Source organism: Diabrotica undecimpunctata, chromosome 9 (genome assembly GCF_040954645.1).
Source record: "Diabrotica undecimpunctata isolate CICGRU chromosome 9, icDiaUnde3, whole genome shotgun sequence".
Taxonomy (NCBI): Eukaryota; Metazoa; Arthropoda; class Insecta; order Coleoptera; family Chrysomelidae; genus Diabrotica; species Diabrotica undecimpunctata.
In genome coordinates this window covers 23,269,748-23,332,668 of record NC_092811.1, presented here as the reverse complement: position 1 = coordinate 23,332,668, position 62,921 = coordinate 23,269,748, and the positions used below count along the sequence as shown (strand labels likewise).

The 62,921-nt window shown below is 32.1% G+C and overlaps 3 protein-coding genes across 4 annotated transcripts; all 3 read right to left on the bottom strand.

Moving 5' to 3' along the window:
- Positions 1–2,760: 2,760 nt before the first annotated feature.
- Positions 2,761–14,398, bottom strand: LOC140451442 (perlucin-like). Its single transcript, XM_072545249.1, has 4 exons — positions 14,240–14,398; positions 10,197–10,282; positions 8,327–8,435; positions 2,761–3,030 (listed from the first exon to the last, which is right to left on the bottom strand). The coding sequence occupies exons 1-4, from the start codon at positions 14,316–14,318 to the stop codon at positions 2,792–2,794; spliced, it is 513 nt and encodes a 170-aa protein (XP_072401350.1). The 5' UTR covers positions 14,319–14,398; the 3' UTR covers positions 2,761–2,791.
- Positions 14,399–23,401: 9,003 nt separating this feature from the next.
- LOC140451435 (perlucin-like) lies at positions 23,402–31,524 on the bottom strand. 2 transcript variants are annotated; one of them, XM_072545232.1, is made up of 4 exons: positions 31,358–31,524; positions 28,417–28,502; positions 26,816–26,933; positions 23,402–23,694 (listed from the first exon to the last, which is right to left on the bottom strand). In XM_072545232.1, exons 1-4 carry the CDS (start codon positions 31,440–31,442, stop codon positions 23,447–23,449), a joined length of 537 nt encoding a protein of 178 aa, XP_072401333.1. In that variant the 5' UTR covers positions 31,443–31,524; the 3' UTR covers positions 23,402–23,446. The 2 variants fall into 2 exon arrangements, with proteins under 2 accessions (XP_072401333.1, XP_072401334.1); XM_072545233.1 differs by having other exon boundaries at positions 26,825–26,933; positions 31,358–31,505.
- Positions 31,525–31,877: 353 nt separating this feature from the next.
- On the bottom strand, positions 31,878–44,615 carry LOC140451434 (C-type lectin 37Da-like). Its single transcript, XM_072545231.1, has 4 exons — positions 44,486–44,615; positions 36,758–36,843; positions 35,259–35,367; positions 31,878–32,237 (listed from the first exon to the last, which is right to left on the bottom strand). Exons 1-4 carry the CDS (start codon positions 44,574–44,576, stop codon positions 31,933–31,935), a joined length of 591 nt encoding a protein of 196 aa, XP_072401332.1. The 5' UTR covers positions 44,577–44,615; the 3' UTR covers positions 31,878–31,932.
- Between the last annotated feature and the right edge of the window lie 18,306 nt (positions 44,616–62,921).

Below are 62,921 nucleotides of genomic sequence, written 5' to 3'. Positions count from 1 at the left end.
ATTTTTCTGTGAGCTTAGATTTTGTTGTTTCTTTTTTATGAAAAATGCTTTCAGAACAAGAATGTAAGGTGTCCATTTTTACTACAAAATATTAAGTAGTTTACGAGATGATGGAAAAAACAATTTTTATTTTGTAACTTTAAAGGGCTGTAACTTTTTTGTGTAGACTTTTCTACTAAGATAAGTTGGAATCAATCGATTTATTTTTAGCCCTGGAATGCGTCATTTAATTTATGATATACCTTTTTCAAACAGCCTGTATATAACGGATATCTGACCAACGGTGCTTTATGCTAGCGAGACCTGAATCTTAAGCAAAACCATAGAACTGAAGCTAGATAGATGGGAGCGAAAGATACTTAGAAAAATATATGGAGGTATAAGAGATGGGCATATCTGTAGAAGAAAAACAAATAATTAAATAATGCAAATATATGGACAATAAAAATTTTTTAACATTGCGAAAGTTCAAAGACCAAGATGGCTGGGACACGTAGCTATGATGCAGGAAGTCTCGAAATCATTAATAAATCCTAAAGCTGGCACAAAAAGGAAAAAAAGACAACCTAGCATAAGATAGAACCAAATAAAAGAAAATCATTGAAGCTTTGAGCTTCTAGGGCCTGTTTAAGCTGATGTATATGAATCGCCCTGTTATTTTTCATTCTGTTTTTTTTTATGTAGACCCATTACAGAATATGCAGTCTTTATCTTCAAATATGATGTCTTTTTTTTACTTAATCTACTACTTCTGAAAATTTGTAATTTTTAAAGTGTTGGGTCTGAGAAGTATTAAAATTTTTTAAACATGAAATAAATTTTTAATATTTATATTTAAATAGTGGTTGAATCATCCTGTAATACTGATGCCTTACTTTATCAAAATGTAACAAAAATTTGACAAGATCCGTCCGAACGGGAAGTTGATTGTTTTATTCGTTTCAACAATATTCTTATCTAATAATTAATTATCGGTAACTTATCAGTACTTGGGTTTTCACGAAGTTGATAATTAAATTAAAACACAAATATTGTATCTAAAACCTACCTCATATTTTTAGTTTTAATAGTTTTTCTTCTATGTTTAGTTTTTCTTTAGTTTCTTGTTTCTCATGTATTGAATTATGATTTTTATGATGTAGACTGTTAGCATATTGAATATGAATCTCACGAAGTTCGCCCGGTCAGTAAAAATAAAAGCCTCGTTTATAAATTTAGCTTCCACAAAAAACAAAAAAATGTGTAGACCAAACCTTTAAAATGCTCTCGTCCAATAAATTCTTGGTGAATCATAAGGTGGTACCTTTTTTACAAATTGTGACAAATCAAATCTAAAAATAAAAAGAAAGTACTTAAAAATCAATTAGTAACAAAACCACATCCACCTTCTTTAACTAACGAATTAAAATAATATTACAGTACTCTTGGTGAGATCATACTATTAGTACCGCCTTTATTATTTATATCCTTTATTACTACTAAGTTAGCAATCTACACACAACCAAACTTATATGGAATCACAATGCATTTCAAACTAATATTTATTTCTTTTGAAAAAAACTTGTGTTTGTTGCGAAGAATAAAAATTTTTATTGAAAATTAACAAACCGATAAAACAATCAGATACCACAGCTCGGTACGTTATAGATTATTTTTTTTAGTTGTACATTAAACGAAAATAAATACGTGTAGTAGAATAGGGAATGTCTTAGAACATAGCGGCAGTGGTAGGCGTAACACAGGGCGTTGTATCAAAAACTTCTGCTAAGTATTAGAAATTAGTAAGGCTCAAGAACAGACTAACCCAAAGTGGTCAAAAAGTAACAATGGCTCGTCACGATCGTTTCATTGGCCAATTAGCTAGAAGAGACCCAACAATTTTTCACCCACAGCTCCAAAGGCAACTTTTGGAAGCTACGGGTGTAAGTGTTACATTTAAAATGGTGAGAAAAGGACTACACAGCAGTAGACAGTTACGGGTTTCAAAGTTATCCAGACAGCTCAATTTTGATCGCTTAAATTGGTGTCTTTAACACCAAAGCTGGAACATTTAATTTTTTGGCAAAATGTCATATTTTGAGACGAAACCAGGATTTGTGTAAAATCAGATGATCCACGAAATCGTGTACTTAGAGAGCACAAAAGACAAGTAAAAACGGAAATTACAAGATCTGTTAACAGATATAAAGGAGGAAGTGTCATGGTCTGAGGAGGCATTATGATCAGTAAAAAAATCCTTCTTTAATTTTCATTCAAATAACTTTGACAGCTGGTAGGTATTTTATTTTGGTTCTAGGAATTGTAGTTAGTATATGGTGTATTCTATTGTACCTAGTTAGTATATGCAGGCGCATGATATTGCACCTAAAATACCTTTCGGATACATAAACTTGACTTTTTCCGTCTTGTAGCAGTGCAATAATTCAACCAACATCTACTGTACATAACACCATATCTTAATTATTTGCATAGTCGAAAGCTAAATTACTGTTTAATTAAATGTTTTCAACTTAGAAGATAATCAGCGACCACAGAAAACAACAAATGTTCGCAATAAATATTTAAATTGAGACGCAATATGAAACAGTGCATGAAACTTCCAATGAATTTTTATTTTCGAAAATTTATAAGGTGGCCACTTTTTTGCCGTTCAGTGTATATGTAGCAGCGAGAAATACGAAGGATAGGTAACTTTCTAATAGAAAAAAAATTCAATTATTGTAAAAAATAATTCTTTATATAGGTACACTAAAAGATAACTAATGTAAGACAATATGTATTCTACAGATTATCAAATTTTAGATTCACAAACAACGTGTAAGTCCTTATTTTGATTTTCGTCATTCCATAGGATACCATCGTGTGGATTATATCTAATTTCAAGACACTTTTCATTGTCCCTGGCATTGTCGGGCTGTTTTGGCATCCACTGGAAGTATTTTATTGGTAAACCTGTTCCCATCCATACCCATTTGTCATCAGCGAGAGTGGATCCTGATGACCAAAATCGATATTCATCATCGCCTCCAACTAGAATTAAAAAACGTGTGTAAGATTTTTGTTAAAAAATGTTGATATAGTTTAAACAAAATGTTGCGGATGTTTGAAGTAGTCTAGTTAACTATAAATAAAATTTACACTTTATTAAAATAACAAAATTGATTTTTACAGACTTTCAACAAGGTTTAATGCATTAAAAAGATCGAGTTTGTTTTTGTCTACAGCAAATAACAATGAACAGAATTGTCGGAAATATAAAATTACTAAAACATGAAATGAAAGATTTTGTAACAACTAAAGTCATAGATAAAGATAAACAATGTTACTAATTTTTTTGTAATCGTACTTTGGGGCTACTAAAAAATAGTAATTATATTAATTTTTTTTTAATTATCTTAGGCGAATGCCATACTCCTTTCCACCCGTGCCTACACAATTGTGTAGGCTATTTTTAACGTACCCTCGTATACGTACAGCGCAATTTTAAACGTTCCGAACGAGCGACGATAGTTGTGTAGGTATCACAGAACAACGTTGAATCATGTCTGGACCACGTGCTTTTGGGTTAGCGGGATATTAGTAGAGGTAATGAATTTTGACAAGAGCTATGAGTCATGCTGATGCAGTACACAAGTTTACTTGTTATTTACAAGGTCATAGCTCTTGTCAAAATCCATTACCTATACGAATTAGTTCTTCACGATGGAAGGCCGAAATTTTCGTTAAAAACGTAAGTATGTTTTTTATAGTAAAGAAGCTTGTTTCTTTTTAAACCAGTGTGTTACATTTAATATTAGTTTAACCAAATAATTGCAATTTTTTCTTGTTAAATTTTAACATAGTTTTTTTAGAAAATTAACTTTCTATTTCTACTTACACATTTGTGCAGGTTGGGACTAACTGTGTTTTTTTTTATTTTTTATTTTAGATTTCTTGGACAAGCAAAAAGATGTCGATGAACTTTTTAGGATGATGGATGAAGACTCAGAGGTAGAAGGTTTTAGCGACGATTTGGATACTGACCCTACATGGCAGAACTACAGGAACCTACTAGGATTCTGGCAGAGAGCGATGACGAGTCGGATAGTAGCTGCCAGGAAATTCAGCCACCAAACGAAAAGTTGGTAAGAAACGAACCTATTCTATATGAATTTGAAAATGAACCACAGCAAAATCATGAAAATAAAAAAAAAGAAGAACAAAAATGTTCTTGTTCAAAAGCCGTTCGTTTTACCAGTGTCGAGGATAAACCAAAGAAAGAAAATTTGTTTGCAAACCAACACGGAAATATTGAAACTCATCTAAAATATTTTTTAAGATATTTTCCAAACGACATTTTTGACCAAGCAGCCTTATATTCTAATACGTATTCATTGTCCAAAAAAAAAAGGGAAAGCATTAAATACGACAGCAGCTGAAATCAAAAAACTGTTCGGAGACCATTTGCTCTTTGGTTGTACTCGGTATCCTCGTTTATCCTGGTATTGGAAAGCTGGGTTAAAAATATCAAGTGTATCTGATGCTTTACCCAGGGATAGGGTTATGCAACTGACAACCTGTCTTCACTTTGTTGACACAAATTCTCTCCCGGAGAATTATCAAAATAACAGGCTATGGAAAGTGCAACCTGTCATAGATGCGGTACGAAATTCATGTCTTCAATTGACAACTACAGCATTGACAAACAGATCATTGCTCTTACTGGTCGGTGCTCTTTACGTCAATATGTAAAAGGCAAACCACGACCAGTAGGATTAAAAAATTTTGTACTGGCTTCATCAACAGGTGTGGTTTTCGATTTTGAGATATACCAAGGAAAACAAACTCCTCTTTCAAATGCGGAATATAGACTTGGACCTTCTGTAGTCTTGAGATTAACAACATCATTGTCAGAAGGATCGTTTTTGCACTTTGATAGATTTTTTACTACACCTCGCTTAATAAATAAGTTTTGTGAACTAAAAATATATGGAACTGGAACCGTAATGAACAATCGCATCAAAGTTAACTTTGTGCCAGATAATCTTCTTTAGAGAGATCAAAGTGAACAATTTTGCTGCAAAGAACAAAATATGGTGGCCGTTAAGTGAAGGGACACAAAGTCTGTAGTTTTATTGTCGAATGCAGCTGGAGTTGATTCTTAAAGTATAGTAAAAAGGTGGTGTAAAAATGAAAAAAAAAATGTAGAAGTAACATGTCTTGATATTATTAAATCTTACAATGAGAATATCGTAGATCAACAATCCATTTTTAGATATTGCGGTAGTAAATTCTTGGATGCAATATAGAGCTAACTGTCAAATGAATAATATTCCAAAACGTAAGGATCTCCTATCCTTTCGAACGGAACTTGCAGAAACATTACTGGCAACCCCTACGAAACGATATTTTACTAATAGTGATCAAGAAGAGGAAGAAAGAGAGCCTTCAACAAAAAAACCACAAAACTATAGGGCTGCAATGCCAGCTGAAGATAAAAGGTTGGATAGCTTTGAGCATTTTCCAACTGTAGATCAGCTAACTACAGCCATATTTTGCGGCAGAAGCACTTGCAAAAGTAGAACTCAAGTCAGGTGTTTAAAATGCAATGTTTATTTCTGTCTTGCAAAGGATCAAAATTGTTTTTTGTGTTTTTATACACGGTAGATTTTATATTTTGCATTACCTAAAATAAAACCTATCAAAAAATTGTGTGGGTACCTTTTTTTTAACACTGTGTACGTAGATTTTTTTAACTATTTTTTCTATTATAAGTAACCTCCAAGTATCATTTGCACTAAATTTTACCAAGTTCTAAAGAAAAACTTATGTTCAAATCTGAAAGGGATACAGCTAGTAACAATATGGTAATATTATCTAAACAACATAAGGAAGATTGTCTAGTATAATAAAAAACTATAATATAAATATTAAACTTTAAGGGCATCACAAATTTTAGCATTAAAAAATTGTTAACGATAAATCTTTGAAGTAAACTGGTACATTTTTTGTACCACTAAAAATTAGTCACATTTTGCACAACGGTTCATAAAACGTACCACCTAACAAAATAAATTTATCGTTTGGCACAGCGACAGCTAAAATGTACCACTATACTGAACAACTTAATAAATGAGATTAAAACGCATGCCAGAAATATTTCCCATAAATTTGTGTTTTAAGATATCAGTTGCAATTCTAACAACTTTGGAGTTTAAGGAAATTCTAGTAATCAAGATGATGATTCAAATGAAGACGAGACTTTTGAACCACCGAGTAATGAGTTTGTACTAAATAATGACGATGTGCCTAGTGAGAAAGATGTGTTGAGTGATGAGGATGTTCATTTCCCGACGAATTTTGCGAAAGTTCCTAATCAAAAAAGACAATTTCATGGTCTACACAGCATATTAAAAAAATACTACCAGTAAAAGATTTTACTGATGAACAAGGATTATGTCAGGAATTGTTTCAAAAAGAAGACATCTTGCTTACTCCTTACAGTTTTTTTAATCTGTTTATATAATATTTTAGATAAAATTACTTTTGAAACCACCTTGTATGCAAAACAGAAAATTCCAAAAAATCAAAATAAATATACTCTAATAGTATTTATTGGTCCAAATATGCTAATGGGTATAAAACCACTGCCAAGTTATAAAGATTATTGGAGTGTAAATAAAGATCTTTATGATGACTATATCAGTAAACTCAGGCCTGTAAATTGATTTGGATGGCTGCTAAGTCATATTCATCGAAATGACAACAACCTAATGACAAAAAAGGAGAGAATGAATATGATAAGCTGTATAAAGTCCAACCTTTCCTCAATGAAGTGAAAAGTAATTTTCAAAAATACTACAAAACAAAAGCTCATACAGCCATCGATAAGTTTATGATAAAGTTCAAAGGTAGAAGTCCAAAAAACCAATAAAAAGGGGCTGTAATATTTAAACACTCGCTGATAAAAATGGCTATCTATATAATTTATATATTTATATATAATATATATAAATATATATTTATATATATAATTTATACAGGCAAAACAGACAATGTACAACACTCTTTAGGCAAAAAAGTAGTTCTAAGGTTGACAGAGAACTTGAAGCAAAAAAAACATGTTTTATCCTTTAATAAGTTCTTTAATTCCTATGACTTACAAATAAAATTAGAATACCTCGGATTTTATTCATGTGGAGCAGTTATGTCAAACAGAAATAAGTTGCCAAAATTACGTGAAGATGAGCAATTAAAGTAGAGTAAATACGATTATCTTGCTAGAAGTGATGGAATAACTTTTATTAAATGGCAAGATAGGAGGTCTGTTCAAATTCTTTCTAATTTTAAAGAAGGCAAAAACATATATCGAAAATGTTTATTCCATGTCCTACGGCTTTGGTTGATTATAATCTTAACATGAATTTTGTAGACATGTAACCTGAAGAAGTAAGATTTACGTCTTCTGACCACCACCAGCCAATACGGTCAACAAGAAGAAGTGTGCCCGATGTAGTACTAAAGCACAGCAAATCCGTACTGAATGGATTTGTACCATTTGTAAGGTTCCTTTATGCATCAGCAAAACAAAAGATTGTTTAGAGCAATATCATAAAAAATTATAATTTTTTTACCTTAACACAAAAAATGTTCCTTATTTAAATTAAAACTTTATTTTGGGTGCAACTAGGGTTTAGAATATTAACAGACTTCTGTGCCTCAAAGAGATAAGGGAGGAATAAAACACAGACACTGGTTTTTCGTCTGAGGACCCATCAAGACAGTATTTATTAAGACAAACCAGACAAAGTTAGAGAGAGGAATACTAAAATTCAGTCAGCAAAGCGATACAGCAAGCCAAAAATAATCAAGCACCTGGACCAGATCAGATCCTTGATGAGCTACTTAAACTTTTGGACGAGGAAAACATTACCTTCTTTAACAAAATTTATAACGAAGGAATAACACTAGATAATTGGTTTTAGTCACTGGGTATAACATTACCAAAGAAAAGCAGGTCCACCAAATGCAGTGATTTTATACTAATCAGTCTGATAGGCCACACACCTAAGATAGATACTTTTACGAATTATACACAACCGAGTACTCCTTCTGTGCAAAAGTAAAATGGGTATTAATTATTAATATTTATTACTCTTAATGTATTGCCCTCTTTGTTTATTTTATAACCTGAATATTTTGTGCATTATTTGAAGAACAACGTGAAGTTACATAAAAACTTTAAAATAATGACAACGTGACACATTTTGCAAATACAAATTTAAAAAATGGTACACCTCAGAAACCATTGTGTTAGCTATGTTTTATATAAACCCACAATACTTACATAACAACTTCATCTTTTCAAAAAGAAAATCATTTTCTGCTTCGGTCTCAACGCTAACTAAGTCCATATTAAGTAGTTTACAGTGTTGCATAGCTTCAAACCAGGTTCCCTAAAACAAGAAAATTTGATTTTATTAAATTAGGAAATAAGTTTGTTTAAGGTACAAAAAATTATCCCGTTAGCGCCTACAGTCACCATATGGACTCATATGATGAATACCCCATCAGTGTTTTATAAGATTTCTTAAGTGAAGAACGTTAAAAAATCGAAGTATATTTACAGTACCTTTTTTTGGTAATACTAAGATCAAATCAATTTTACTTATTTTAAAAGATCTTAAAATAGAATGTAGTGTACATATTTTTGTATCAAGATTACAAGCGGCGGATTACATTCATGTAAATATTGCTGAACCCATATGGAACCACTAGGCGGTTATGAAGTCAAAACTTATATTTTTATAATTTTAGTCGACTGACCCTAAAGGAAGCTTTAGATTTGGTATATGTATATGGTATACAGATAAGTTGAATGTTCATCAACTCCATTCAGGGGTGGAAGTTGTATTTGCAGACTCTAAACGACTAGAAGATGCACAATCAGATCGAGCAGCAAGTTAGGATAACCATATGCAGATACGTTAAAACATCGTTCATAGAGCATTTTGTCTTACAAAGATGAAGAGAAAGAAAGAGAAGAAAAATATAGCATACGATGAATCAATTATACGCTACCTTCGGCTTTATGGGAACAATTTATCAGAAAAAAGCCTGTACGATTTGGCTATAAGGTGTAGTGTACAAAGTGGAAAAAACCTTAGATTTAATAAAGAATAATTAAAATATTTTGAAAAAACAACAATTCTTATGGTACAGATGATCGAAGAATTGAGTGACAAAGAATCTCTAAGATACAAGTTTTTCGTTGACAATTTATTCACCAGTTCAAACTTGTTAAGTACTCTCAAAGCTAATGAATACAAGGTTACGGGCACTATGAGGAATACAACTCCTAGAAATTGTCCATATGTTTCCAAAAAGACGATGGAAAAAAGAGCACGACGGGAATATTGTTTGACATTGAATAAGGAAACTGGTATTCAATACGTTCGTTGTGGGAACAAAAAATTGTAACAGTCGTAAGAACATATATTATTTAAGTATTCAGCTGGTAAAAATATAGAAAGATATTCTGCAAAAGATAGCAAGACTACACAAGTACCTAGGACCATATCTTCTTTCGCAGTATAATAAGAGCTTAGAAGAAACTAATCTCATGGACAGTAAGATATCTTGGTAGGAAATTAAGAGCAATATCTCTATAAACAAAAACATATGGGTAATTTGTTTCAGTTATCGAGTTGGCATATGTTCCAAAAAATGGTACTGGCCAATATTTCCGTAGGTACCTCATCGACGCAGCTCCCTAAAATGCTTGGACTTGGGAAAAATAAAACGTTGGGCGTTGTATTTTACGTTTTAAACTTTTTCATACAAATGAAACAAATTAATGAATTTTTTCCATATTTGATATTGCAAAACGCCTAGTGGTTTCATATGGGACCACCTTTTTTTCCAAAAAAGAAAGAATTTTATTTTATTTCGGCTTATATTTAAGAAAAATAAGTGTTTTTCACATAGTTTTAAATAAAATTATTGCATATAAAAAGAATGTTTTTTTCTCGGCGCTAATGGTTTAACAGAACTCGAATGATATCAGTTTTAGGCCTGATCTAACCAAATCGAAGTATGACCTTAACGCGAATGATACGCTTTGGGCAAATAAACTTATTTTAAACTTTAATTGTGGCTTATTTTTATTAAAATAGTAATAAAATAGAATATTAATATATGTTTTACAAATAACTTACTTTAAATGCAAATCCAATATAATATTGACTATTTTCAAATGTCTCTAATTTAACACTCAGAACTGGCTGCTGCACTGATTTAGTATCTAAAACAAACATAACAATGGATTTTATTACTAAGTAATTATAGGTGGAATATTCACAAGTCATAAGTCATAAAAAATACAAAAGGATCAATTTGCATAGGGTAATTTTAATTGCTGTCAGGGTGGGGGCAAAAACAATGAAACATACAAAGAATCATTAGGAAGATACGGTGATATATAAGAAATAACAACCGATAAAGAATGCTGCACTGCTGTATGAGGCCAAATAAAATAAATAAGATAATCACAAAGGCATTAAAAAAATACATAAGTAATTTCTTCGTCTTCTTCCTTAGCTTTTTCCTTTTTAGATGCCGCCTTTCTTCTCGTTGCCACTCATTTCTCTTCATCGAGTCTTCTTTACCTAAACCTTTCTATCTTAAGTCCTCCGCCACATAATCCTTTCATTTCGTTCTCTGTTTTTCTCTACCTCTTCTTCCATCAACTTCTAACAGCTCTATTCTTCGACCCACATAGTTTTGATCTCTACGTTTAACATGACCAAACCATTGCAGTCTTTGTTCCTAAATCTTAGTCACCCCAGTCCTGTCCATAATCAATTCGTTTCTGATCCTAAAACACATCTACCGTAATATTTTCATTTCAGCTACTTCATCTTCTTTTGCTGAATTTTCTTTACAGGCCAAACATAAGAAACTACGTAGAAGACAAGAAACTACAATGCAGAAAAAAAAACTAAACAAACAATAGAACATGAAAGTTTTGAAAAGGAGCTTGCAAAAGGGAACAATAGAAATTAACAATTTAAGAAACAGAGCGGAAAAAGAAACTATACACCGAGATCAAATAATAATAATAGTCAAAGATATATCTACATATAGCTATATAGATCAACACTGAAAGATAACAAAACTTTTACATAGTTGTTGTACACAAAATACCTTATACAAAAAAAAGACATTGAGAATCTACGTACTATTATACAATAATCTTTTATTAATAAAAGAAACAACACATATTAGAGAGATTATTTGAAGTTTAAATAAAATCAATTTTTTTTGTTAGATGCGTTTGGTTTTTTCCCTTTTTTTTTAAATAATAAGATAAATTGCTTATTTATTAAGTGAAAACGAAAAATTTTTAAATATTATACCAAAGTGTGCGATAAAGATTTGCATAAACATAGGCTATATTAAACTAACCTAAAATATGTATAAACAATAGAAGAGACATGGAAAAGTTTAAAATGAAAACAAAGAAAAGCGAATTATTGAAATGCCGTCAACTGTTAAGTAATTCTATAGTAGCATCGTTACAAGGGTAAGCCTGGAAGTCAAAGTCAATAAAGCTATATGTCTCGGAGTCGCATGCTGCTGCGGAATTAAAGAAGGCAGTCTAATAGCTGACTTACCAAGAAAACTGGTAAAAGTGAGCTGTCCACATGCCTGAAGAGAAAATTATTTTATCAATGTGTCTTTTAGTGTTGACATACGGAGCAGAAATACCTCCACTACCAAACTGAGAGTCACAGAGAAGAATGAAGCGATATAAAAAACGAAGAGATTATGAGAAGAACTAAGCTTACTGTTGTGATTGAAAGAATAGCCAGACCAAAAAGGGGATGGACAGGACACATAGCTACAATAACAGAAAGTGATGAACATAGAGGTTATTGCAATGGATACAAAGGTAAGAAAAGAGAAGAGTTGGTCGATCACCTACACAATAGGCTGACGATTTAATAAGACTTAAGATTTAAGAGCATAGCACCTACACTCTTCAAAATATATCTAAATGAGGCACTCTCAGTGTGGAGAAGAAAGTGCTGCAATATGGGCATCCCAATCGGAGATGATAGATTGTACACGATACACTTCGCTGACGACCAAGCCATTCTAGCTGAAGACGAGAGTGATGTAGGCTACATGCTTAGAAAACTGGAAGATGAGTATACCAAATGGGGCCTCACAATTAATATACAAAAAACTGAGTACTTAGTTGTAGGAGAAAAACCAGAAAGCCTACAAATCGAAATGGGAACTATAAAACCAACAGACAATTTCAAATACTTGGGAGTCCAAATAACATCAAAAGCAGGAAGTAGCGAAGAAATACACTCCAGGATTGGCCAAGCAAGATCAGCCACCAGACAGCTACACGGACTATTATGGAATAAAAAAATAACAAAAGAAAATAAAAGAAGAATCTATAAAACAATAATAGAAAGTATTGGGCTGTACGGCGCCGAACTCTGGGAAATAAACCAAAGAAACAAATCAAAAATTAAGACCATGGAAATGAACTACTGGAGACGATGTTGCCAGCTCACTAGACTTGATAGGGTGCGAAATGAAGATATTCGGAGAGAAATGGAAATCGATCTAGACATAATAGACACAATCGAAGCCAAAAGACTTAACTGGTATGGACACCTTCAGAGAATGCCTGAAAATAGATGGCGAAAAAAAATAAAAGAATGGACTCCGCCAACTAGAAGAAAACGAGGTAAACCAAGACGATCCTGGAGAGACGATGTCGACGATGTCGACGATGCAATGACCGCCAGAGATTTAACAACTGAAGATTGCTTCGACAGAAAACGCTGGAAATTAGGATGCGAGAAGGGCGCCAGCTGTAGAAGACTCGTCTCATATATATATATATATATATATATATATATATATATATATAGATTTAAGAAGAAATAAAAACTGGATGAGAGTGCAGTAAAATGGACGGAGTTGGAAACACGATGATGAGACCTATGTTCAGCTGTGGACTTTTAATGCTAGATGATGATGAGTAACCAACTATTTTTTCGGCGTATTGTAAAAATCTTTAATTGTAAAGATTATTACTACGCGCCTAAGAAATAATTGGTTACTACTAGTTTGGTTTTAGGCCCATAAAATATATAATTTCTTAAAATATTAACCATTCATCCAGTGCTTGAACAGTATTGAAAGAGTACCATTGATATGTACCTTACATTTTTAAAAATCATAAGCAGGCTTATGCTTTAATTATTCGCGTAGAATTGTAAATCGGATTGTTTGACATAGAAATACTTAAAATGCTTACGAATCTGTATAAATACCGCCTTGTACAACCAAAACTAAATAAGAAAATATTGTGTGCCAGACATAGCGGCTAAAGAAGCAAAAATTGTGATCAAAATAATAAAATTGTGTCCAAAAATACACGAACATAAAAAGAATACATTTGTTTGTCGTTTTAAAGCAGGAACAAAATCGAATAAGGTAAAATATTAATACAAATGATCTGAACTTTAAAATTGATAAATATTTTAATGATCTAGGAGCAACAGCTAAGCAGTAATAACAAAGTAAAATGAAACAAAGAGGGAAAGAAAATGGAAAACAGATCTGTTTACAACTTAACTGTAACGTTAACTGTTATGTTAAAAAATCTGTCATGAGATTCCAACATTAAAATTTTCGAGAACGTAATACGACTAGCAGTGTTTTAGGTAAATAAAACATGGACACTAACAAAAACAGAAATAAATAAATTACTGATAAGGAATCGCTTAATTGTTCAAGTGATAGATGGTCTTTGTTGAAATAGCAACACACACGACACATTAATGACTATATAATAGTGACACCCATCTTATAAGCAATGTGCTATAGGTAACACTAAATATGGCATAATATTGTAGAACGGCATAATGAAAGGTTGAAAGATATTATCAGAGAGAATCTGAAACAAATGGTGATGAGACAATGGGAAATAGTGTTACAAGAATGACAAGGATATTGCAATAATAAATGCGGTAAAGTCTGACGATTTTAACTTCACTAATAATAATGACTGTGATTTACTGAAAGTAAAGCAATTGCTAGAAAAAACAAGAAAATAAGAGAAAAAAGTCAATATTAGTAAGGGAACCAAATAATATTATTAGAGAATATAAAATATAATAAAATCACTACCTACTAATGTCGGCTTATTTATGTATAAAAGTTATATTACCTTTTAAACCTCGAAAAATTAGAGCATTACTTTTAAAAATTGTTAAGCAGATGCACAAAGCTACCAAAGAATTCTTCATTTTATTAACACAAGTAGTACTGTGATACAATATTACCTAAAAATTTCACGTTGTACGCCTTTTATATTTTTGGCAGTTTTCAAAAATGATAAAGTGGCGGTTAGATAGGAACCGTCTTTACGTAAATTATGTAATATGACGTTATCAAAAATAGAAAAATCGCCAAAAATCTCACATTAGCTTGTTTGTACGATCTTATCTTTTGGAAAGTGGCCAAATCAGTTTTAATACATATCAGTAAAGTGATAATTTTAAGCATTCTATTAAATAAAATGAAACAAATACGAATAGACATCAAGGAGAAACATATTCATGGATTTTTTTTGGCTTAGACTTACCGTCATACAGCCAGATACAAAAGGAATAACATAGTATACATCATTATAATTTACCTAAATGCCCTAATACAAAGTTAGAATAAATCGATAATAAGAGAACAGGGACACACTCTTCTCGCCTAGAGACCTATCAAGGCATTAATTTATATAAGACACAACACTATTTCACGGAGAGGAGGAATTTATACAAATGGTTTAAAAAAAAAGTTAATAAGAAAAACTAAACATTTTTAAGAGAATTATAATAATAATTTGCTGTTTAAAAAGTTAATTAAAGAGTTGTTTACATTTACAGAGCCAAGTAACAATCTTCTTCTTCTTCTTCCTTCTTGTAGGTAGGCTTTAAAGCCTGTTTTTTATTCAAAATTAGCCTCGTAAATTGTTTAAATTATCGCACCATCTTTTTCTTGGTCTGCCAATACTTCTTCGTTCATTTGGTGACTTATCTCCTGCTATTCGTACTCAATCCTCAGTCATTCTACTAATGTGTTCGTTCCACTCCTGTTTCCGTTTTGTCACCCATCCATTTATGTCTTCTATATTGCATGCTTTTCTTATGTTTTCGCTTCTCTAACTATCCAACCATGGGCCATGTGTTCCGTAATGATAAGTACAGTCTGCTACAGCTTATCGTGGAAGGCAATATTGAAGGTAGAAGAGGTTTGGACAGAAAGAAAAAATCCTGGCTAAGAAATTTGAGAGAATGGTTTCAAATACCAGAAGCTGCGAACATAATACATGCGGCACAAAACAGAGAAACCTATCGTTTGATGGTCGCCAACCTTCGGTAGAAGACGGCTCATAAAGAAACTATCCAACAGACTTTTTCCTGATATTCGTCGGAGTATTTTCATCTCTCTTATTTCTAGTAGTCGTCTCAGTTTAGATGTGTCAGGTCTTGCCTCCGCCGTGTATATTAATATAGGTCTAATTGCTGCTTTATAGATTCTTCTTTTTGTGACTTGTCTTAGGTGTTTGTTTTTCAAGATTATGTCATTAAGAGATCCCGCCACTTTACTTGCTTTTAAGCTTTGTTGTCATACTTCTTCTTCAACATATCCGTAACTAGTTATATCTATTCCCAGATATCTAAATCTTGCTTCCTGCTTTATTATTTTCCCATCAATTTCGATTTTACATCGTAGTGGGTGTTTAGATGTTGTCATACATTTGGTTTTTTCTGCTGATATTATTATATTGTATTTCTTGGCTGTTGTATTGAAGATTTGTGTTCAACTGTGGAGCTCGTCTTCTGTCTCGGTGATTAATGCGGCGTCGTCTGCATAAGATAATACTTGAATATCTTTGTTCCCCATTCTGTAACCAAGTCCTTTACGTACTGCTTGTAATATTTCGTCCATTATTATATTAAAGAGAAGTGGGCTTAACGAGTCACCCTGTTTGACTTTGCGTTGTACTGATATACACTGTGTTAGTTTTCCATTTATCTTTCCTGGTGATAAATCCTGGTACCCAAGTAATAATCAATATAGGATATTTCAAGGAGCTGCTATTTTACATTTTAATAAATCATCTATAATATTGTTCTGAAGCTATTTTCTTGTGGCATTTTAAATTAATTACTATTTAAATGGGAATAAGCCAAAATTAAAGGATAAAATACGTTTATTGACGTTTCAATTTCCACTTTGGAAATCGTTCTCAAAATACAAACATTAGTAATTTTAATTAAACGTATTTTAACCTTTAATTGTGGCTTATTCCCATTTAAATAGTAATTAAATTATCTATAAGTTTGAATGAGTAAACTGTATTTTTAGTACAACCAAAAAATATATGATCTAAATCACTTTATTCTCCACAATGCTTACATTTAGGGAGTCGGTAAACCAAATCAAAATGAACGTTATTCCCGCATAATAAAAGTGATAATGAGGTCTGAACACCACACTCAAAAAATTCTTCGTAACAAAAGTAAACTTTTCGAAAACACATTTTCTGAAACTTATTCTGTTATTATGCAGCAAATTCGTTTAAAGGAACTTCGTAATGAGCTTGAGACTAACTCGTAAAAATAATGGAGAAAATGAACTTACGATCAAATACGTGAATGGCTGTCCAAAGATAATAAAATTTGGTGCATAATTTTATTGCACCAAAATTTAAGGATTGGCTTCTTATGTATACGAATCTAAACTCTCTTATGTCCAAATTTAATGAACTTATAAATAGTGTTCAACTTTTAAAACCTCATATTGTTCTTCTAACAGACACGTGTCTTAATTTGTCTATTCCCGATACTATTGTAAACATTGATAAGTTTACTATATTTCGTGATGATAGAGGTACTCATCGAGGAAGAGATCTCAGTTAAACTAGCAATCTATTTTTCTTAATCACTTTGATCCATCGTCAATGTGGGACTCTTTTCTTCATACTTAGCATAATTTCTGATTATACAACCGAACGGCAGCTATCAAAAAATCAACTAAAACCTTGGATTAACCTCTCAGCTACCCATTTAATTCGTTATAAGCCAAAGATTTAACGAGCATATAAACTTACTTGATGATTTTCTCGCCCACCGTAATTTTTCTAACCGAGTCAAACAATCGTTGCTAAAGTTAAGAACAGAATTTAAAGAATCTGTCATTGCAAGTGGTAGAAGTAAAAAAGTTTATCGGTACATTCGCACATCTTTATCTTTTATTCCTCATACCATTACTTTAAAAATTGGCGGATCTTTATGTTCTTCGAATAACGAATCTTCGGAATGTTTCTTAATATTCTTCTCTCAGGTCTTTACAGATGGAAATAACGATACCATTCCTCAAAATAATGTGCCCACATTTGTCTAAAACTTTTGATAATATATCTTTCACACCGGATGCAATTAAACATAATTTATGGAAACTACGCAATAATTCATCACTCCTCAAACAATATGCAGAATATGTAGCCATCCCTATATCTCTCATAATGAATGCTTCTTTTAATCAAGGTTCTCTCTCCTTGTCCTGGAAATTGGGTTCGATTTTCTATATTCAAGAAATTAAAATAAACCTAATTGCAATAATTATCGTCCAATTAGCCTGGTTCCTATTGTCGCCAAGGTCATGAAATCGAATATTTCGGAAGCTATGTCTGAGTTTCTTCTTCAAGAAAATGTCATCCCTCACCAATGGCTTTGGCTTTATCAAAAGTCGTTTAACGATCACAAACTTACTTCATTGTGTAAATGATTGATCATTATCTTTAAACAATCGGCATCCTTTTGATGTAGTCTACTTAGACTTCTCCAAAGCTTTCGACCGTGTTCCAAAACGTCGATTGCTAGTTAAATTGGATCACTATGGTATCCGCGGAAAGTTAAACATTTGATTTTAAGATTTTCTATCCGACAGATACTTTATACTTTGGGGTTCGTGTTGGGAAAGACCATTCACTAGATAAGCCAGTCAAGAGTGAAGTTCCACAAGGATCAGTACTTGAACCGCTACTTTTTTGTATCTACATTAGTGACCATTGTATCCAGTAAGGTTTCCATTTACGCTGATGATACGAAATTTTATATGAATCCAACTACTAACCAACAGGTTCTTCAACACGATCTTGATGCAATATTCAAATGTTCCTCAGAATGGTTACCTCCGCTTCTCATTGAACAATGCTTTGTTTTACATATCGGCAAAAATAACCCACCCATCACTACCGTACTTTATTAATGGACATCCCTTAAATTCGGTAAATTCCCACAACGATCTCGAAATGATAACTAATAGTGACTGAAATCCATCTGATCACATACTCTCAGTGTGTAAACGTGCAAACCCGAAACTGTTTTTGATCCGTAAATGTTTAACACGTATATCTTTAAGCTCTGTTACTAAACTTTACTTAATATACGTTAGACATATTCTTGAGTTTTCCAGGCCAGTGTGAATCCAGATTTCAGTTGCGATAAAATAATACTTGAAAATATTCAGCGTAAAGCCACAAGACTGGAATACGGCCGTGTAAGACCTAACTATGAAGATAGACTATCCATGACTCATCTTACGACATACGAGCAGTGACGTCTTCGAGGTGACCTAATTATGTCCTTCCGTATTTTATAACATAATTTTGGGAACCTAAACACCATATTCACTTTAAATCAAGACGAAAGATTAAGATGCCATCGCTACAAATTAAAGACGGAAAAAACTACTGCAAGGTCCAGGGTGAACTTTTTGGCAAATAGAATATTTAATATCTTGAACAATTTGGATCAAGACGCCATATAGGCAAAAAGTGTTAACATCTTTAAAAATAAACTTGATAGCACTTTATTTTATTTATAGGATTTGTTATTTTAGGACCGCATTATTTATTTATTTGTTCACAATTTTTGTATGATATACTTAATTGTGACTTTAACTGGCATTAGTGTTATAAAGATATTTTTTTTGATTCTTGTGCATAATAGGAGCTCGCTCCTCTGCCCTCAGTTGATATATAATAATAATAGTTTATTATCATTCAAAACCTGTATTTTAAATAAGTGTTTTGGATAACATGCGTGCCCGCATCGTACTTTTATCAAGGAAATTTGGAAATATCTGGCTGAATTAACGAGTATGTATTTTAATTCACAAAAGAGTATTCCTTTCACTCTTAGCACCACTCCCAAAGCAATATTGACTTTCAAGAGATTACTATCAGAAAGCATTACTTTATATAGAATACCGGTATCGGTTAAAAATGCTTTCTTTGACTAATAAGTCGACATATTCATTATCTTCAAATCCTGCATGTGCTTTAATCCAGAGAAAATGTAATCGATCCATTTGGTTAAAAAATTTTTTTATATGTTAATTTCTATAAATGTATGGAAAGTTTTGTAAATTTGGGGGTCCATATTTACCAATAGAATTTAACACTAAGGAGTCAGACAAAATTATAATAAAAAAAAATTATAATATGGACGAAATAAATTTCAGCTACATATAATAAAGCTTCATTTATTTCCATAAATATATTTATACAGCAATACTCTGCTGTATAATTCGAAGTCTCTGGTTTCAGTTTAAATTTCTTTTCTATTATGTCCGGATGGTATAAAAAAACGCATCCGGTTCCATCTGAAGATTTAGACGCATCTGTGTATAGAGTATAGAGCTATTCACTCTTTGTAATTGATCGTTATAGATAGAACAATATTTAAATTTAAATATATGTTTTCACTATAATTTTATACAATAATATCTGTATGTGAAGTCAAAGAGAAGTACGTGTAGTTTTTGAATATGTAGTTCATTTTATCTATATTTTCAAAAAGTACTATATTTTGATTATACGTTTCGCAATGTAAGAGAGATTTTTTTGCCACTATTTATTGATTAGATCATGGCAATCAACTATCTTTTCGTATAGAGATGGATTCAGTAAGTTTACTTTTATTAAAAATTTTTTGGACAAACAATTTCGTCTTCGATTTCAAGGAGGTTCTAATGCTTTCAAATATAAAGCTTGTACTGGAGTGGATTCATTGTCGTAAGGCTAAGTTTTGTAAAACCTTGATTTTGTTTAGTAGTGCATTACTGGCTGATCCATACAAAACACTTCCGTAATCCAAAATAGATCGTATATAAGCTTTATAAAATAATAAACTTACTTCAATATCTGATCCCCACCAAGTTTTATTAATTATTTTAAGAAAGTTTAATCCATTATTGTAACTGTTCAACATTTCTGCAACTTTCTTGTAGAATTTTCTCGTTTCTATTTGTCCGTTATACTTTTCTAGTTCTTTCAGTTGGTTTTCTATATGCCCCTTCTTATTTTTTTTTCAGTATTTGTTATTCGTCTTTTCTCAGCTGCCTATATTCTTCCTCTAGTTGTCTTGTTTTTCGTCCTTGGATCCTTGTTTATGCTTGATTTTTTTCTTTGCGTGGCTTGTGCACATTTCTCATCGTACCAGTCCGACCTTGCTTTTTCACACTTTTGTGTTTCAATCACTTCAGTGGCTACCTTTTCCACTATTGTTATTAGTTTAACGACATTTCTGTCATAACTATTTGAAGCCACTTTAAATCCAGTGTGGTAGGAATTTTTGTAATAAAATAATCGTTAATAAATATTTCGTTTATTATAAATAATATTCTTTTTCTTCTTCTTTTACTATAGACATGACTGTCTGTTTTTCAATGTGCGTTCAGTAAGTTGTCGTTCCATCGTTTTCGTGGTCTTCCTACTGATCGTCTTCCTATTGGGGAACGGTCTCTTGTCGTATCATTCGGCTAACATGGTCGTTCCATTCGACTCTTCTATTTCCCAGTTCTTCACCTTGCATCTACGTCGTATATCTGTACATTTCTCAACATTATTTTTGTCCTCTCTATGTCAGGTCATGTTTCTGCCGTGTATGTCATTATTGGTCTGATGACTGTTTTGTAAATTCTGCCTTTCGTTTCTTTCCCGATAATTTTATTTCTCCATATTGTTTCAATATGATCTGAACTGTATGGATTAAAACTCAACGTTAAGAAAACTAAATATATGATAGTTAGCAAACAAAATTATATACAGGATGACGGTATAAAAGTCTGAAATGGCACACTGAACAGAGTAGAGAAACTCGTGTATCTCAGCAGTAATATCAATGAGAGCTGGGATCTAACCGCAGAAATTAAAAGCCGAATAGAACAAGCCCGAGCTGCCTTTGTAAAAATAAGAAACATACTTTGCAGTCACGACCTTAGCATTGACCTTAGAGTTCGAATGACATCTTACTACATCTTTCCTGTCCTGCTGTATGGAGTGGAAGCGTGAACTCTAACTGAGGCTATCCTTAAACGCTTGACAGCCTTTGAGATGTGAGTATACAGACAGAGGTGAGGTCGACAGAGTTAGAAATGAGAAGGACCTTAGACGGCTGAACCAAACAACACAACTGGTTAATATAATAAAGAAAGGCAAGCTGGAATACTTCGGTTACATTATGAGACACCCTGAAAAATATGATCTTTTACATCTGATCATTCAGGGAAAGATCCAAGGTAATCGTGGTCCTGGTAGAAGAAGAACATCATGGCTGAAAAATCTAAGGCAATGGTATGGAAAATCAACTACATCGTTATTTAGAGCTGCTGTCAATAAAGTCACGATAGCGAATGTGGTAGCCAACATGATTTTCAACGATCGATAACGATGATGGAACTAGAAGAAGAATATTATTTCATTCAGGCAGCCTGCGGCTCTGTTTGCTCTATTCAATTGATCTTTCACTTCAGTTTCGAACTTTTCGTAGGTTAGAAAGTTTCGTAAAGTTAGCAGTTTCGATGCTTAGATATTTAAACTCTATCACTTGTTTTATTATCTGACCTTCCAGTTTCAATTTACATCTTAGTAAATTTGCTGTTCTAACCATGCATTTTGTTTTTTTTTTTTGGGAAATTGTTAAATTTTCTGGCGGTTTTATTAAATTGGTGCAGCATACGTTGTAAATCAACTTCACTTTGAAAGAGTAGTATTGCGTCGTCTGCATAGCAGATTATTTTAAAGGTTAAAGTACGTTTATTGACGTTTATTTATTATAATAAAGATAATTTTAAGTTGTTTTTTTCGCATTTGTTATCATTTTTTAGTTCTTACTTTTTTTATTAATTCATCCATAATCAGGTTAAACAATAGAGAACTCAGGGAATCTCCCTGTCTTATCACATTGCCAGCTTCAATAGGGTCGGTTAGTTCTTCCTCTACTTTTACTTTTATTTTGTTGCTTTGGTAGATATTTTTGATCGGTTTGATTATTCCTAGAGGTATTTTTTTTGCGTACAGTAAGTGGATAACGTCTTTTAATTTGACACTGTCAAATGCATTCTTAAGGTCCACGAAACATAGATATGCCGGTTTGTTGTATTCTAATGATATAAATAATATTATTATATATATTTAGTTTTTTAAATATTTTTCACGTCCTTAGTTATTCATATTAAAATTATCAATCATTAATCATCAAAGTAGAAAAGCCAAGATTTCTATTGATGAAACCAAAATTTAGATTTTTGCTTTAATCTGTGCCTTCTATAAACTGCAAAGCAAAACAGACCATGCTAGAAGTTAGAAAATCGAAAAGTTGCATTTCACAACATATCTAAGCAAAAATCATCGGCGAATTGGTTTCTAGTACTTATAAAGAGTAAACCGAATAAAAGAAAAAGACAGTTAAGATGTGATTAAAGCATAGATTAAAGCAAAAATCTGAATTTTGGTTTCGTCAATAGAAATCTTTTCATTTATACTTTACGATTTATTATCAGATGTCGCTATAGCGTCCATATGGAAGCCATTTTATAGTTGCTACTTTTAAAGGAAAATATCTGATTTCACGTTTAGAGATTCTGTACCACTCACTCTTATGATTTCTGGTAGGACGAAAGACGTATTAGCGAATATACAGAGACTCTATACGTGAAATCAAATATTATCTGTCTTTTTCTTATCAATTATACTTTTTAGATATTCTTCTATTTCTCTGAATTGATTCGTCTCATGTTGACTTTGCATACGTCTCATTTTGTTTTGCGTTTATTTATATTTGTTTTCCCCATATTTCTATGTGTCTGTCACTAACTTTATGATTTCGGTAGTTACTTACTTCGATTTTGTTTCTAAACTTGTATTTGATATCTTTTTATCTTTATTTTGTATTTAATTTTTGGTTGTAAAGACTAAACCTATGTGCGACATGTGAGAAACAAGAAGAAAAGGAAAGGTGCAAAATTCAAATATTGTACAAGGTAATTATCTTAATTATTTATTCTAACTAATAATGGACAACATTTATTATACAGTTTTTGAAATATTAGATTCACAAATAACGTGTAAGTCCTTATTTTGATTTTCGTCATTCCATAGAAGACCATCGTGTTTGTGATACCTGATTTCAAGACATTTATCATTCTTGACATTGTCGGGCTGTTTTGGCATCCAATTGAAGTATTTTATTGGTTGACCTGTTCCCATCCATGCCCATTTGTCGTAAGAGAAGGTGGTTCCTGATGACCAAAATCGATATTCATCATCGCCTCCAACTAGAATTAAAAAATGTGCATAAGATTTTTGTAAAAAACTAATGATACATTTCAAACTAATATAGCAAATGTTGGAAAGAAGCAAATCATCACTAGTTATAACTCACATGCTTATAAATTAGGAACTAAATCGATTTTTACAGACTTTTAATATTCATTTGTTTCAGTATCAAATCGACATCGGTATTTCTATGCCAACTCAGAGAATATTTTAGGGCTAGCGAATTCCCCATAGCTGTTTAACATATCTGCATATATTGATCATGATATTATTGCTACTGACCGACTCAAGACTAGATATTTCATTATTTTGATGAGTGACCTTAATACTAAGGTAGAAAAATGCAAAAAAAGTCACTTCATTGGAGATTTTGGACTGTAGCCCAGTCTAGATAGGCAAAAATCATCGATTTCACTGCAAAATGTTTCGCAGATATCTGAAGCTTTTAAGAAATAGTTCAAGGTCACTAGATGACGAATAGATGAAAAAGTACTCGTATGTTTACCTTGCGTCTTCTCTTAAACAATAATTAATGTCACAATTTGATTTTTTGTCTCTAATTATAAATTTTATTAATTTTTTTTATTAACAAAATAAAATGTTATTAGTGTATTTGAACATCGAGGAATTACCGTCTTTTAAATTTTTATAAGTAAAACATTGTTTTTAAGTAAAAAACATACCCCTTTTTCAAATGTTTATTTTGTAAATAAATTCGATAAAAACGCAATATGCATTTAACTTCTGAGATAATTTAAGTTTTAAAGAATCGTATGAAATTTGATAAATGTGTCTAGCATCATTAATGGAGCAAGTCTCATAGTTTAAATATTTAGCCTCAGGGATAAATAAATTAAATAACTTTTAAACTATTTGATCGATCGGGGGGAAATTTCGCAAAAATTTAAAAGACTGTAATTCCTCGATGTTCAAATTTATTTTTGAACATTTAAATGTAACATTTTATTTTGTTAATAAAAAAATAATTAAAATTTATAAATTAGTGCTAAAAACTGCTTTTTTTGCAAATATCTCCGTAAATTATTTATCAATTTTAATTAAAAAAACGGGAAAATAAATATATTCTTGATATAAAAAAATGTTATAAATATTGTTTATGTAAAATATAAAGAAAAATATTTATAGACAAAAAATCAAATTGTGATGATAAATTATTGTTTAAAAAAAACCCAAGGTAAAAATACGAGTACTTTTTCATCTATTCGTCATCTAGTAACCCCCACTTATGTCTTAAAAGCCTCAGATATTTGCGAAAAATTTTTCGACCTTTTGTTTAACCAGACTGGACTACTGGGCAATAAAAATAGAAAAGGAAATTATTTCACAGATTTTTGCAAAAAATATAATCTATGTACACTGAATACCTTTTTCAAACTACCTAAACGGAAATTATATTATACTTATGTGACAATACGTAAAAAAGCATATTGGAAAAGATGTGCTGACCATCAGCTTGATAAGCCATTTTTTAAAATTATTTCTGCAAATTTTACACTAAAAGATGTATAAAAAAATAAAAAAGCCACTTAGCAAGACACAGTTTGGGTTCCGAAATAATTTTGAATCCAGAAACGCTCAATTTAGTATTTAGGTTATGCTAGAGAGATGCAGAGATTTCGACTATACAGTAAATATGTATTTTAATTTTGTGAAGGCAAAATGCTATTCTTTAGCAAGTCAATATTCGCGGAGACCCCACTAGACAATTTACATAACTTTATTTTACCGTACCACTTAAGGGTTCCACACAAGAATTTAAATAAAACAAAAGTGATGTCAAATTAAAATATCACAATAAACTTACATGGAAGTAAGACCGCAAATGCCGAAGAGTATTATATACCTAGGCCACACAATCAAACTAAACAAACAGAATCAAAGGGCAGTGATAACTAAAAGAATTCGATTGACTTGAGCAGCAGTGAGAAGACTCAGTCTTGTGTTGAAAAACAAAAAGATACGAATAAATTTAAAGAAAAGGGTATTCAACAGTTGTATTCTACCAGCTATAATCTATGGAATGGAGATCGTGACACTTACAGAGTTATCAGTCAATAGATTAATAATAAAGCAGAGAGCCATCGAAAGAGCTACGTAAGGAGTTTCTCTGAGAGAACATATACAAAATAAGTACGTGCGATTCAGGACAAAGGTAATAGATGTAATTTGAAGAATTACGCAAAGGAAATAGGGCTTGGTAGGATATCTGGCATGATACAACAACGAAATATGGACGAAAAACATTATAATATATTGAAGACCACGCGAGGACAGTCGTAGTAGAGGAAGACCACAAATAGAATGGTGAGACGGCATCAAAGCAAAAGTGGAAACAACTCATTTGAAGGCTTTTATTTAGGAGACAAATAGACTAAAGACGAAGAACAAGAAAGAAGAAAAATAAGCTTAAAAATTATACTTGTTGTACTGCAAAAAAAAACAAACAATAATTACTTTCCAATTTACGCCCCAACAAAAGCAACTGCACATAACATTCTCGAAAATTCTATAAATAAGATTAAAAAACACAGTTGATAGAGCAAGAAAAAATAGTGAGTATATGTTAATAAATGGGAGCTTCTAATGAACCAAAAGGCAAGAGTTCAAATAAGTGAATGGATCTTTATTAGAATCTGCGACAAAATCAAAATAACAGACAGGAACAAGGAATGTTTGAATTTTACCAGATGAATAAATTTTGTTGGGTAATAAGCGGAATAACAAAATTTTGATAATAAGAATAAGTAATAAGAATAACAAAATTTTGGACCAGAGAAAAGAAATGCAAAGAGAACATTAAACTTAACAAAAACCTAAAAAATAGATCAGATTTTTAAAGAGAAGAAAGAGATTAAATTTAATTTTTTAGTTTTTAGTTTAAACCAAGTTTATCTTGACGCTTTGATTTTAAGAAACGATCTCGAAGAACCTCGACCTTTTCACTATAGTGGACCTGAGTTTGTGCACACATCCTAACGTTTTATGCAATATTTGAAGAATATTGTGCCGTAAGATAAAAATTTTAGACACATTTTTCGAATACATTAAGATGGCACACCCTAGAAACCATTGTGGAAGTTATGTTTTATTTAAACTCACAATCCTTACATAACAACTTCATCTTCTCATAAAGAAAATCATTTTCTGCTTCAGTCTCGATACTAACTAAGTCCATATTGAGTAGTTTACAGTATTGCAAAGCTTGAAACCATGTTCCCTAAAAAAAGAAAATATTAGGTAATTAAATTAGGAAGTAAATTTTTTTAAGATACAAAAAATTAACTTACAGCGTATGATGTCCGTTTTAGACCTGATCTAATCAGATCAAGTGCTAATAAAATATGCAAGTATGACCATAAGGCCGATGACAGATGATAAGATGCCGTATAAAACCGTAGGCATCTTTTACTAAAGGTTGCGGATAGCCTGGTCATCTTAGCTCACGGGATATTAAACAGTATAGTCAAAGATATAATTTAACAGACGCTGAATGTAGTTACAAAACAGACTTTAAATGTAGGGCTTATGTAAGCTTCCAGAAGTTTCAAATCATCAAATTTATCAGAAGAAGAAAATTAAAATGATTAATTCATCTAAGTGATATTCTCAAACAAAACAAGTTCGAAAACTTGCTAACATCGAAATCACAGGCACTGTGACAAGTACACCATTGACAAATAAGGAGACTATGTTGGACCTTCCTGCTTTATTTATAAAAATAAGTGGAAAGGCGACAATGAAATACTATAGACTGCAAGAAAATCTGAGCAACTAACAGGTTAGATCAGGGCATAGTAACATCATATAAAATAAAATTAGGGATACCAAATAGATGATACTTTCTGACCGTATGGTATCCTAACAAAGGCCTAAAATACCTTTATAGGTGGACATCTGTTCACAAGAGAAATAGGACAGAGAAAACAATCGGTTCAGACTGGCTGGTTATATCTGATACAAGGACGGATCTAAAATTGCAGAAGGATCGGTTGAAGAAATATGCGGTAGTGGTAGAAATTTAAACTTTTTCAAATATCTTTTTATTTCGAGCAGAGATTCTGCAGTTTTCACTGTACAAGAGAAACTAGCATGAAGGCCTTCGAAATGAAATGAATCGATCTATGCACAGACAGCTAAGTAGTGACGAGATCATTTATAAGCTCTGAAGGTAGAATCTAGGCTAGAGGGAAATGCCAAGAGAAACTCGACAAGCTGGCAGAATATAACAGTGTTACACTGGTATGGGTTGCATAAAAAATCAAATGCAATTAAGAAGACAATTAGCTATTAAATATTGTAATCCATATCCTGCCGTTTAAGTACCAATCAGCATCGTCTCCGACAGAAAAATGCCTAGATACACAGAAAACATAACTGGAAACATATACACGACATGGCAAAATATATATTCTAGTCAACAGGACTTGCGGTAGTTAAATTCAAAGGGATTAAGTTGCAGATTCTGTAGTAGAGAACCTAAGACAATCATGCAAGGCTGCAAGGCATTATATCGCATAAGGGCAACACTTTTTGAAAACTACTGAATGACTACCCAAACTAATAGTACTCATCCACTAAACCAATACAAGCTAATACAAATCAAAGATATGCTAAAACACTACTGCTTACAGTACTACTATTTTACAACAAATGGCTTCCATGAAAGAGATATTAATATATGTTTTACGAAAATAACTTACTTCAAATGTAAATCCAATATAATATTGACTATTTTCAAAAGTCTCTAGTTTAAGACTGTGATCTGACTGTTCTGCTAAATTAGTATCTGAAACAAATAGTACATTTAATTATTTCTTAATTAAATAATGAAAACATTTTAAATTTTATAGAGCGTTGGTGAAATATTCGCATGCTTTTTACTTCCCTTGTAAAAGATATAAATAATAGCAAGAGAAGGACATATAAGGAACATAAAATCACCAGATACTATAAGTCTCAGATTATACACAAGCGAAATTAAGAACTTGTATTTATCTTACTTGTATGTAAGTAGTGTATTTATCCTAAACCGAATAATATAGGCTAGGTTTCTTTGGTATCAAAGACAAAGAACGTTGTAAGAGCAAAATTAAACCCATAATCATACTACCCCATTATCATGCTTAAAAAGCGGAGAGTACACAATAAAAGTAAAAGTAGAGTCCTCGAATATTCAACCTCATTATGGACGAAATAATAAAAAAGTAAGAACTAAAAAAGGATACCAAATGGTAGAAAAACAACTTAAAATTATTTGCCATGCAGACGACTACTCTCTTAAAGTGAAGATGATTTACAACATATGTTGCACCAATTTAATATAACCGCCAGAAAATTTAACATGTTAATTTCCGCAGAAAGGCAAAATGCATTGTTATAACAGCAAATTGACTAATATGTAAATTGGAGCTGAAACGTCAGATAATAGAACAAGTGATGGAGTTTAAATATCTGGGCATTACATTATAGCTCCGGAAGCTCGAAACTGAAGTGGAAAATCAAGTACAGAGAAGCAGGCTGCCTGAAAGAAACAATATGAAGAAATAAAAATATCGGGAAAAAAATGAAAGGCAGAAATTACAAAACAGTCATCAGACTAATAATAACATACGCGGCAAAAACAAGACCTGACACAGAGAGGACAAAAGGAATGTAAGAAACAGCTGAGATGAAAACACTTAAAAGAAACACCTAAAGATGGCAAGGGACGGTTCCTCAATAGGAAGACGATCAGTAGGAAGACCACGAAAATGATGGAACGTCTACATAAAAAGAAGAAGAAGAAGAAGCAAAAGAAGGAAGAGAAGAGCTAGCTAAGGATAAATCAAGAATTGAAAGAAATAAAAAACAAATTAACCCAGGTTGAAAACAAAGTAGAAAGAATTGAAAAACAGATGAAAAGAAATAACAATAATTACGGGTCTATCAATAAACGCAACAGATGAAACACTCTTAAAAAATAACGTAAAAGATTTTATACAAAAGCACCTAAAAGAGGATGTCGAAATAGAATCTGCAATGAAGCTAAAAAACAATATATGTCTGGTACAAATGAAGGATTATGGCGAAAAAATTAAGGTAATGAAAGAAAAAAGCAAACTTAGATTTCTTACTGGAGAAAAAATCTTCATCAACGATGACCTGACCGAAAAAGAAAGACACATGAGGTAGAAATCGTAAATCAAGGCAAGGAATTAAGAGCTGAAGGAAAAAATGTCATTTTTGCACAAGACAGGGAGGATATGGAATATATGATAAGGAAATTAAAGGAAGAATATGAACTTTGGAAACTCAAGATAAATATGTGCAAGACCGAATACTTATGTATTGGACCCGAGGTTGCAGATTTGAACTTAAGTTTAGAAGAAGAGACTATTAAGAGTTGTAAGGCTTTTAAGTATTTAGGAACAATGATTAGCCGAGATGGTACTTGTATGAAAGATATAGAAATGAAAATAGCACGGGGAAAACAAGTCACAAGAGCACTTCATGGAGTGATATGGAACAACACTCCAACCAAAGAAATCAAAAAGAGGATCTGTCAAAGCATAGTGATGAATATTACCCTATATGGAGCGGAAGTATGGCCAATGACAACAATACGAAACAAAATAAGAACAGTTGAAATGGACTCTATGAGAAGATGTCTACAAATCACAAGAGCGGATAGAATAAGAACGGAGGAAATATGGAACAAAATGGAAGTAAAATGCTTAATTACAAAAAAGTTGGAAAACAGAGCCCTGCAGTGGTACGGGCATGTACAAAGAATGCCAGAGCATAGGTGGCCGAAAAGAATATTAAATTGGGACCCGCCGGGAAGAAGACGGAGAGGAAGACCTGCTACAAGATGGAAAACATACGTCGGAAATGCTATGATAGATAGAGACCTCAGAGAAGGTGACTGGGAGAATAGAGTGCTGTGGACTACGAAAACGGCGAACTCATAATGGGAAAAGCCGAAGAAGAAGAAGAAGAATAAGAAGGAAAAAATGTGAAGATAGGGTACAAAAAACTAACTGTAAATGGCATAAAATAGGTATGGACCGGAAATGGTACTTTCAAACGAGAAAATTCTAGAAATATTGACCCAAAAAACGGCATATCGTAGTGGAAAAAGAAAAAGATGAGCCATTATACCAACGGACCCTAGCGATGAACAGGAAAATGAGTTGGAACATAAATAGCAAAATAACAAATAAGAATATGTACCTAAATATTGCGACATGGAATGTACGAGGAGTATACGAGGAGGGAGCATTAATTAACCTAATAGAAGAACTTAAAAAATATAAACTACACATCATAGCAATACAGAAAACATATTTAACTGGAAAAAACATCGAAAAGAGTAGCCCATTTTTATACAAGTGGAGGCGATAATAGGAATTTTGGAGTGGGTTTTCTGGAACATGAAGACGTGGAGCAGGTAAAACGATTCGTAGTAAAATCCAAAGAATGTGAGCAATTAGAATTAAAGGAAAAGAGAACATGATATCGCTGATAAATATACATGCCCCAACAGAAGAAAAAGAAGAAGAAGTAAAAGATGAATTTTATAAAAAATTAGAGTCATTGTCAAATTATGTTAAAGTAATTAGAGAAACTAAATATTTTATTAAAAATATAAATATATATTACCTTTTCCAGCATCACGAAGAATTAAAGAAGCTTTACTGTTAAAAATTGTTAAACAAATGCACAAAGCTACCAAAGTATTCTTCATTTTATTAACACAAGTAGTACTGTGATACAATATTACCTACAAATTTCACATTGTACGCCTTTTATATTTTTACAGTTTTCAAAATTGATAAATTGGTGGTTAGATAGGAACCGACTTTACGTAAATTATGTAATGTGACGTTATCAAAAACAAAAAATTCGACAAAAATCGCATATTTAAACCTTATAATATTATAGCAAAACGCTTTTATGGAAATTTTATGCAGTGTAAGTCGCTTAATTATAAAAGGTTTTACTTTATTCTTCAGGTTTTTGTTTATCAATTATTTTTTCAGAAGTATAAAAGTTAGCGAATGTTTGTATGTTTTTTAGTTTTTCTTTAATACTTCCCAATAATATATTTTTGTCTTTACCTCCATAAGGGAAGGATTAGGCTTAAAAACATATAAAATGAAAAGTGAGTAAAATAATAAGATAGTTGTGAGTTTCTACATTTAATACATTAAATATAATACACATTTGTTTCAAACTTAATCTAAGATGCTTATAAAGTCTTTAAAATTACACAAGTCAGGAATTATATCTACTAGAGATTTCGTAATTTTAGCTTCACAGATGGTATGCAGATTCGTATTTTGATTATTTTCGTTCCATTGAAGACCTTTATTGTAGTTGTATACAACCCCGAGACATGTGTCTTTTTTCACTGTACTGCTAGATTGATCTGCTAACCAGTTACTATACAAAATTGGACGGCCTGTCCCCATCCATACCCATTTGCTGTAAGGCAGTGTAGTTCCTGATGTCCAAAAAGAATATTCGTATCGCTCACCAACTGCAAATAAAAAAAACATATATTTATATAAAACACAAGTCCCATTTTAAACTGAAGTTAAATTAACGGATTTTATTGTAAAGCTATTTCTACGAATAATGCAAATCTGTAAAAAAAAATAGGAGATAATTTCATGGCGTCGTCGTTATATACGATTCATTCGTCGATACCGCCAAGAAGGCTACAATATCATCTATTTAGATGAGTGATGTGTAAATGTAGGCTAAAACGTATTAAAAAAATGGGTTAATATGTCCATTAAATCGCATAGAGCTGCATTTGTTCGTAGTCTGACTAAAGGCTTAGAAGCTACTGCAGTTTGTGTTCCTCGTTTTGTCCTCCTACATGCAAGATGTGAAAATAGCTTTGTTAATGAAACAGAACTGACTTTTTTGGCAAAGAAAAATTCCCAAGATTACCATGACAAAATGCATAGTCCACTATTTGAAAATTGGTTCAAACCGAATTCCTAATTTGCCAGAACAAACAGTTGTGGTGGTGGATCATAGCTAGAAATTGAAGAAAGCTCCTAATACTACTTCCAATAAAGAAGAAATAAAAACATAGCTTCCATCGAAAGATACATTTTTTGAAGAAAATTATTTAAAAACAACCGTTGAAAGTTGTCAAGAGTTATAGGGCAAATAACAATCGATATATAATTGAAGATATTGCACAATACAATTTGAAAATTCTTCGCCTTCCGCCCTATCACTGTGAGCTCAACCTCACAGAGTTGGTAAGGAGCGAAGTGAAACGATATATTGCCGCACACAACAAAACTTTTAAAGATGAAGAAGTTAGGAATTTAATTACGGAAGCGTACTCACACGTTACCCAAGAAAAATGGAGAAATTATATAAAACAGGTAATAGGAGAAGAAACGGACATGTGGAGACACGAAAACAAGATGGGTGATAATATTTAACCAAATATTATAAACATTGGTAGGGTGTACAGTTTTTATTTAGCGTATGGACTTTCACAGTACGATAAATATACAAATACAATAATATATACATATATATTAAATATATTATTTAAACACTAAAGATAGAATGAATGACACCAAATACTAAATATTAATGTCCAATTTACATAGCTATTCAATTGCTTCTGGGGAACATTCCGCAAAGTCCTGGAGGTTTCCACGGTAGGCACGATTCAAGCAGTCTGAAACATAATGGCTTATGGTGTGTCTAGATTGTCCGCAATCGCACTGTGGACTTTCTGCACGACCCCACCTGAACAGCGAATCAGCACATTTACCATATCCGGTACGTATACTTAGGCCTTGCCCAAGTGGACCGGGGCAGATTTGATCCGATGAAACCCTGAATTGGGATGGATATCTTAATATAGTCCGATTCTACTGTTGGCATCCATCTTGTTGTCCATTGCCTATGTATATCATAGGAATTACCAATTTTTCGGGCAGATCGTATTGGAGGATTTCTAGATCTCAGTCGCTGGTGCTCTTTTGAGATGTCTGGGATATCTTGATGTATTGGTAATTGTACGTTGGCTACAATTTTCTGGTACTCTCTCACTAATGCTGCTGTACGGCGTAGATCTGGTGGAGCAATATTGCTCAGAGTAGGAAGCCATCTCACTGGCGTTGGTTTTATTGTTCCAGTGATTATTCTCATGGTTTGGTTAAGTTGGACATCGATTTTGCTTGTATGTGCACTATTTAGCCATACTGGTGCACAATATTCTGCCAATGAAAAAACCAAAGCTAGAGCAGAGGTCCGAAGAGTATCTGCAGAAGCACCCCAAGTTGTTCCAGCAAGTTTTGATATTAAGTTATTTCTTGTTCTTGATTTACCGGCTGCGTTTGTAAGATGACTTTTGAAGGTGAGTGTTCTATCAAGTGTGACGCCTAGATATTTGGGGTTGTTGTTATGTTTGATAGCTGTATCATTTGGAGTTACATTGAGAGTATCGCCCGCAAGTTGATTCGACAGGTGAAAGAGACAGGTTTCAGTTTTGCTTGTGTTAGGACGTAAGCGCCAGTTCTTAAAATAGTTACTTAGTGTAGTTAAGTCCTCGTTTAGAGCTCGTTGTCCTGCTTCTTTACTATTATCTTGGAAGCCAATGGCCAGGTCAGCATAAGCAAATTTTCTCGATTTTGTTTCAGGTATATCTGCTGTATCAAGGTTAAATAATAAACGAGCTAGCACTGAGCCTTGAGGTAAGCCGTTGTTAAGTTTTCTAACGTTACTCTGTGCATTATTCATATATACCTGAAACAGTCTGTTAGTCAGTAGATTTGTTAGTCACCTTAGTCAGGGTGTACAGTGATAATGATTTTATATTTATATTTTGTAGTGACACGGACGAGCCTGATGAACAGTAACATTAGTTATTATGTTTAGTTTTTATTGAAAAATATCTTATTTACCCTTTTGCTTTTATTTATTAAAAATAGTTCCTATTATCCTATATTATATTATAACAAAATTATTACAAAAATATTATAGCTACGTATAAATAAAAACACTTATAGTGTTGAGGTTTTCTATTTTATTCTTAGCCAATTTTCAAAACAATAATTCAACCTCGCAAATGGTTTACGACTAGGAAAATCCCCTTCCCTTTAAATCCATGGAAATTTTAAACCAAAAAGGACAATTATTATTTATTCATTTCGCTTTTGCCTTTGTAAAAATGAAAGTTTTTTCTTAAGGCATGTTAACAAGTTTCGAATTGTTACGATTTGTCGTTGTATGTAAACAGATAATTATAGCGATTTGTTGGAAGTGCTTTTTTGTTTCTTGTATGTTTCTACTCAAATGATGAAATATCATGATGGCAGTTCAAAGTCCATAGGAAGTTCTTGAGTACATATATTAAACTATATCGAAGTTTTTTTCTATTTGTGGCTCATTACAAACAAAGAATAATTTGACATATATGAAAATGACCTTGTGTATACAACACTCATAGAAAAATACAGGGAGTTTGATACGTTAGCAAACAGAAACTTTTTATGAACAATAATATACCATTACGACTTACACAATTCCTTCATCTGATTATGAAGAAACTCGTTTTCTTGGTTCGTTTCTATACTAACTAAATCCATATTAAGCGCCTTACAATGCTCCAATGCTTGGATCCAACTACCCTAAAAAAATTGGGTTATTTAGTCTTACCTTATAAATAGGAAGTAAAATATATATAAATATAAATAAATAAAAATATACAAATAAATAATGAATAAAAATAAAACAGTTCTAAGAACTGTTATACTAAACTAGAAACAGTATAAAGAAAGAACTAAGGAAATTAAGGAAAGATCAACAGATGTAGGAACACGAGCAGGATATAAACAAGAAATAATGAAAAAAACAAGAGTTCACAATGAAGCGACTGTGATTCTTTTAAATATTTTAACCCAAAAAAAAGAAAAATAAGATGTTTATAATTTGCATTGAAAAACTAAATGGAGAGCTTGATATATATATAAAAAGAAACTAAAATACATACAGTATAGTAACAGATCTTAACAAAGCTATTAAAGGTGTAAAAAATACAAATAAAAAATGCGTTTACTATAGACCTATGTAACTACATTCCTTGTATGGGCATGTAAGTATAATTTATATATGTTTTCGAACATAATATTGGCATGCTTTATAGTATACTTGATAAAACCTTAATAGTTGCAGTTTTGAAGACTTGACGATGAACACCAAAGTTTATTAACATGTTCGACGCCATGGGGGTCACCAGTGACCACCAGCTCTGACGTCTCATTGCGCCGTGGGGGTCACCGGTGACCTCCGCAACATAGCATTATACAAAAGACAATTACTCCATATAGCAGAATATCGAGAATCCTTCGCAATGGTGCTCGTCAACGTCGGTTAATTGTGATATGGCATGTAAAAAAGAAGATGAAACAATGAACCTTGCAAAATTTGACAATAAATAACGGAAATTTTGAAATTGTAAAACTAAGATATCCATAGGGAAGTAAAATTCTAAATATATACAGCTATTATACGACCAAGAGCTTCATATGGCGCAGAAACATGGACTATGACAGAAAAACAATAAATGTTACTAGTACTTTTGAATAAAGGATAGTAAAAAAGGTATTGAGATCCATTTGCGACCATGGTATGTGGATAGTTCAATTACTAGTTATATTAATATTAAGAACCCTCGATAGCAAATGATGCAAAAATACTATAAGCATGGATAATAACGGAAGACCTTGTAGTACACTTAGTAGAACTATGGTGAGACGTCGGCCAGTAGGAAAACCAAGAAAGAAGAACGAAGGAAGATACGTGGAGGAGAGCAGCTAAAAAAAGAGTTGCATGGACGCGAATGCTGGGGGAGGCCAGGGCATGACTTGTATTGTAGAGCCATTAAGGAGAAAGATAATATGATGATATAACATATGTCATAATATCATAACAACAACACGACATTCATGATATTTTTAAACCCTAAATTAAATTATTTTCAATGATTATTATCAGCTAAAAGAACCATAAATTACTTACCATAAACGTATAGCCTAAGTAGTATAAAGTATTTCCGTCCTTCTCAAGTCTAATTGCTGGAACTATAGTTTGTGATATACCTGTATCTAAAACATAAAACAACGTTCCAATAAATAAGACATTTGACAAGAGTTTTAAAAAGTAATGATTGATGAAATTAATGAAAGAAATTTAATAAAGTTTTGAAGTTTAGGAGGTGATTTAAAACGAATGACAATGCATATGTTAAAATAATGGAAATTAAAAGGTGCGTATGAGCGTCTGTTTGTGTGTGTCTGTGAGAAAGATTAAGGAAACATTAAGGTCTCGACCAGGAATTAAAATTAATTAATAAATTAAATCTGCCATTTCTTGATTTTCGGATTAGTATATCAGTGGCATCATGTCCCGATTGTGCTCATACTTGGTTAGAAGTTCTTCATCCTTATTTCTCCTGTTCAAAATACGAGCCATCCTTCATTCAGCATACAGGAGACATTTGTTGCGATCGTTTCTTATTAATTTTACCCTCACTGATCAGTGTTTCTAAGCTTATACGTACTTTGTACATTTTTGTTGACCAGAAATATCATGTAACTGTGTTTCGCAGTATTGTATTCATACTTCAACAGTTCTGTTGGCATTTCTTTGTGTTTCTCCATCATTCATTAAAATTTATGTTTAGAGTGCCACCACCATGTATAAAAAAAAATCAGGCATCAGGGCCCACTTTTTTTTGGGTCTGTTGTTTTTTATAATGTCTATAAACACGCATAGGCAATCTTTGTTGAAAAAAATATGTCTCCTTGACAATATTAATTTTTTTTTGTTGGTGGATAACGGGTATCCACCATGGCCAAAACTGATAAATGTTTACTGTGGGGCCATGGTGAACAAGCGGTATCAACCACTGATTTCAGACTATTCGAGTGGGTGACAACACCGCAATCACGTACAGAAGAGCTGTTTGGTCTTGGGAATGCGTTCCATTAGTTTACAGTTAACTTTAAGTTGTGAAGTGTAAAATGGTTGATGATGTCTTATAAAAATGAACAAAAGCGCCTCCATGAAATATGGAATGAATTTTTTTCAGAAGAATCAGATTTTTCGGCGAGTTGTTTCGAGTATGAACCCAGTAGCGAACATAAATTATTCTTGGAAGATTCTAACGTTAAAATTAAAATAAATGAGGCTAGTAATAATACACCTTCTACTTCTAAAGTATCGACCTTTTTGCCTGTACCGTCAACTTCTCGTGCACGTAATACATTGAATGAAACTATTGAGTATGTAATTACGAAATATAAATCTGCATTTAATACTCTCGATAGCACTAGGCAAAGCACACTAAATTAAAACTAGAATTCATCAGTGGGTCGATAAAAACGTCGAAGAAATGGAAAAATTTATAGGAATCAATATGTGAATGGGTATTATGCATGTACCTGCGATTTTATTGTATTGGTCAAAAAATTTTCTTTATACAACTGTTTTATCTTCAGTTATGTCACCAAATCGGTTCCAAATACTATTGAAAATGTGGCATTTCCCAAATAATGATGCCGCGGACTAAAATGATAACCTCTTCAAAATCAGTGAGCCATTAAAAAAACCAGTCGTTTCAAGCTGAAATTGTCTCTGGAGAATTTATCTGCATTTCTGAAACTTTGGTACCACTTAAAGGGCGGTTGAAATTCAAACAATACATAAAAACAAGCGTCTCAAATTTGGCATAAAAATGTTCAAAGTATGTCTCGATGGTGGCTACCTATATAACACTAAAATATATTGTGGCAAAGAAGACGGAAGTCATGATCTTACAGTTCCTTCTCAAATAGTCCTGACACTACGTGCAGATATGCTGAATGCTGGACGAACAATTGGTATGGACAATTATTAGTACTCGAGAGTTGAGCTTGCTCATGCTCTTCTAGAAAAACAATCATTTTTCTTGGGTACATTACGCAAAAACAGAAAAAAAAATCCTGATATAGTAATAACAACCAAGTTACAGAAAAAAAAACTAATAATGCATGAAAGCAATACAGGAATATTTGTGGAGAAGTGGAAGGACAAGAGAGATGTCCTACTTATGAATAGGTACTAATTTTTCAGATCAAAAAAGTCGTACAATTCCTTTCCTTGAAAAAGTATAAAATGGTAAAAAAAGTTGGATGTGAAACTTATTGTTGATGCTGCTTTTGTTAATGCTTTCGTATTACAATAAAAAGTGACAAAAGACAAAATGACAATAACAAAATTCAGGGAAAATATCATAAAAGGTAAAAAGTCAGATTTCAATACCAATTATTACTATCTACATGTTATGACTTTTTAGCTTTGACAAAACAAGAAGGAACTGTCCCACAAGAAGTTTCAAATAAAAATCATTCTTTAAATAACATGGAAAAGGCAAAATTTTTGTGCTAATTGCTACAAAGAAAATGTTGCATTTATTTATAGGAAGTCGGCGAAGAATAAAACAAAAAAAAACCTAAATTTCGGTACCAGTCCTGTGAGGCATATTTTTGCTTTGACTGTTTTGTTTCTAAATATAGTTTTAGGCTATATATTTTACCCATTTGTGTTTCTGAAAAAAAGTTTGACCATTTGTAGGAACTTTACTACCTTTTTTTAGTATATGCTTTATAAACCTCTTCGTATGCATTAGTCAGTGGTTTGGTGCGTTTCCTTTATCCACCGTGGCTAAACATAAATTATAAGCTGTGCATAACACGCATGACAACTACGGCCAGTGGGGATATTTTTTTTCTTGAAAGTGGTTGGTACGTTATATCCACCATAGCACTCTATCTATCTTACTAATAAAACACTCGTATTCTAAGGTTATTCCGTATTTATACCTAAAATAGTTATCCTAAGTATAAGGTAAATATAATAATAAAATAATTTGTTACAAATAAACTCGGTATATGTTAATTATAAGTATTCCCTATGTATTGCGAAATAATAATTTGGCAATGCCTCAATCTTCTGCAAAAATACATAGAACAACGACATATTGAGTGAAATATCTCAATTTTGATTTTTCTTTGAAACTGACAATGACAACTGACACCAAATATATCTTTATTCGTTATCTTATATGTTGAGTTTGACTATTTTAAAATTGCAAAAAACCTTACACAATCTTTAGAAAACCGATATTTTATTCTAAAGTCTATTTTGAAAAGGGATTTATTCTTTCTTTAAATGTTTTCTTTTTGGTGTATTTTCCATCATGTTAATTAAATTATCAACTTCCTGGACAGCCGCAACCCCTTTTTAAACACATTTTTTTATTATATAGCTACTCACAAAACAATGCAAAAAAAAATACAAAAAATAATATATTCTTGTCACTGATGACTATGACATTCATAAAATAGGTTATACTAGACTTAAACAAGGGTGTGGGTCGGTATAATCCTGGAATAAATTTTTATATCAAGTATAACCTATATCTAAGTTATTCCATGTTTATTGGTAGTGATTTTGCCTATACCTGATTTATTCTGAGTATAAGTTTTATACTTGGTTTATTAGTTATGCTGTATGTGTCAAGGTTTTAATTCTCTGAAAAAATACTTAACTTCCTTATAATAGTTTTTTCAATTGCCATTTTAATTGATTCCATTGTCGGTTTTCGAGTTTCGAATGGCCTATTGTTCTTTTTCATATTTAGCGACGACATACACAACTGCTTTTGTTTATCTTTAAGTTCAGTTATATTGGGATTGTATATAGATCCTGTTGAAGAACCCACATTTGATTCCATTAAAATTGATGATGCAGCAGGACTATTACAACCTCTTAATGTTATATTATATTATATATTCCTTGTAATAAAGTTTGCGTGATTTATCGAGACTTGCATACTCCACAAATTCTTCTTTTATAGTACTCGCGTAATGTGCCTATTTTTCCTTTCTTACACGCCATTTGTGTGTACTTGTTTAGAGTTTTTTTTATTTTCTTAATTATTGTTTTTAAAACTATTGGATGTCCTCGAAAACATATTATTATAGGTCAATCGTTATTTTCGTTGCACTATTTTTTTTTGATTGAATATATTTTTATATTTATATAATTTGGCGTCTATAATCAAAATTATCCAGACACAGATACGAATTAAAACACTAAATATTTTTTTGTTTGTTTTGGTAATTAAATTGGAACTGAATAAAAATAAAAATTATATTTTCTAATATATTTCTTTTTCCAGGTACGTCCGTCAAGAGATATCATGCGTAAGTGTAAATTTTTAGTAAATTTTAAACCTATTAACATACAGATTCTTTGCGGCCAAAAAGCAATGGAATATGTGTCTTTAAGAGCAAGTTTAGAAAATTACTAAAAAGGCGAGGAGCTCCAAATGAGTTCGTATTTATAAAAGACCCATTAAAGGAGTAATCGGTAATATTTCAGTGTATATAAATCAAGCAATAAATATTATTGTTGATTTTGTGTCGCTATACTACGTTATAATTGTGAAAACCAATTACAGAGGTTTTTCTTAAAGCATATATTTAAAACATTTCAGTTTACCCGGCTACCCAAAATATATATTAAAAAACTTATTTATAACACTCACTTTTATAATAGAGCTTTAATAAATAAACCACAACCAGTTTCATACAAAAAATACCCCACATTCAAAATTTAACAGACCAAATTGTCCCACTTTTTAAAACATTTCCGAACATTAAATTAATCCAATCCACTTCTAAATTCAAGGTTATTCTCAAAAATAAAAGTTAAAACTCCAAATTCACTAATGAGCAACATATTTTACCGAAAATATTGTCAATGTCAAAGTTTTTATATTTATCAAAGTCCAAAGTGGCTTAAACAATCCCCCACTTGCTGACCATCGGCTTAGGGCGGACGAGTTGGTAGGTGGTAGGGCCCTCTGTTGTCCTGGGGCTGAGAAACCGGCCCCAAAGGCGGAAGAATAAGTGGTTTGATCAATGGCCCAAGAATATAGAAGGCAACGAGAAACCACTATATTAAAGATCCCTCGATAACCATCGTGGACAAAGAGAGTATTGATAATACCTGGAAAAATTACATACGAAAATTTATTTTTTTGATGAGAGGGAGAACCAGTTCCAATACCTACGGAAACAAGACTACCTTTACTAGTGGCAGAAATAAGGGCAGCCATAATATTACTAAAAGAAGGGAGAGCTCCTGGAACAGACGAAATACAGTCCAAATTTATTAAACTTCTTGATGCTGAATCTTTAAGAATACTAAGTAAAATCTTCAATAATAACTATGATAAAGGCAATATATCACAAGCTAGTTTCAGAATTTATTACGTTAACAAAGAAACAGGGAGCGAAAAAGTGCGCAGAATATAGGCTAATAAGTCTAATGGGCCATACACTAAAATTTGTCTTAAAATTATACATCGCAGAATATACAAGCTATGCAAAGAGAGCATACTAGACACACGGTTTGGATTCATGAAAGGCGTAGGTACGATAGATGCACTGTTTAGTCTACATGTATTATTCCAAAGATGCAGAAATATGACTTGCGATATCCAAACCTGCTTTGTGGACTAACAAAATGCATTTGACCCAGTTCAACATCGAAAAATGATGGATGTTCTAATAAAAGTTCAAATAGATGATAAAGACCGGCGTATATTACAAAATTTATACTGAAACCAATCAGCCACAATAAGAGCAAATCTTGGAGATAAATCGATGGAAGCGATCCAGATTCTGCGAGGCATTAGACAAGGATGTATGTTTCACCCATATTATTCAATCTATATTCAGAGAAAATATTAAGTGAAGCCTTGGAAAATTGCGAACATGAAATCCTTTTAAATGGAGAATGCAGATGACAAAGTTATTTTTGCAGACAGTTCAAACAGTTAGCAGCAACTAATAAACAAAGTAACTAAAGTAAGTGAAAGATTTGGACTACAAGTAAACGTATCAAAACCTAAATTTATGGTAATCAGCAAAAATAAAATTAGAGACGTCCAACTGCTTCAAGAATACACCAGTGGACCGAGTAAATTAGTTTCCTATCTTGGAACAACTGGACGAAAATACAAATCCCATCCCCATTAAGAGAAGAGTGAGACAATGAGACGTAATATCGCCAAAGCTTTTCAACCTAGCCCTAGAAGACGTCTTCAAAACTACAAATTGGTCAAGGAACTGCAAATTATGATGAGGGAACTAGCAGCCAGCTCCCAATACGTCGGCCTAAAAATGAATATAAAAAAAAATAAAAATTATGACAAACACAGATGACCCCAAACGTATAACTAACTATAAATGGTGCTGAGACAGAAACAAAGGAATATATCTACTTAGGCCAAATCCTGAGACTTGACAAAGAGAACCAAAGTGCGGAAATTACTAGAAGAGCAAGACTAGCGTGGGCAGGATTTGGAAATCTTAGTTGGATACTTAAGAACCGCGCAAAATAGCCCAATACTTGAGGAGCAAAGTGTTCAACCAATGCATCCTTCCTATCATGACATATGGATGTCAAACCTGGACCCTAACCAAGGCAAATATGAATAAACTAGCCTTAACAGTAAGAACAATGGAAACAGCAATGTTAGGTATACGACTGTCAGATAAAAAGAGGAACGACTGGGTAAGATCCAAAACAAAAGTCGAGGACATAGCAACAAAAATTGCCAAACTTAAATGGAGCTTCGCAGGCCACACTGCTAGACAAAAAGACCAACGTTTTAATACTACAATACAAACTTGGAGACCTTACGAAAGTAAACGACCAAGAAGGCTAAGAAGAAGAAGAAGATTTTGGAACAATACGAAAAAACGAACAATGGGATCACTCCCAAGAAAGAAAATGTAGAATAGAGAAAGCTAGGAGTACATTCAACAACACGGCCAAACTCTTAAAAAACCACAACCTTTTTCTGGAGATAAAAGTAAGGGTCCTACGATATTATATCTTCTCGATATTATACTATGGAGTTAAATCCTGGACACTTACTGAAACGATGGAGAAAAACATGAAGCCTTCGAGATGTGGCTATACAGAAGACTTCTATGGATATATGGACGGACAAGATAACCAACTAGACTGTATTACAAAAAATGGGGAAAAAAAGACAAGTGATGTATACGATTATAATTAGAAAGTTAGAATATCTCGGACACAAAATGGCACTAAATAAAGATTACTGAAAATAATTCTGTAAGGAAAACTATTTGAAAAGCGCGGAATTGGGAGAAGAAGAATGTCATTGTTAAAAAACCTGAGAAAATGGTTCTCCACAACAACTAATCGATTAAAAGCATCAGTTAATAAAATAATTATAGCCAGAATAATCGCCATTATTCAAAACTAATAGGCACCAAAAGAAGAAGAATTTGGCGTTGACACGTAAAGCGAATCGGAAAAAAACAGCTCCCAAAAAAGATATTGGAATGGATCCCGCCGGTAAAGAGAACATGAGGCGGACCACCTAACACATGGCTACATGGAATAACCAAATCAATGTCAGAAATAAATTTAATTGAAAATGGCTGGCAGGATAGACAGGCTTGAAGAACGCTATAAAAGGGATTTTATTTAGAAACAAACTATTTTATAAAAACTACAAACAAACAGGATAATACATAAAAAACAAAAATAATTATACATGGTTCTAATATGTCTACAAGTAAGTTAAAAATTGAATAATAATTAAAATGAATCAAAACCATTTAAAAATTTAATGGTCTTTACACTTTTTTTACATACCTTTCGTTACCGCATAATTGATAGTTCCCGCACTATTCACCTTAAGTTTGAATAAGAGCATAAGCAATATCATTATAATTTGTTTTTCCATTTTAATTGTTATTGTTCTTGTACTTAATTAACTACAAATTTTTTTAACATTCATTATCCGTATATTTATACTTCTGCTTAAAAAACGATAACGTTGCTTATATACAGGAAGATCCCATGTTTGTGAGTTTGTGTACTGAATTACTGCTCTTTCAGAGAAAATCTACAATACTATTTAATACTTCTACTACAAAAAAAAAACAAAATTTGTTTTCGTAAAATATGTGAATGGAAAAGTTTATATCCAAGAACGCCTAAGACTACTAAATGTTAGACTAAATTAACACGTTGCGTACGGCGTGAGACAAAATGTCGTTACTCCAGTATGCTTTTATTCGAGGATATTTGACTAATCCCATCCACATAATAATGCCAAAAAATGTTTCCATTTCAGAAGTATTTGTGGGAACCCACTTCTTTTTGTGTTTCCTCTTATTTGACGGTGTAGTATAATTTTGTAAAACCTGCTGTGCATATAAGTTGGTTTGTTCAACTATATAATTTATTATGTCGTCAATAAGGAAGATCTTGAAATAATCATATGGTTCTTGATCTATATAATTCTCGTAATACGAAGATTTTATTCCGTCGTTTTCTACACTGTAATCAAATGTTTTCAGAGATGTTCCATCAAATTCCCTCCACTGAAATTGTTCGCTATGACACACTTCTTCAGTAATTGTGGCCATATCAATTACTTCTTGTAGAGTTACATCAATAATATTTGTTTGTTGTTCAACAGTCCTTGTTCCTTGGATTGAAATAGTTTTATGTAAACCAGATTCCAAATCCATCTACAAAAAGTTAACCTGTTTATTGTTGACAAAATAACAATAAAGTTTAATAACTTACGGTTGCAGAAACCACATTAGAAGTACCTTCGCCAGATTTTTAATCATTTTTCTTGACACGCTTTTTGGGAAGTGGCTCCTCGCAATCATCAGAAGAATACTCATTGGAAGATTCAGGTTCATATTCTTCTGACAAATAAACATCGGCAAATTCGCTTTCATTGTCCTCATCAGACATAATCTCATCCCAAATGGCTTGCAGACGGCTCCGTTCTTTTTCATAATTTCCCATATTGCAATAAATGGCACGATAACAACACTCCGTCAGCAATAACTAATAACAACTAAGACTTCTTCTAACTACACACAGAATACAAACGATCTGCAAATTCAGTCACCCCACTACTGTTCCAAGAACCATGAATATGCATTTGGCGCGAAATATAGCGTGTGGTACGCGTAACAAACCACGCCGGCTGGAATAAACAAATTAATCCTTGGTCGGCGTGAGCCACGTTGTGCCACAAAGTATATTCTAAAAAAACTTATGATATATCGAAAATCAAAAAAGAAAAATTATTGTGGCATGTTAATTAGATAAAAATGAATCTAGATATATATAAAAAAAAACGCCGGCTGGTTCTATATTTTTTTTGTGTACAGTTGTACGCAACGTGTTAAGATGAATTATATCTCATTGATGTCTTGCATAATTTTGTATTATTGTTACATTGCATGTTTACAATCTACTCTATACACAGAGCAATAAGTAAATTAACGTGAGTTACGTACTGTCCAGTGACGGTTCTCTAAGTATTATTGCGGTAGGTCTTCTGGCCATACTCTCTTCAATCTTCTTTCGGCAAGTGGTTGGGTAAATAAGTTATTTATCAGTTCGATTTTTATATTTTATTTAGTGATTCTTTATTATGTCCTTAAGTAATGAATTACTTAAGGACTTACTTAACGGTTAGATGATGCTGGTAGGTGCTGCTGTATGGGATGGAGGCCTGGACCTTAAAGAAAGAGGTGAGCGATCGACTTGAAGTATTCGAGATGTGGACCTACCGAAAACTATTAAAAATAAGTTGGGTAGACCGAATAACAAATGTTGAGGTCCTCAGAAAGATGAAAAAGGAAATGGAAATCATGAATACGATTAAGATAAGAAAGTTACAGTATCTTGGCCACGTTATGAGAGGGTTCTCAGATTCTCTGTCGGAGTAAATGTTGTTAGAGCAAGAGATAGTTGACATGGAGTTTCGAGATATATTCTTATATCATCATCTTCATCGTTAGTAGTATCTGGTGCTGCAAATATGGTTGCAGGATACTCTGCGAATACTGTTGTTTTTTTCTGCGTGTTTGAGGGTCCAGGTCATATCTGTCTTTCTTAAAATTGAATTTGTTTTTGTCGATTGTTTAAATTTTTTTGTAGCTTTCCATATATAATGGTCTTTATGTGAGAGGTTCAAAACATAAAACTGGAAACAGCCGTTTTTTTCTTCATGTAATGCTCTATTTAGTCTATGACTTATCCTGTTAAGGTACGTTTTATTTATTGGATTTCTCGTTTGTTGCCATATGCGTCGAGCTCTTCTTTTTTCTGTTACAGATTCTCTTACACGGAGGAAGATATACTGTTGTTTGTAGAACTATTGTTAAATAGTCTGCTGTTTTCTCTATGCCTTGGTTTTCTTTTATCCTTATATCTAGTCTAGTCTTTGTATTAACAGAATTTTGGAAAATATCCCAGTTTGTTTCTTTTGTGAGTTTGGGTGGTGTGTTGTATATGGAATAATATTATGTGTGTGCTGTAAATTATTATTATTGTGCTGTGATCTAATGGTAAATCGAGTGTTAAAACCAAACATGATAATACTCACTGTGCTATCATATTTGGTTTTTATTTAAAGATTTGAACTAACTTTAGACGACAGAATTCATACAATAACGACAATGGAACTCGACTGATGAATTTTGTTCAAAATTTAGTTCAGATCTTTAAATAAATGATAATACAGTCAACAAAATTATTCATTTTTTTATTACTTCTTGTTATTCTTTATTTTTATTTAATTTGTTGGAATTAAGTTGTATTACAAATAATTTAATTATTTGTCGGTTGTCGGGATATAGCATTTTTGCGATTTATTGTGGCAGTTTTACCGGATTCAGGTCTCTCCAAAAAATCTCCTTGAAAGTTTTTAAAGAATAGGTACCAAGGAGCGTTGATGATTTTTTATGAAATTAAATTTTTAATAAAATATAATTAAAATTAAATAAAACATTTTTGATATTTTCGTTTAAATAGTTTGTGGTTGAATCTTCCTGTAATGCCGATGGTTTAATTTATCAAAATTATCAAAATCCGCCCTAACAGGAAGTTGATTTTTTATTTATTTTAGCGAATTCGTTTTATCTAGCGTAATAACCAAAAATTTTAATGATTAAAATGATACACATATATATTTTTAATACGTTAAAAGTCAACTTCATGTTAGTGTCACATCACTATTAACATAATATGTTTTGACGTTATTTGGATTTAAACATTAAAAAAATTTATACAGAAGTAAAACACTTTACATTTGTATGTAGGTATAAAACATTTAATTTAATTTTTTTTTTAAAACTGTCGTCAAAATTTACACAGGTACATAACGTGACGTTTTCGATTTCGTTCAGATCATCCTCATCCGCCTTCTTTTGTAATTGAAGTTACCACTAAAAAAGTAGCTGTGACATCAATATAAATGGTTTTACATGTTTTAAAATATAAATTCTAATGTGACCTTAAGTTGATGACATTGGATAAAGATTTAATACTTAAAGAGCAACATGTTTCTTTACTCGACTTGAACACGTGGTTCTTGTCAGTTAAAACGACACAGACCAACTGCTATTATTATTAAAATTGTTAACTATAAAAAATACTTTATAAAAGCAAAAAACGTATTTGACAATATAAGTATTTAAAAAAATTAAGAAACAAAGATTTAAGAATGTTGGTATTTGAGGTTTAGGCTTTTATCAATTCTATTTCATATTTTAACTATCTTCTTAGTTGTATTTAAAGTTAACCAAGTAGTACAAGTAACAAAGGCATCTCTCTCTCTCTCTCTCTCTCTCTTTCTTCCAATATTCCTAACAATTTTTTCCATTGGTCTCTATCTTCAACTGCTTTGGGAGCATCTCAGAATGAGTTTCCAGCTGAATTCTTAATTCGGTCGCACCATCTAGTTGATGATTGATTGATTGATGATTTCCAGAAACAATTAATCTCTCCAGAGGTAACTATCGCAGATGTAACTATCGTTACCTCTGCGAACCACGTGACCAAAAAATTACAGAATACATTGCAGACATACTGTGGACAGCCTTTTTTTTAATCTCGAGTTAGTTTAGAATGGAAACGTTTGTCCTATGAGCTGTCCATGGTATGCGCAGCATTCTTCTTCAGTACCACGTCTCAAAGGCATCATTTTTTGCGGCTCGCGTCCGCGAAGAGTCCAAGTCTTTGCTCCATATAGAAATATTGAGAATACAAGGGCATTCACTAATCTCATCTTGATATTTTGAGAGATAGATCTGTCTTTTCAAACTTTAGTTAGGCGACTCATCCCATTTTTTGTCATACCCATACGTCTCCGAGCTTCTGCTTCACAACAACAACAAATAAACAACAAAGGCATGTTCTTTACAAATTGATTTGTTGCAGATGATTGTCACGACTCGTTTATTTGCCTACTGCAACAAGCACACATTTTTCAGATTCTATCAGGAAACCGTTCAATATGCTCTTGTAGACTTTTTAGTTGTGAAAGGAAAAGATGTATATAAGATAGCAAATTTTTCACTTCAGCTCTTTCCTTAAGATCAGGTGTTATTAATGACAATGCTCCCGATTTGTTTATCTTTATTTCTTTATACAATTTGACTATTAATGGCGGTTATGTTGAGTAGCTGAATAACTATGTTTTGGTTCACCTAGATATAGAATACGTGCTACACATTTTATTAACTGTTTGTGTGTACTCCACTCTTGTTAGATTTATTAATAATTTCTGGTTTATTCATTTCGGGATCTATTGACGAATTATTATGCATTAAAAACAGTGATACTACAACTTGAGTCCCGGACAATTGTCCAAAAACAATTTCCCGAATGGACAATTCCCGAATGGACAATTGCCCGAATCGACAATTGGCAGAAAAACAATTGCCTGAAAAGAGAATTGACCGAAAAGTATATTTAAATAGTTATTGCTTTACATGTATTTCCTATATACTAATACAGTAACTTACGTGCTATTTAAATATTTATTACTGCTTGGACTGTGTAGGAGAGCCTTCTTAGCATCCTATATACTATTAAATTTAAAGTTCATGTATGCTCTGCTCCAGCTGAATGTCTTTAATAAATCTCCAAATGTTTGGATGATCTGCGAAAATCTATTGTTTAGACCCTCGATGCCATCCTTTTATGGAATTGTTTATTTTTGGTAAACTTTCTTGGGCCAATAAAGGCAAACGACGTCGTCTACTTCTTTGTGCATGCCTGATCTAGGTATCTTCAAAATAATCAATTACTGATTGGGCTTCTGCTGGCAACATATCTTGCTTCCAAATCATTTCAAATGCCTTCACTATGTCTGCAGTAGGAACGAATGCTAAGGCCGCCAGTAATCGGAGCTTTAAAGCAAAATCTGAATCAGTTTTATATCTTCTTTTTAAACCGTCTGACTGGATTCTTCTAAAGAGACATTGAGTGAAATGGAAAAGGCACCCACGATGTCTTGACGGACACCCACGAGATATTCTTGTCTCAACCCCTGCGCCAATCCCCACGCTAACCCCCACGCCAATCCCCACGCCAATCTCCACCCAAAACTACGTTTCCATCGACGGGATAAATGAACTGTTCCAAGTAGTAGTAATTCACTGGTTAGTGATCAGTGAAGTAGTGTGTGGGGACTCGGGAGACTGAGACCTCGGAAGCCCAGAAAAAGACATCACACATGATCTCAATAACTATACTGCTACTAAACACGGCATTAGAAAGACATTATAGATGAAAATAAACTAGGGCAGTACCAACAAGGCTTCAGAAAAAGAAAATGGACCATAGACATCATTCACCTACTAACACAACTGAGTGAAAACTGCTACGAACATGACATAAATGTATACCTACTAGTTATAGACTTCCAGTAGGCTTTTAAATCTGTAAATAGACACCAACTCTTACTCGAAATGCAAAAGATGAATATACCAGCAAAACTAATAAGATTAGAAGAAAAGACAATGACAAACTCTGAAACCTATAACAGACGAAGGAAATACAGAATTTATCAATATAAAAGTAGGAGTTTCACAAAGTTGCAGCCTATCTACTGCACTTTTAAACATAATACTAGATGGGCCCAACAAAAAACTGGAATCAGCAAGATCATACGCAGATGATTATCTCATATACGCAATCATAGGATACGCAGAGGATACGATATTACCAAATAAAGCTTAAAATGTGCACTGATGACTCTGAAAGCAAAAGCAACAATTAGAGGACTAAAAATGCATGAAGAAAACACAAAATATATGTTTATTTTAAAGAAAAACTGTAACGTGGATAAAATAAAGATTAAAAAATGTATATTCTAAAGAGGAGAGTATCTAGATGTAACAATAGACAGCTCAAACGATGAGAACATAGAACGTAGAGATAACTGAAAGAGAAAAACGGGCAATAAAGCACATTGAAAATACCAAAAACTACTAAAAGACAGACATACCTACTTAAATACCAAAAGGAACATATATATATGTATATGTATATATATATATATATATATATATATATATATATATATATATATATATATATATATATATATATAAGCGGGGATCCTACAGCTTCTGCCGCTTCCCGCATTTCGATCGCCATCTTTTTCTATCTCTCCAGGTGTCTTCATCAATGGCTCTGTCTTTCATGGTTTCCATAACACCTTGTATCCAAGACTTGGCTGGTCTTCCTCGTTTCCTTCTATTACTTGGATTGTATTCCATAGCCCTTTTTGGCCATCTGTTGTCGTCCATCCTCTGTACGTGTCCATACCATATTAACTGTCTGGTTTCTATTCTTTCAGAAGTTGTATGTACTCTATCTGTTTTTCTTCCAATTTCAGAATTAGGTATACGTTCTACTCTTGATATACGGCAAGCTCTTCTTAGGTAGTCCATTTCAACCGTGTCAACTTTTTTCTTTCCTTTTACTGTCATTTGCCAACATTCTGCTCCATATGTAAGAATGGGCTCTACAATTACTTTGTATATATATATATATATATATATATATATATATATATATATATATATATATATATATATATATATATATATATATATATATGTATATAATCGCAATCAGACCTGTCATAACCTACGCAGCACAGACAATATGCCTAATTAATAGAGATGAAGAGAAACTAAGAACATGTGAAAGAAAGATCCTTAGAGGAAATCTGGGAGAGAGAGAGAGAGAGTTTAGACGGTGATATAACAAGGAGCTAAATAAACAAATAAGGGGAGATGGTATAGTCAGACATATAAAAGCTGAAAGGTTGAGATGGCTTGGGAATGTACTAAGACGAAAAAGAGATAAATTATTACAGAAATACAAGACTAGAGGAAGACCAAATATGGGAAGATCAGGTCAGAGAATCAACAATAATATGAAGAACCGGAGAATGAAAATAGAAAATAGAAAAGAATGGATCTTAATTACCAATCAGGCTAAAGTACACAATCTATGAAGCCAGACGACACACAACAAGAAACCAGGAAAAAAGACCTGGTTTCCAGGGTGATACCCTACGAAAATGGATCAGAAGAGCTCATATTAATGGGCGGTTTATACTGCTGCCCAGTAGTAATAGCAGTTCTTTCCTTAATATGCTTCTTCTCTCAATCATGTTTCTAAAAATCTGTTTCTGGTTTAAAATAGATCAAATTTGAATTATACTTAGAAATCATTATGGCATCTTTGGTTTAGGTTATTATTTTTTTATCGCTCATAAATGTGATATCCATTTTCATTTCCGGGGAAACATACTTATAGCCTCTTATGCTTTATTTTGTGATTTTGTAAATAGTGAAGACTTAATTCAAAGCCTATTATAAGTTAGGTTGTATCACTTAATATGTATATCAATTAACTAAAATAAAAGGTTATCTGGTTTTATTGTGAATTCTATAAACGAAATTATTGTTTAACAAAGAAAAATAAGAGGGTCGAACTTAAAGTGATATAAACGTTTTTATGTATAAGATGACAGTGCAATCAAAGGAGGTGTTCTTCTGAGAAAATGTTATAAAATAGATATTAGTACTCCTACAGTCAACTAAGCTAAAACAGCTCATTTGTCTATATTGTTGAAAAGGGATTTCGAAAGAAATTTTGCTTAATGCCGGCGTCAGATATCGAATGATGTTTCACGAGAGGGATGAATATATATCACCGATACGGAACGGGATGTGGAATAAATGAAAATAATGAATGAAATTTTCGTTTCGAAGGGCGGAACTTCGTTGGGGATCTAGAAAAGGGAAGAAATGTATATTCTATTAGTGACGAAGCTTAAAGTCGGAATCCGATGCTTGATTTACTTTCGACCGTTCTCTTTAGGGTCGAAAATGGGCGTAAATTAGCTGATGTTGATTCTATACGCTTCCTTATTTTATTATAGATACTATGTTACATTTCTACTTAAGAAATATCGAAATATACGAACACTATTCTACAGTAACATTAAGCATCATAAAATAAATATATTGTTCTGAAGCTATTTTCTTGTGGCATTTTAAATTAATTACTATTTAACTGGGAATAAGCCACAATTAAAGGTTAAAATACGTTTATTGACGTTTCAATTTCCACTTCGGAAATCGTTCTCAAAATACAAACATTAGTAAATTAAACAAATTTTGTTTTTGTTACTTAGTGAAAAAATTCTTCTATTAATTTAATTTTATCTGACTCATCTATATTGACAATTCAGACATACCTTATACATTTTAAAGTAGACGACTTTAAAATGATATTGCCAATATTGTTGAGTTGCGTTCCTGGGACGACTTTACTTATAAGATAGTTCATTCGATTACATGAAATCAACTTTAACTTGAGAATATCCGTCAGAAAAGATCATAACATGTAATTCGTCTTTAAAAAGACAAATACATGCCATGATGACAGTAAAATTCTCCTGTTAGTGATTCCATAGTAAATTATGAGGGAAAAACCAGGAAAAAAACCTCATAATACTATCCCGACATGGTAAGTATTTGATCTTGCATTTATTTTACCTTCAATAAATACCAAATTCCGATTTTATATGTTTGTTATTTAAAAAATATAAATCATGTATTCTCTATATGTTACTGACTTACCAATACTGGTATTTTCTTTTTAATAACTTCCTCTTTCAATATGGGTAACCAGATCCTACTACATTCTGCCGAGGAATTCGCGACACAATTGGTCTCATTTAGCATAATTAGAGCCGCTTCTTTGATTTTTCTTTTTTTACCATCCGTTTCTTTTAGGACTATATTTGAATCATTCCATTGAACCCTATGTTCATTATCCCATGCATGTTTACATATTTGAGATCTATCAAATTCTCTATTTTTAATATAGGATTGATGTTCACTTATTCTTACATTTAATGGCCTTGATGTTTCACCTAAATAAAACTGATCGCATTCACAAGGTATTTTATAAATGCAATTCTTTGTCCTTTCTTGTTCATTGTTAGGTTTGGTTTTGGACAAAATAGATCTCAATGTGTTTGTTGTTTTGAATGTTGTTGAAATGTTGAATTTATTTCCTATCCTTTTAAGATTTTCCGATAATTCTTTTATATATGGTATTGTTATTTTCCTCGTATTATCCCTTGTATATGTTGTAGGATCTCGTTCTAAGTTGTTTTGTTCTATTCGATCTATTGTTGAAAATTCCTTATTTATAAACGATAAAGGATAATCCGTTTATTATTATTATTATTATTCTAATAATAAACGGACCTTACACAAAATTAACAAAGGATCCAACAAAACCTTTGGAAAACAAAATATATAGAACTTTATTCAAGTTTAAAGATTGTTTACCCAGTTATCAGAGAAGATTAATTACACCTCATTACAGTAAGACCCCTCATTTTTATGGAGTACCGAAAGTTCATAAAACGAATATACCACTTAGACCCATTTGTAGTACCATGAATTCTCCTTGTAGTGAACTATCAAAATTTTTATTAAATATTTTAAAACCAATTGCAAATAAAAATGACACATTTATAAAAAATACACAACATTTTTTAAATAAATTATCAAATATTGAATTTAATTCAAATAATACTTTAGTAAGTTTTGACATAAATAGTTTATTTACGAATGTGCCATTAGATAAGACTTTAAATATAGTCAAGACAAAATTAGAGAGTGATGATACATTGGCAACTAGAACAAGACTAAATATATCAGCTATAATGGAGTTAATAACAGTATGTACTGATAATACATATTTTCAACTAAATAATGAATTCTATAAACAAAGTTTTGGACTAGCAATGGGCTCTAGTTTATCTCCATTATTAGCCGATATATTTATGGAAGATTTTGAAACAAATATTATTTCTAAACAAAATTTAAAACCCTCAGTATGGTGGAGATATGTAGATGATGTATTCTCAATATGGCCTCATGGATCAGAGTTGTTGGACACATTCCTAAATGATATAAACGATAAAGAAGAGACAATAACATTTACCATGGAAAAGGAATATAATAACACATTACCTTTTCTGGATGTTTTAATCTCTAAGAACGATACTGGATACGAAACTCAGGTGTATAGAAAACCAACACACACCAACAGATATTTAAATTTCAAATCAAATCACAATATTAATATTAAAAAGGGAATCATTAAATCCTTATACGATAGAGCCAAAATTACTTGTTCTAACCAAAATTCGTTCTTGGAGGAGAAACATTTGTTAACATCTGTTTTATTAAAAAATGATTATCCTTTATCGTTTATAAATAAGGAATTTTCAACAATAGATCGAATAGAACAAAACAACTTAGAACGAGATCCTACAACATATACAAGGGATAATACGAGGAAAATAACAATACCATATATAAAAGGATTATCGGAAAAGCTTAAAAGGATAGGAAATAAATTCAACATTTCAACAACATTCAAAACAACAAACACATTGAGATCTATTTTGTCCAAAACCAAACCTAACAATGAACAAGAAAGGACAAAGAATTGCATTTATAAAATACCTTGTGAATGAGATCAGTTTTATTTAGGTAAAACATCAAGGCCATTAAATGTTAGAATAAGTGAACATCAATCCTATATTAAAAATAGAGAATTTGATAGATCTCAAATATGTAAACATGCATGGGATAATGAACATAGGGTTCAATGGAATGATTCAAATATAGTCCTAAAAGAAACGGATGGTAAAAAGAGAAAAATCACAGAAGCGGCTCTAATTATGCTAAATGAGACCAATTGTGTCGCGAATTCCTCGGCAGAATGTAGTAGGATCTGGTTACCCATATTGAAAGAGGAAGTTATTAAAAAGAAAATACCAGTATTGGTAAGTCAGTAACATATAGAGAATACATCATTTATATTTTTTAAATAACAAACATATAAAATCGGAATTTGGTATTTATTGAAGGTAAAATAAATGCAAGATCAAATACTTACCATGTCGGGATAGTATTATGAGGTTTTTTTCCTGGTTTTTCCCTTATAATTTACTATGGAATCACTAACAGGAGAATTTTTCTGTCATCATGGCATGTATTTGTCTTTTTAAAGACGAATTACATGTTATGATCTTTTCTGACGGATATTCTCAAGTTAAAGTTGATTTCATGTAATCGAATGAACTATCTTATAAGTAAAGTCGTCCCAGGAACGCAACTCAACAATATTGGCAATATCATTTTAAAGTCGTCTACTTTAAAATGTATAATGTATGTCTGAATTGTCAATATAGATGAGTCAGTTAAAATTAAATTAATAGAAGAATTTTTTCACTAAGTAACAAAAACAAAATTTGTTTAATTTACTAATGTTTGTATTTTGAGAACGATTTCCGAAGTGGAAATTGAAACGTCAATAAACGTATTTTAACCTTTAATTGTGGCTTATTCCCAGTTAAATAGTAATTAAAATAAATATAATTAGTTGCTTTAATATTCAAACCATATTAGTTTCAATGAATGATTCACAAGGCAACTGATTAAGATTATTAAAGCTGATCATTTTACTCAACATTTTAAGATGCTTGGATACCGTTTCATTGCCGCTGAAGATTATAATGATAAACATCATAAATGGATGTCACAAACGATTGCACGTCACGGAAAATACGTCCACGATGACGGCATATGGTGAAATTTGTAGCTAAAGCAGTGTAATTCATAAAAAAGTACTTGTGTAATCGGAAAAAAGCATGTTTTAGATTGTTTTTTTTTTTTCATCATCTAAAATCAAAACCGAAATTTCATGCCATAGGTTTTAAATACTGAGATTTAGCAATGAAAATTCTATAGTGACTGGTTAATGGAAAAGTGATACGTTCTAATAAATGATCTCATGAGAATCGTAAAAAATAGTAAAAAATGCGACAAAATTGCGACAAAATAAAAAAATTTGATAAGAAAGCTGCACTCTTCACCTTTAAAACGCTTTCCGATTTTTGTCGATAGGTCACCGTGATCACCAGATATCGAATTTTTACCGTCGAAATCATACAAACTTAATTTAAAATTGATCTCGCGCGCATAGCCGTGTCGCGCGATGTTTTTGAGAGAACGGTTTATTTTACACAAAATGTGCTACTGAACATTTTTATTTAAAAATATTCTAGCTACATTTTTTATTTTATTGGCAAATTGATTTTTCCCCTACAAGGGGAGGTAGATTTAGAAGAAAGCGGCAGGTAGAAATAAAAAAGTTTTTTGCATACTTGTTGGTGTCCCAAAATTTATATTCTCAGAAAAATTTAGCTTGTTCGTATGGTTTTTAGAGGTTCAGTGGCATTTTCGCAGATTTAAAAAAATGACGAAAATTGGTATATTGAAAGCCGAAAAAATACATTTTTTTCGTATACAGATTTTGATATTTGAAATTCAACTTTCTTCCAACTAATTTTGTTGGCAGATATTTTTACGAGCAATACCGATGTTTTTTATTATTATAATATACATTATAAATATCTTAAAGATATGAAAATTTTTATCGTGAAAGAGCTTCAAAATAAAAAGATAACGGTTTAAAGGTAATCATGTTATTGTTGATAACTTCGTCGCAAACGCCGGTCAACTTTGACCAGTTGTATCTCAGAAACCAGTGCTGGAAACACTTTCTTTCCTTTATAAGAAACGTCTTACCGAGTCTTTTTTATTGCCATTTCTTAAATTTAATTTAAGCTTATTTAACAAGAAAATTTTAGAACATTCCTGAGGTGGTCCAGATATTCCGATTGTAATTCAATAAAGTACGTGAGATAGATTAAGTGTGTTTTATAAGTAAAAAAAATTATTAATTGGATCCCATTGGAAGAAAATAAAACAAAAAATTAACGTTTTTGGTGGTAGGGAGTGGCGGTGGGAGTGGCGGATGACATTTTGCGTATATTAACGGGAAATAACCTTTGGTGAGCTGTTTTAATATGTTACAAAGATTTTCTAGACGAGTTATGACTAAATTATGTTTAATCTAAGTGATAAGAAAGCATTGATAAGAATATGCTATTTTTCCCTCTTCTTTGTTTTGTATTTATTGATATTTTGCAATATGGACATGTAAGAAGAACTAGCGACAGCAGATGGATAAAGAGAATAACCGAATGGAGCCCCATAGGAAGGAGGAAAAGAGGACGATCCCGAAAATCCTGGAGGAACGAAGTAGACGACGCCATGAGTAAGAGAGGACTAAACGATGGAGAATGGAACAACAGAGAGAGATGGAAACGGTTGAGCGAGGGAAGGCAGTGAATACTGTAGAATCCCTTAATATATATATATATATATATATATATATATATATATATATATATATATATATATATATATATGAACTTATCGTAAGGGAAAATAGAGGGTAGGAGAGGTCTCGGACGTAAAAAAATGTCATGGCTGCGCAATATTCGACAATGGACAGGAATCCACAGCTATGAAATGCTTCGCAATGCTGCTAAAAATAGAATTATTTAATCCTGACTATTTAACATCTCACCTGACAAGACGATGTACGGTGGACGCCTACGCAGAAATGCATGGCACCTTAAGAAGAAGAAGATCGTAAGTGATTTATTATTCGTTCTTTAAATAATAAAAATAGTACAGTTACAATTAAGAATCACAATTCAAAATTGTTAATATTAAACGTCATTGTGATTGAACGCAACTCGTTAGACACAACCTACAATACGTGTGGCCTAACTTTTACAACAATACGTTGACAAATTTCAATACAGACGAATACAGACTTCAGTCACCTACAAATATTTATCTCATGCCTTGATCTAAAATAATTGGGCCCTACAGGGAGTCAACAGTTTAGAATTTCCCATTGAGTTTTCTATGGCCTGGTTTGACAATTCATCACACGGTATAAGGGATTTAAATTAGGTTCTGGTTCGGTTTAATGTGTAAATATTATAATAAACTACTAAAACAATCTATTTTTATTCAACATCAATAAATGCTTATCTGTTTTAACTTTACACACTGTGTATAGGATACAAGATTACGTTTGAGTCGATCGAATGGCTTCACTACATCAGCAAATCGCAATACCCACGAGTCTTACTTAACAAATTTACCGACTGTCATCAAATTCTCTTGCGACTGATTAACTTTAATCAATGGGAATAATTCGTAGAGCAACTGAAGGAAATGATGTGATTACTTTTCTATTTCCATGTCAATAGAGAAAAATTAAAAGTCCCCTCATGTAGAGCACTCAAATTTAACGATACATTTTGAATATGAGCGTGATATTAGATTTTTATTATGAACAATATGAATATAATATAAGCAATAACTGACTTTATTATCCAATACAACTAAAAATGAGCAGTTACTGCTTCTTAAATAAGACTATTGAATTATAACAAAGAATGGTAAAATTACTTTTAAATGTTTGTCTGGATATCAGCAGATTGCATTGTACTGTTATTTGGAAATATGTTCATATTACAATAATTGACATTTATAAGAATTGTTATACCAGTGAAAGTTTAATTAAAAAAAAAAAACAAAAGTAAGGTTTAACCAAAGATTAATAGACATTAAGTATTATTAATAGATAAGGTTATTATAGTCCATACTTGTATTTTTTGGATGTTTCACATTTCTAGAACAAGTATATATTTATAATTAATTTTGTTGGCTAATATTTTGATAATGAAATGATCTGCTATGCTCTAGGTCAAGGTCAAACCAAATGTAATGTTCTGGATTCTTCTAAAATCACTATGTAAAGTCTGTTACAACTTTATCTATCTATATAAAATGCTATGATGACAAGTCACACCCTTTCTTCAGTGAACTAACGACGCCATCTAAGAAAAATTAATTTTAATAATATTTTTAAGGTAGAATTTAACACAAAATAATTTAAAGCTTTATGTTAGTTTAGATTTAAAATTCTAACCATCTGAACACAGAAATCTGATTAACTGACATTTCAACCTATGATTCAATTATAGTTTCTTTTTGAATCGATACGTTTACTTAATAATACAAAACATATTAATTATGTATTAATATAATTAACAAATAATATTATTATTATTTTTAAGGTACGCTTTAATACAAATAATTTAAAGCTTTATGTTAGTTTAGATTTAGAATTCTAGCGTCACCTAGGAAAGAAATCTGAACAGATAAACTGACAGATTTAAAAACTGACTCCATTTTTGTGTCCATTTATGGATTTGGTTAACTGGTATTTGGACCTTATTGCTCGCTTCTTCACTAGTCGTTCCTACTGCTTGGATAGCTTTATAATTAGTAAAGGTGGCAATTATGTTATCTTTCAGTACATGTATATCACACGTGTATAGTAGGTATAGGATCGGACCCAACACACTGCCTTGTGGAACAACTGCTCTAATTAATTTTAAGTCTGAAAAACATTCTTCTTGCTTAATTCTAAAATTTCGTTTGTTTATGTACGATTGTAAAAGTTTTGAGTACCGTTTAGCTAAAAAACATTTTAGTTTATGTCTTAAACCTTCATGCCAGACTTTATCAAAAGCCTGTGCAGCATCAAGGAAGACAGCTGAACATACTTTCTTTTCTTCTAAAGATTTTTCGATAATATTCGTGATTCTGTGTACATGGTCGATTGTTGAGTGCTTATTTCTAAATCCGAATTGATGTGTCGGAATTAAATTCTTTGCTCCAATAATTGGTTTTATACTCTTGAGGAACAGTTTCTCAAACAGCTTCGATATTACAGGGAGCAGAGATATCGGTCTGTATGACGAAACCTCATGTGATGGTTTTCCTGGTTTAGGAATCATAATGACTTCCGCCATCATTGGTACGTATTTTATTCTGAATGCAGCATTAATCAGGTAAGTTGATTTTACTATAGCTCTTCGGGAAATATTTTTCAACAGGTCACCCGTAATTAAGTCATAGCCCGGAGCTTTCTTCGGCTTAATATTTTCCCTTATTTCTTCCATCACTTCTTTTGGTGTAGTTAGCCGAATTTCTTCCTCTAATTAAACAGGTTCCTTTCATCTTTCTTCATCCTCTTGAGATTCATTTGATTTGAATGTATTTTAAAGATATGCAGCAAATAGCTCTGTTTTTTGTGCACTACTTCTGGCCCAATTTCCATATGGTAGTTTAATAGGCGGAGAGTGAATAATAGGTCTTTTCAGTCTTGAATAGTCTGTACTACCGTCATCTGTTAACTCCTGTAAGTAAGAATTAATTGAGTCATTCTTTACTTGTAAGATAGTTCTTTTGATTTGTTGACTTTTTAGTTTTAGCACGATTTAGTTTAGTCTTATCTTGTTTATTGCCAAATTCTTCTCAGCTTTCGTTTTTTAATTATCATGTTTCTTGCTTCCTTTGGATAATTGTTTCCTTTTAACCTAGGATTCTTTTCTCATGCCGCTTGCTGGATATTGTTCACCAACAATTCTGCTTCTTTATCTAATTACTCTGTGGTTTGTAGTGGTACACTTACATTTATTTTGTCTTCAAGGCTCACTTTAAAACTTGCCCTATCCGTCAATTTGTTTGTAAGTGTAGTGTTACTTTATTTTTTAATAATCTTGTGACTAATGGTTAGTAATAAGGGCGAATGATCAGAATTTAAGTCCCAACAATCGTCAATGTCAAGGAAATTAGCTGAAATATTCTTAATAATAAAGAAGTCTTGTTTCTATCTGTAGGCCAGTAGGTTGGTATACCAGTTGAAAGTACTTCACACTTATGTTCTTTGATAGCTAACAAAAGCTTCGTTCCCTTAGTGGTGGTTATTCCAGAGACCCAGAGTGTGTTCTTTCTATTAAAGTCACCTCCAATAATAAACTTCTCCTCTAAGCTTTTCAGGAATTCGGTTTACTGCTCTCTCTTTTAATGGAATGTTTAGGTATGCATATTGCACTAACATTTATTTCAAAAGTTTTAGTTTTTATATATACTGCACTAACTTGAATATATTCGGTTTTATATTCCAACTCTTCGTGGTAGTAAATACTATATTATTTGATGATGATTGCACTGCCTCGTTTGGCCGCATTGTCAGAATGTACTATGTGGTATACCTTGTATCCTTTAAATCTAATGTAGGACTGATTTGTGTAATGCGTTTCAGAGAAAAGACACAAATCAATTTTTTCTATGTCAAGGATTGCTTGCAGTTCTTGTTGATGTTTAAGCAACCCGTTGGTGTTCCATGCGTCAATTCTAAGGTCATTAGCTATTTTTTCCAGGGAAGTGACCCTTTCATTTAATTTTTTTAATTCCTGTAATATCATTTGTAAAGTCTGTTCTGTTTCTTTTTCAATCTCTGTCGTTTTTTGATATTTATCATTATAATTTGTATTCCGACCTTTTGTTACCACACTGTTTGTCTTATTATTAGTACCTTTAAGTATTGAAGTTTTTAATTCTTGGTTATTTCGTAATTCTAATACCACGCTGAGTTACTTATCTATAAAAACTTTGCAATACTTTTATTGTAAAATAAGAGCGACTTTTATATTTAAACATAAGCAGTCTACGGCACTTACCTCTTACTTAAATAAAACCACAAACTTTTCCTATTATCCGCCATCTGATCGAAAGTTAGAAAAGTAACAAGCGTTTTATTAAATTTTTCTTCCCGAAGAATATTTCTTCTGAGATTAAGAAGCCTATCAAAACCCGGCTATACTTCAAACTCGATGGGATTATGCCGGAAACTCCGTGGGATTTTTTATTTCTAT

Coding starts and splice junctions, on each gene's coding strand:
- LOC140451435 (XM_072545232.1), bottom strand. CDS start 31,442: ATGAAGAATACTTTGGTAGCTTTGTGCATTTGTTTAACAATTTTTAAC. Junction 28,503..31,357: donor TCTTCGTGATGCTGGAAAAG/GTAATATATATT, acceptor TATTTGTTTCAG/ATACTAATTTAGCAGAACAG. Junction 26,934..28,416: donor ATATTGGATTTACATTTGAA/GTAAGTTATTTT, acceptor TTCTTTTTTTAG/GGAACATGGTTTCAAGCTTT.
- LOC140451442 (XM_072545249.1), bottom strand. CDS start 14,318: ATGAAGAATTCTTTGGTAGCTTTGTGCATCTGCTTAACAATTTTTAAA. Junction 8,436..10,196: donor ATATTGGATTTGCATTTAAA/GTAAGTTATTTG, acceptor TTCTTGTTTTAG/GGAACCTGGTTTGAAGCTAT. Junction 3,031..8,326: donor TGAAAAGATGAAGTTGTTAT/GTAAGTATTGTG, acceptor TTTTAATTCTAG/TTGGAGGCGATGATGAATAT.
- LOC140451434 (XM_072545231.1), bottom strand. CDS start 44,576: ATGGAAAAACAAATTATAATGATATTGCTTATGCTCTTATTCAAACTT. Junction 36,844..44,485: donor CAATTATGCGGTAACGAAAG/GTATGTAAAAAA, acceptor TTTATGTTTTAG/ATACAGGTATATCACAAACT. Junction 32,238..35,258: donor TAATCAGATGAAGGAATTGT/GTAAGTCGTAAT, acceptor TTTTATTTGCAG/TTGGTGAGCGATACGAATAT.